Source organism: Hyla sarda, unplaced genomic scaffold (genome assembly GCF_029499605.1).
Source record: "Hyla sarda isolate aHylSar1 unplaced genomic scaffold, aHylSar1.hap1 scaffold_527, whole genome shotgun sequence".
Classification (NCBI taxonomy): domain Eukaryota; kingdom Metazoa; phylum Chordata; class Amphibia; order Anura; family Hylidae; genus Hyla; species Hyla sarda.
This window is the reverse complement of record NW_026610538.1, coordinates 83662-155750: the sequence shown is the minus strand read 5'-3', so window position 1 is coordinate 155750 and position 72089 is coordinate 83662. Positions and strand designations below refer to the sequence as shown.

General features: G+C 40.6%; 1 protein-coding gene across 1 annotated transcript; it reads right to left on the bottom strand.

Moving 5' to 3' along the window:
- Positions 1-39762: 39762 nt before the first annotated feature.
- Positions 39763-63423, bottom strand: LOC130338807 (uncharacterized). The gene is made up of 2 exons (XM_056554016.1): positions 63414-63423; positions 39763-40815 (listed from the first exon to the last, which is right to left on the bottom strand). Coding segments are annotated over exons 1-2 (912 nt in total). The 5' UTR covers positions 63416-63423; the 3' UTR covers positions 39763-39905.
- Between the last annotated feature and the right edge of the window lie 8666 nt (positions 63424-72089).

Sequence of the window (72089 nt, the reverse complement as noted above, 5' to 3'; positions counted from 1 at the left end):
ACCAACACGTTGGGGGGCCTGTCCAGCGCCACATACATCTGCAAGAGAGGGAGTAATCCCGCCCACTGCAAGCCCCCCCGACCGATCCACCGCACCTGAGCCAGTTCCCTGGCCAGGCCCAGCCGCCTCCCGGCCGGACGAACATCAGCGCGCGAGACCCCACGCCTCACGTACGAATGTCCCACGATCCAGACCAAGCACGGCTGACCCCCTGTAAGACATAAACACGGAAACAACCTACCACTATTCCTGCCCCACTACACCAAATTTTTTGCCCCCAGAAAAACCCCAACAGAAAGAATCACCCTCCCCCAACAGACCCGATCCTACAATAACTGCGGGTGCACATATATCCGGAACCTGTCAGATTCCCACCTACCAATCCTCTGTATCGCATTCAGGCCCCAAACCCCACCGGGACGCCTCTGTAGCCGCTCCTATCCGAAAGGAGTGAGAGCTGAAAGCACCTGCATTCCTCCCCAGATTTTCCAGGCAAAACCGAAAAACCCGCACGCACTGGTACCTGGACAAGAAGTCCCCGTTTACGTGAACTAACAGGGGGCCACCCATCACTGGCCTAAACCCTGAGTAATCCCGAAAATATTGCACCGGACACATACCTCCGTCACCCAGCACCGCCAGCTGCACAGCGAATCCTCTCCCCAACTGGTCCGTCTTGGACCTGCGCACTCTACACACTAAAATATAACCTTCTAAGCAAACGTCCCCAAACAACAAACCTCCCTCCTTAATCTTACTAGGCGCGACCAGCTCAGAAACCCTGAACGCCCCGAAGAACGCCAGCGAGAAAGCCAGCCGAAACAGCACTACCTCAAATCCTGACGAACACACCGACCCCAAAACCACCCCAATATCCAGCAACAGCTGAAAAGAAACAGGTCGCCTAGCGTCACGATGCACCACCCCTCTCCGAAAACCCCTGGCAGCTAAAAGCACCCGGAACGATTTTGTGACATCAGAAAAACCCTTGTCACGATGCCGGCTGGCAGGAGGTGGATCCTCTGTGCCAGAGAGGGATTGGCGAGGACCGTGCTAGTGGACCGGTTCTAAGACACTACTGGTTTTCACCAGAGCCCGCCGCAAAGCGGGATGGTCTTGCTGCGGCGGTAGTGACCAGGTCGTATCCACTAGCAACGGCTCAACCTCTCTGACTGCTGAAGATAGGCGCGGTACAAGGGAGTAGACAGAAGCAAGGTCGGACGTAGCAGAAGGTCGGGGGCAGGCGGCAAGGTTCGTAGTCAGGGTGGATAGCAGAAGTTCTGGTACACAGGCTTTGGACACACAAAACGCTTTCACTGGCACAAGGCAACAAGATCCGGCAAGGGAGTGCATGGGAGGAGGTCAGATATAGTCAGGGAGCAGGTGGAAGCCAATTAACCTAATTGGGCCAGGCACCAATCATTGGTGCACTGGCCCTTTAAGTCTCAGGGAGCTGGCGCGCGCGCGCCCTAGAGAGCGGAGCCGCGCGCGCCAGCACATGACAGCAGGGGACGGGAATGGGTAAGTGACCTGGGATGCGATTCGCAAGCGGGCGCGTCCCGCTGTGCGAATCGCATCCCCGACGGCCATGACAGTGCAGCGCTCCCAGTCAGCGGGACCGACCGGGGCGCTGCGGAGAGAGAGACGCCGTACGCGCTCCGGGGAGGAGCGGGGACCCGGAGCGCTAGGCGTAACAGTACCCCCCCCCTTAGGTCTCCCCTTCTCTTTGTCCGGTAACTGCCTCCCCTGGGATGAGGACACCGGGAAAGGATGGAGGGATTCCTCAACGGCAGGCAGTACAGCAGGAGTGGGAATGGGGAGGGAGGGCAGAGGGCGAGGCCTGGCACGGGGCAGTGCGACACCAGGACGAGGGCCATGAGGAGGCACCGAGGCTTGCCTGACTGGACTGGTAGGGGGGGAGAGGCACTTCTTAAGGCGGGCAGAGTCCATAACGACCTTAGGGAGACCCGATACAGGAGGAACCACAGGGTCACGGCAGGGAGTACTGGGAACCGGTTTAAGGCAGTCCTTGAAGCAAGAGGTACCCCAGCTCTTGATCTCCCCTGTGGACCAATCCAGGGTTGGGGAATGGTGTTGAAGCCAGGGTAGTCCAAGGAGAATTTCGGAAGTGCAATTGGAGAGGACCAAAAACTAAATTTTTTCGTGATGAGTTCCGATGCACATTAGGAGGGGCTCCGTGCGGTAACGCACGGTGCAATCCAACCTGGCTCCGTTGACCGCGGAAATGTGGAGTGGCTTGACAAGACGGGTCACCGGGATGCGGAATTTATTCACCAAGGACTCCCGAATAAAATTCCCAGAGGCACCAGAGTCCAGGCAGGCCACGGCTGAGAGGGAAGAGCTGGCTGAAGGCGAAATCCGTACAGGCACCGTGAGACGTGGAGAAGCCGACTTAGCATCAAGAGACGCCACACCCACGAGAGCTGGGTGCGAGCGTGCGTTTCCCAGACGTGGAGGACGGATAGGGCAATCCACCAAAAAATGTTCGGTACTGGCACAGTACAGACAAAGATTCTCTTCCTTACGGCGATTCCTCTCTTCCAGGGTCAGGCGAGACCGATCCACTTGCATGGCCTCCTCGGCGGGAGGCCTAGGCGCAGATTGCAACGGAGACTGTGGGAGAGGTGTCCAGAGATCTAAGTCTTTTTCCTGGCGGAGCTCTTGATGCCACTCAGAAAAACGCATGTCAATGCGAGTGGCTAGATGAATGAGTTCATGCAGGTTAGCAGGAGTTTCTCGTGCGGCCAGAACATCTTTAATGTTGCTGGATAGGCCTTTTTTTAAAGGTCGCGCAGAGGGCCTCATTATTCCAGGATAGTTCAGAAGCAAGAGTACGGAATTGTATGGCGTACTCGCCAACGGAAGAATTACCCTGGACCAGGTTCAGCAGGGCAGTCTCAGCAGAAGAGGCTCGGGCAGGTTCCTCAAAGACACTTCGGATTTCCGAGAAGAAGGAGTGTACAGAGGCAGTGACGGGGTCATTGCGGTCCCAGAGCGGTGTGGCCCATGACAGGGCTTTTCCAGACAGAAGGCTGACTACGAAAGCCACCTTAGACCTTTCAGTAGGAAACTGGTCCGACATCATCTCCAAGTGCAGGGAACATTGCGAAAGAAAGCCACGGCAAAACTTAGAGTCCCCATTAAATTTGTCCGGCAAGGACAGGCGGAGGCTAGGAGTGGCCACTCGCTGCGGAAGGGGTGCAGGAGCTGGCGGAGGAGATGATTGCTGCTGAAGTTGCGACTGAAGTTGCTGCACAATGGTGGACACTTCCGACAGCTGGTGGGTTAGATGGGCGATCTGTCGGGATTGCTGGGCGACCACCGTGGTGATATCAGAGATATAAGGCAGAGGGACCTCAGCGGGATCCATGGCCGGATCTACTGTCACGATGCCGGCTGGCAGGAGGTGGATCCTCTGTGCCAGAGAGGGATTGGCGAGGACCGTGCTAGTGGACCGGTTCTAAGACACTACTGGTTTTCACCAGAGCCCGCCGCAAAGCGGGATGGTCTTGCTGCGGCGGTAGTGACCAGGTCGTATCCACTAGCAACGGCTCAACCTCTCTGACTGCTGAAGATAGGCGCGGTACAAGGGAGTAGACAGAAGCAAGGTCGGACGTAGCAGAAGGTCGGGGGCAGGCGGCAAGGTTCGTAGTCAGGGTGGATAGCAGAAGTTCTGGTACACAGGCTTTGGACACACAAAACGCTTTCACTGGCACAAGGCAACAAGATCCGGCAAGGGAGTGCATGGGAGGAGGTCAGATATAGTCAGGGAGCAGGTGGAAGCCAATTAACCTAATTGGGCCAGGCACCAATCATTGGTGCACTGGCCCTTTAAGTCTCAGGGAGCTGGCGCGCGCGCGCCCTAGAGAGCGGAGCCGCGCGCGCCAGCACATGACAGCAGGGGACGGGAACGGGTAAGTGACCTGGGATGCGATTCGCAAGCGGGCGCGTCCCGCTGTGCGAATCGCATCCCCGACGGCCATGACAGTGCAGCGCTCCCGGTCAGCGGGACCGACCGGGGCGCTGCGGAGAGAGAGACGCCGTACGCGCTCCGGGGAGGAGCGGGGACCCGGAGCGCTAGGCGTAACAACCCTGACATTTAAACCAAAACCCCAAAGCCGCCGGCCGGCGGCTTAGCCCCGAAGGGGACACTCCATCCCCAAACAATCTCCCTATCTAAAACAGCCATTTCCCATTCCCCATCTCCAATACCCCCCAACTCCGCCACCAAAAGCTCCCATTCCCTCCAACTCTTACTATACCCCGCCCAGGTGCTATCACAGACCGACCGAGGAATCAAGGCAAAGGCCGTCCTTAAACCACTTGCCATAACTCCTCCGGACAAGGGATCCCCTGCGACTCCGCCTCTGGCGCCAGCTCCCGAAACCTGTCCCACTGAAAACGAGAGAGAGAGTCAGCAATCTCATTACGGATCCCCGGGACATGCAAAGCCACAAACTGCGCGTTCAATAATAAGCAACTTAAAACCAAACGCCGCAACAGCCTCACCACCGGAGGCGATCTCGCCGTTTGTGCGTTCACAGCCTGCACCACTCCCAGGTTGTCACACCGGAAACAGATCTTCCGATTGCGCAACCGCTCCCTCCAAATCACCACCGCCACTACAATGGGAAAAAGTTCCAGGGGCGCCAAGTTGCGCACCAAGCCTTCCGCCCTCCACGCTATTGGCCATTCACCCACGCACCACTGTCCCTGGAAGTAAGCGCCGAAACCACGGCTACCCGACGCATCCGTGAACAGCTCCATGTCCCAGTTGGACACCTGCCGTTCAATGATGATCGATCGCGGGTTATACCTGTCCAAAAATTCCAGCCAAATCCCCAAGTCCGCACGCAACTCCGCAGACAACTGCACAAAGTGATTCGGCAGCCGCACACCCGCCGTAGCACCCGCTAAACGCCTACAGAAAACCCGACCCATGGGCATGATACGGCATGCAAAGTTGAGGCGGCCTAACAGTGACTGCAAGTCCCTCAACTTAATCTTCCGAGCCCGCAACGCCCCCTCTATCGCCCCCTTCAATTCCCGAAGCTTGTCTTCCGGTAGCCTACACTCGAAGGCTACCATGTCAATGCCCAGGAATTTGAGCGCCGTTGATTGCCCCTCCGGCCTGGTCGGGTGCCAAAGGTCCCACCGCAGCGAGGGGCGCACCGCCTTGCGCTGCCGGAACTGCTCGTCATATCGCAGCCAAGCAGTGCCCCCATATGTCCTATACGCTTCTCCTACCGAATCGAGATAGCAAAAAAGCCCGGAACAATTATCAGGCGCTTTTCCCCCAATAATGCTTGCCAAGATTGCAAACGCCTGTTGCCAATTTTTAAACGTCCGAGGTATCAGCCGATACCGCCGGCGTTCTTCCTCCTCCTTCTTGGACTCGTCGGGTTTTACTCTATCTAGGTTGAACTTCTCCAGCGGCAGCAGAGAGAAAATCTCTACGTACTCCCCCTTCCAGATGCGCTCCCTAACCTCCGCCTTCAAATGCGCACCTAAGGGACGGCCCAGCGGTTGCAGCTCCTCTTTGACCGCGGCGTGTCGCATTTCCTCCCGATCTCTCCACGGACACCTCTTGACACGACGCACCACCGATACCACCACACTGGCCACCGCAGGTCATCACTTTAATCACCGGCGACATCCTCAGCAGCCGAGACAGGAGAGGCGCATCCTCCATCCCTCTCATCCTCAGATAGCTCCTCACCACCACATGCAGCCCTGGAGGCGGGGCTAACCTCCAGCTCCCCCCGTGTCTCCCGGCCTGAAGAAGAAGTTCTCCTGGGTGAAGGAGGCTGCCGGCGCCGCTCCTCTGCAGCAGCCGCAGTGTGTACAGTTACGGCCGCTGGATCTTCAGGCTGCAGCAGTCTCCATAAGCGCACCCCGTCGGGCCGCTGGTGACAGGCTTCTGTCAGTCCCTGACCGCTGGGCCCTCCCAGTGCTTGGAGCCTCAGCACTAGTACCGGCCGTCAGTAGCTCCACCTCTCCCCTCCTGCTGCGTCTTCCTGCAGTGCGCCCCTGCTCTGCACGCGCCGGCTCCACCACTCTCTCCCCCAGCCCGAGATTCCTCCCGGCAGACCCACCACTGGCAGAGGGGGAGCAGCAGTAGGCCTCACCGGAGGGCCCCTGGCGGGGCTCTCCTGCCGGCGCCGGGAGCGTGGTATCGCTTCGGGGCTCACCCTTGACGGTACCCTGGACCTCCTCCCGCTCGTCCTGCCATTGACCCCTACTTTCCCGCTACGCTGCCCCCTGTCATGTGCCCCCTCCTCTCCCACTTTGCGTCCGATACGGAGGCTTTCTATACACTTCCATATATTCCAATATATTCCTATACACTCCTAGATATTCCTATACATGCCTATACACTCCTAGATATTCCTATACTCACCCATACACTCCTATATATTCCTATACACTCCTATATATTCCTATATATTCCTATACACTCCTATGTATTACTATACATGCCTATACACTCCTATACATTCCTATACACTCCTATATATTCCTATACACTCCTATACATTCCTATACACTCCTATACATTCCTATACACTCCTATATATTCCTATACACTTCTATATATTCCTATACACTCCTATATATTCCTATACACTCCTATATATTCCTATATATTCCTATACACTCCTATGTATTACTATACATGCCTATACACTCCTATACATTCCTATACACTCCTATATATTCCTATACACTCCTATACATTCCTATACACTCCTATACATTCCTATACACTCCTATATATTCCTATACACTTCTATATATTCCTATACATTCCTATACACTCCTATATATTCCTATACATTCCTATACACTCCTATACATTCCTATACACTCCTATATATTCCTATACACTTCTATATATTCCTATACATTCCTACACACTCCTATATATTCCTATACATTCCTATACACTCCTATATATTCCTATACATTCCCATACACTCCTATATATTTCTATACACTCCTATATATTCCTATGCATTCCTATATAATCCTATATAATCCTATATATTCCTATACACTCCTATATATTCCTATACACTCCTATACATTCATATACACTCCAATATATTCCTATACATTCCTATATATTCCTATACACTCCTATATATTCCTATACATGCCAATACACTCCTATGTATTCCTATACACTTCTATATATTCCTATTTACTCCTATATATTTCTATACATTCCTATACACTCCTATATATTCCTATACACTCCTATATATTCCTATTTACTCCTATATATTCCTATACATTTCTATACACTCCTATATATTCCTATACACTCCTATATATTCCTATACACTCCTATATATTCCTATACATGCCTATACACTCCTATATATTCCTATACACTCCTATATATTCCTATACACTCCTATATATTCCTATACAGGCCTAGACACTCCTATATATTCCTATACACTCCTATGTATTCCTATACACTTCTATATATGCCTAGATATTCCTATACTCACCAATACACTCCTATATATTCCTATACATGCCTATTTATTCCTATACACTCCTATATATTCCTATACAGGCCTATACACTCCTATATATTCCTATACACTCCTATATATTCCTATACACTCCTATATATTCCTATTCCCTCCCATATATTCCTATACACTCCTATATATTCCTATACACTCCTATATATTCCTATACACTTTTATATATTCCTATACACTCCTATGTATTCCTATACAATCCTATATATTCCTATACATACATATACACTCCTATATATTCCTATACACTCCTATATATTCCTATACACTCCTATATATTCCTATTCCCTCCTATATATTCATATACATGCCTATACACTCCAATATATTCCTATACACTTCTATATATTCCTATACACTCCTATATCTTCCTATACATTCCTATATATTCCTATACACTCCTATATATTCCTATACACTTCTATATATTCCTATACACTCCTATGTATTTCTATAGACTCCTATATATTCCTATACACTCCTATGTATTCCTATACATGCCTATACATTCCTATACACTCCTATATATTCCTATACACTCCTATATATTCCTATACATTCCTATACACTCCTATGTATTTCTATAGACTCCTATATATTCCTATACACTCCTATATTTTCCTATACACTCCTATATATTCCTATATATTCCTATACACTCCTATATATCCCTATATATTCCTATACACTCCTATATATTCCTATACACTCCTATATATTCCTATACACTCCTATGTATTTCTATAGACTCCTATATATTCCTATACACTCCTATATATTCCTATACACTCCTATATATTCCTAAACACTCCTATATATACCTATACACTTCTATATATTCCTATACACTCCTATGTATTCCTATACACTTCTATATATTCCTATAGACTCCTATATATTCCTATACATGCCTATATATTCCTATACACTCCTATATATTCCTATACACTCCTATATATTCCTATACACTCCTATATATTTCTATACACTCCTATATATTCCTATACACTCCTATATATTCCTGTACACCCCTATATATTCCTATACACTCCTATATATTCCTTTACATGCCTATACACTCCTATATATTCCCATACACTTCTATATATTCCTGTACACCCCTATATATTTCTATAAACTCCTATATATTCCTATACATTCCTATACACTCCTATATATTCCTATACACTCCTATATATTCCTATACACTCCTATGTATTCCTATACACTTCTATATATGCCTATACACTCCTATATATTCCTATGCATTCCTATACACTCCTATACATTCCTATACACTCCTATATATTCCTATACACTCCTATATATTCCTATACACTTCTATATATTCATATACACTCCTATATATTCCTATACATGCCTATATATTCCTATACACTCCTATTCCCTCCTATATATTCCTATACATGCCTATACACTCCTATATATTCCTATACACTCCTATATATTCCTATACACTCCTATATATTCCTATACACTCCTATATCTTCCTATACACTCCTATATATACATGACTAGGGGATCTGCTACTTGCTCTGTGACCCCTGTACCACCCTGCCACCCCCCATCAATAACCACATTACAACCTTATTTGGTGGAAAAGGCCACAGCGGCCACATTTATTAAATAACCATAATAAAATAAAATAAATATATATACTTTAACTTTGCAATAACACAGAAACAGTCGGGTAAACATTACCCATTAACATTATAACATTTACAAATCATAGTGCATAACAGTGTAAACAGTTTTCCATTTCCTACCCCAAAGGTAAGGGGACCTGAAGGCAACCTGAGTTATTCCCCGGGCTCCTACTTTGCCCTTGGCCGTAAATCAACGACCCAAGGACACCCCCTTCAGAGCCCCCCGTTTTTTCACCTCAACCGCTGAGGTGTCACCAGTGACTGGGGCACCGCCCCCAGCCCTACCACACCATTCTGTTCACACCTCACTCCAATTCTCCATCAAGTGCCTCCAGGTCCCCCTCCCCCACTACCTGCCGCCGTGACAAAACGCAACCTAACACCCCACCTCGCTTAGGGCGGCGGGCGGGCAACTTCCTTCTCCGCGTCTTCAGGTAAAAGGGGCCCCTTCCGGTTCCGGGCTTCCTTTTAACCCCTCCGACCTCTTCCTTAACTCCCCCTCCTCTATGCCCCCTCCTTCCCCTGACCTGCCTTTGACCCCTATCTTATTTTCCCGCTGCGCTGCCCCCTGTCATGTGCCCCCTCCTCTCCTACTTCGCTTCCGATTCAGGGGCTTTCTTGACTAGGGGATCTGCTACTTGCTCTGTGACCCCTGTACCACCCTGCCACCCCCATCAATAACCACATTACAACACTTATTTTGGTGGAAAAGGCCACAGCGGCCACATTTATTAAATAACCATAATAAAATAAATATATATACTTTAACTTTACAATAACACAGAAACAGTCGGGTAAACATTACCCATTAACATTATAACATTTACAAATCATAGTGCATAACATTGTAAACAGTTTTCATTTCCTACCCCAAAGGTAAGGGGACCTGAAGGCAACCTGAGTTATTCCCCGGGCTCCTACTTTGCCCTTGGCCGTAAATCAACGACCCAAGGACACCCCCTTCAGAGCCCCCCGTTTTCCACCTCAACCGCTGAGGTGTCACCAGTGACTGGGGCACCGCCCCCAGCCCTACCACACCATTCTGTTCACACCTCACTCCAATTCTCCATCAAGTGCCTCCAGGTCCCCCTCCCCCACTACCTGCCACGACGGCCTTGTGTGACTCCTCACTCACGGCCGACCACCCACAACCCGACTGCTCTCACCACCACCTCCCTAATTTCTAGAACCCACAAATCCATCCCCAGGGGGTTCAGATGGACCCAGTCAGCGTCCATAAAATCCCAGGAAGGAGTCTCTAACTCCCGGTGGCGCACAACCAGGCCCCCATTCCGCGCCATGAAACGACCCACCACCCGATTAACCTTGGCCCTCGCCTTATTCAGTCGGACGACCACACGCGCCTCCCTCCACTTGAACCGCGCCACAATGTCCGACCAGACCACCACGATCCCGGGGAAGGACGACCAGATCCGCAGCATGTCCAATTTAATATCCCTCATCAAGGCTCTGGCCGTCCGACCCCCAAGATCATTGCCGCCTAGGTGGACTACCAACACGTTGGGGGGCCTGTCCAGCGCTGCGTACATTTGCAAGAGGGGGAGCAGTCCCGCCCACTGCAAACCCCCCCCCGACCAATCCACCGCACCTGAGCCTGTTCCCTGTCCAGGCCCAACTGCCTCCCGGCCCGGCGAACATCAGCGCGCGAGGCCCCACGCCTCACGTACGAATGTCCCACGATCCAGACCAAGCACGGCTGACCCCCTGTAAGACATAAACACGAAAAACAACCCATCACTATTCTTGCCTTACTCCACCCACATATATTTTCCATAAAACAAAAACACCCACAGAAAGACACGCCCACCCCCTACAACATCTGCGGGCGCACATATAACTGGAACCGGTCAGATTCCCACCTACCAATCCTCCGTATCGCATCAGGCCCCAAACCCCACCGGGATGCCTCCGTAGCCGCTCCTATCCGAAAGGATTGCGAGCTGAACCCACCCGCATCCTTCCCCAGCTTTTCCAGGCAAAAACGAAAAACCCGCACAAATTGGTACCAGGACAAAAATTCCCCGTTCGCATGAACCAACAGAGGCCCCCCCATCACAGTCCGAACCCCCAAGTACTCCCGAAAACAATGCACCGGACACATGCCCCCACCACCCAACACCGCCAATCCCACAGCAAATCCCTTCCCCAGCTGGTCCGTTTTGGACCTGCGCACTTTACACACTAAAACAGAACCTTCTAAGCAAACATCCCCAAACAACAAACCTTCCTCCCGAACCTTACTAGGCGCGACCAACTCCGAAACCCGGAACGCCCCAAAAAACGCCAGCGAGAAAGCCAGCCGAAACAGCAACACCTCAAAACCAGACGAACACACCGTCCCCAAGACCACCCCTATATCCGCCAGCAGCTGGAAAGAAACAGGCCGCCGAGCATCACGCTGCACCACCCCTCTCCGAAAACCCCTGGCAGCCAAACGCACCCTAAACGATTTAGCCACTACAATCGGAAAAAGTTCCAAGAGCGCCAAGTTGCGCACCAAGCCGCCCTCCCGCCATGCCATCGGCCATTCCCCCGTGCACCACTGACCCTGGAAGTAAGCGCCGAAGCCACAGCTACCTGACGCATCCGTGAACAGCTCCATGTCCCAGTTGGACACTTGCCGTTCTATGATAATCGACCGCCCGTTATACCTGTCCAAGAATTCCAGCCAAATCCCCAAATCCGCCCGCAAGTCCGCGGACAACCGCACAAAGTGATTCGGCCGTCATACACCTGCCGTAGCACCCGCTAAACGCCTACAAAAAACCCGCCCCGTGGGCATAATACGGCATGCAAAATTGAGGCGGCCTAACAACGACTGCAAGTCCCTCAACTTAATCTTCCGAGTCAGCAATGCCCCCTCAATCGCCCCCCTCAAATCCTGAAGCTTGTCATCCGGCAACCTACACTCAAAGGCCACCGTGTCAATGACAATGCCCAGGAATTTCAACGCCGTGGACGGCCCCTCCGTCTTGTCGGGTGCCAAAGGCACCCCGAAGCAGGCCGCCACCCTCTCCATCGTCTGCAGCAAAATCGCACAGGTCGCTCTACCAGCCTGACCCACGAACAAAAAATCGTCGAGGTAATGTAGCACCGAAGGCACTTGAGCCTCCGACCGCACTACCCACTCTAAAAACGTGCTAAAAAACTCAAAAAACGAACAAGAAATAGAACAGCCCATAGGAAGGCAACGATCCACAAAAAACTGTCCCTCCCAACAACACCCTAACAACTCAAAACTGTCCGGATGGACCGGAAGGAGACGAAATGCAGCCTCAATATCCGTTTTTGCCAACAGCGCACCCCTGCCGTACCACCGCACCCACTCAACCGCCGCATCAAACGACGTGTAGGACACCGCACATAGCGCCGGGTCGATACCGTCATTTACCGACTCCCCTTCTGGAAAGGAGAGGTGGTGAATGAGCCGAAACTTGTTCGGCTCCTTCTTGGGAACTACCCCCAGCGGAGAGATCCTCAAATTCGGCAGCGGCGGGGCCGCAAACGGCCCCACCATCCTACCCAGCTCAACTTCCTTAAACAACTTGGCCGACACCACGTCAGGATGACCCAATGCCGACGTCAAGTTGCGCACCACCCCCAAGTCCCTAACCGGCGAACATGGATTACGAAACCCCTCCGAAAACCCCTCCTTCAGCAACTCCGCCACCCGCCTATTTGGGTACGTCTCTAGAAAAGGAAGCATCCTTTCCACCCTCACTGGCGTGACCCCCTTTTGCCTCAACATCTCCGCCCTTTCCCTTCCCCTTTCTAAAGCACCGCGACAGACCATGGGCGCCTCCGCAACCGGAGCACTCATGACGAAATCTGCATGTCTCCCCAAACTTACACTGGCCCTATTTAAATTGCCAGCAACACCCTTTTGCTGCACCGGCCGGCTGACCAGACCCGGCCCCAGATCCGCCAGTCCCCTCCCATCTCCGCCCTTTCCCTTCCCCTTTCTAAAGCACCGCGACAGACCATGGGCGCCTCCGCAACCGGAGCACTCATGACGAAATCTGCATGTCTCCCCAAACTTACACTGGCCCTATTTAAATTGCCAGCAACACCCTTTTGCTGCACCGGCCGGCCGACCAGACCCGGCCCCAGATCCGCCAGTCCCCTCCCGAAAGGACTGCTGTCCCCCTGGAGCGCGAGGCGCCGCCATGAGTTTCATCCACAAGCTGATATCCTTGTGGTCCCACCGCAGCGAGGGGCGCACCGCCTTGCGCTGCCGGAACTGCTCGTCATATCGCAGCCAAGCGGTTCCCCATATGTCCTATAGGCTTCCCCTACCGAATCGAGATAGCAAAAAAGGCCGGAACAATTATCCGGCGCTTTTTCGCCAATAACGCTCGCCAAGATGGCAAACGCCTGCAGACAATTATTAAACGTCCGAGGTATCAGCCGATAACACTGGCGTTCCTCCTCCTCCTTCTTCGACTCCTCAGGTTTCATCCTATCCAGGTTGAACTTCTCCAACGGGAGCAGCGAAAAAATTTCAACATACTCCCCCTTCCAGATCCGCTCCCGAACCTCCGCCTTCAAATGCGCACCCAGGGGCCCCTCAAAACAGACGTAGACCTCCCCTTTCGCCGAATCCGCCAAACGCACTTCATCCACAACTTTTTCCCCCGCCTTCCCAACCGCCGCTCCAGGGACCGGCAGCCCACCGTCCCCACTCACAACCGCGACCGAAGCAGCCCCCCCTTCGGCCACCCCCGAACCGCCGCTCGCCCAGACTGCCGCCGGTGACCCCGCCCCAGGAAAAGCCCTATCCTGCAAAAGATCCCGGATTTCCCACAGTAAAGAAGACAAACCCTCCCACAAACCCCCCCCCCAACCCCAGACCCCGAAGCAGTGTTCCACTCACCCAACCTCTCTGGGGTGGACGGCCCAGCGGTTGCCGCTCCTCCTTGACCTCGGCGCGACGCACCTCCTCCGGATCTCTCCACAACCAGCACTTGACCCGTCGCACCGCCGACCCGGGCAGCCGCTGGCGGCACCACCACACTGGCCACCGCAGGCCGCAGGTCATCACTTTCATCCCCTGCGACGTCCTCAGCAGCTGAGACAGGTGAGGCTCCGCCTCCATCCCTCTCGTCCTCGGATACCTCCTCACTTCTTCGTGCAGCCCTGGGGGCGGAGCTAACCTCCCGCTCCCCCCGTGCCTCCCGACCGGAAGCCGGACGTCGTCTGGGGGACGGATCCTGCCGGCGCCTCACCCCTGCAGGCGCCGCAGTGTGTCCAGTGGTCCGTCCACAGGCTCTCCCGACCCCATCAGCCTCCATACCCGCGCCCTGCCGGGCCGCTGGCGACACACTTCTGTCCACTCCTGATCGCCGGGCCCTCCCAGTGCTCGGAGCCTCAGCACTGGGACCTGCCGTCAGTAGCTCTGCCTCTCCCCTCCTGCTGCGTCTTCTTGCAGAGCGGCCCTGCTCTGCCCGCGCCGGCTCCACCACTCCCCTCCCCAGCCCGAGATTCCTCCCGGCAGACTCACCGCTATCAGAGGTGTGAGCAGCAGCAGGCCTCACCGGAGGGTCCCTGGCGGGGCTCTCCTGCCAGCGCCGGGAGCGTGGGATCGCGTCGGGGCTCACTCTGGATGGCGCCCTGGACCTCCTCCCGCTCGTCCGCGGAGGCACCGCGGCAGCTGCCGAAGTCCTCGCCGCATCACCGTGGAGCTGCTGATCCAGCCATCCCGTGCCTCTCCTCCGGAGCTCCTCTCTTACCCGCCGGATCGCCACGTCCAAATCCGCCATCTGCAACGTAAGTCCCGCAGCCTGGAGCAGCTCCAACTTCCTTCTCCGCGTCTTCAGGTAAAAGGGGCCCCTTCCGGTTCCGGGCCTCCTTTTAACCCCTCCGAACTCTTCCTTAACTCCCCCTCCTCTATGCCCCCTCCTTCCCCTGACCTGCCTTTGACCCCTATCTTATTTCCCCGCTGCGCTGCCCCCTGTCATGTGCCCCCTCCTCTCCCACTTCGCTTCCAATTCAGGGGCTTTCTATACACTCCTATATATTTCTATACACTCCTATACATGCCTATACACTCCTATATATTCATATACACTTCTATATATTCCTATACACCCCTATATATTCCTATACACTCCTACATATTCCTATACACTTTTATATGTTCCTATGCACTCCTATATATTCCTATACATTCCTATATATTCCTATACACTCCTATATATAACTATACACTCCTATATATTCCTATACACTCCTATATATTCCTATACACTCCTATACATGCCTATACACTCCTATATATTCATATACACTTCTATATATTTCTATACACCCCTATATATTCCTATACACTCCTATATATTCCTATACACTTTTATATGTTCCTATACACTCCTATATATTCCTATACATTTCTATACACTCCTATATATTCCTATACACTCCGATATATTCCTATACACTCCTATATATTCCTATACACTTCTATATATTCCTATACACTCCTATATATTCCTATACACTTCTATATATTCCTATGTATTCCTATACATGCCTATATATTCCTATACACTTCTATATATTCCTATACACTTCTATATATTCCTATACACTCCTGTGTATTCCTATACATGCCTATATATTCCTATACACTTCTATATATGCCTAGATATTCCTATACACTCCTATATATTCCTATACACTCCTATATATTCCAATATATGCCTATACACTCCTATATATTCCTATACACTCCTATATATTCCTATACACTCATATATATTCCTTTACACTGATATACATTCCTATACACTCCTATATATTCCAATATATGCCTATACACTCCTATATATTCCTATATACTCCTATATATTCCTATATACTCCTATATATTCCCATACACTCCTATATATTCCTATACATGCCTACACACTCCTAGATATTCCTATACACTCCTATATATTCCTATACACTCCTATATATTTCTATACATGCCTATATATTCCTATACACTGATATACATTCCTATACACTCCTATATATTCCTATACACTCCTATATATTCCTAAACATGCCTATACACTCCTAGATATTCCTATACACTCCTATATATTCCTATACACTCCTATATATTCCTATACACTTCTATATATTCCTATAGACTCTTATATATTCCTATAAACTCCTATATATTCCTATACACTTCTATATATTCCTATGTATTCCTATACATGCCTATATATTCCTATACACTTCTATATATTCCTATACACTCCTATATATTCCTATACACTTCTATATATTCCTATAGACTCTTATATATTCCTATAAACTCCTATATATTCCTATACACTTCTATATATTCCTATGTATTCCTATACATGCCTATATATTCCTATACACTTTTATATATTCCTATACACTCCTGTGTATTCCTATACACACCTATATATTCCTATACATGCCTATACACTTCTATATATGCCTAGATATTCCTATACACTCCTATATATTCCTATACACACACCTATATATTCCTATACACTCCTATATATTCCTATACACTCCTATATATTCCTATACACTCCTAGATATTCCTATACACTCCTATATATTCCTATACACTCCTATATATTCCTATACACTCATATATATTCCTTTACACTGATATACATTCCTATACACTCCTATATATTCCAATATATGCCTATACACTCCTATATATTCCTATACACTCCTATATATTCCTATACACTCCTATATATTCCTATACACTCCTAGATATTCCTATACACTCCTATATATTCCTATACACTTCTATATAGTCCTATACACTTCTATATACTCCTATACACTCCTATATATTCCTATACACTCCTATATATTCCTATACACTGATATACATTCCTATACACTCCTATATATTCCTTTACACTCCTAGATATTCCTATACACTCCTATATATTCCTATACACTCCTATATATTTCTATACATGCCTATATATTCCTATACACTGATATACATTCCTATACACTCCTATATATTCCTATACACTCCTATATATTCCTATACACTGATATACATTCCTATACACTCCTAGATATTCCTATACACTCCTATATATTCCTATACACACCTATATATTCCTATAAACTCCTAGATGTTCCTATACACTCCTATACATTCCTATACACTCCTATATATTCCTATACACTCCTGTATATTCCTATACACTCCTATATATTCCTATACACTTCTATATATTCCTATACATGCCTATACACTCCGATATACTCCTATACACTCCTATATATTCCTATACACTCCTATATATTCCTATACGCTCCTATATCTTCCTATACACTCCTATATATTCCTATACATGCCTATACACTCCTATATATTCCTATACACACCTATATATTCCTATACACTCCTATATATTCCTATACACTTCTATATATTCCTATACACTCCTATATATTCCTATACACTCCTATATATTCCTATACACACCTATATATTCCTATACACTCCTATATATTCCTATACACTTCTATGTATTCCTATACACTCCTATATATTCCTATACACTCCTATATATTCCTATACACTTCTATATATTCCTATACACTTCTATATATTCCTATACACTCCTATATATTCCTATACACTTCTATATATTCCTATACACTCCTATATATTCCTATACACTCCTATATATTCCTATACACACCTATATATTCCTATACACTCCTATATATTCCTATACACTTCTATATATTCCTATACACTCCTATATATTCCTATACACTCCTATATATTCCTATACACTTCTATATATTCCTATACACTTCTATATATTCCTATACACTCCTATACACTCCTATATATTCCTATATATTCCTATACACTTCTATATATGCATATACACTTCTAGATATTCCTATACACTCCTATATATTCCTATACACTTCTATATATGCCTATACACTCCTAGATATTCCTTTACACTTCTATATATTCCTATACACTCCGATATATCCCTATACACACCTATATATCCCTGTACACACACCTATAATTTCCTATACACTCCTATATATTCCCATACATTCTTATATATTCCTATACATGCCTATACACTCCTAGATATTCCTATACACTCCTATATATTCCTATACACTCCTATATATTTCTATACATGCCTATATATTTCTATGCAAGTATAGTTCAGAAAAATCCAGCTCGCTCCACCAATACGCCCCCGACACGGATCCGCACCCAGCCCGGTGCACATGGATTCAAACAAGAAGAGGAGATGATCCAGCGTGGGTCAATAGAAATCCAGACTTTATTAGAACTCACAGTAACAGCAGTAAAAGCAACCAGCAGATCAGACGCGTTTCAGGCGCATGCGCCCTTCGTCAGTGATGTCATCCATCTGCACAGGTGTCAGTTGAATACCGACCAGGTAGTGGGTGGAGAGTTAACCACCATCTCAATGGAACATCTCAATGACATAACCAGCAATGCCGTAAGAAACCGATCGGCAGCATCTTTACATTTTAAAACTGTACATGGTGGCCACATTAACTATTTTCAAATTTATGCTATAGAACGTGTTCACATAGGACCCCGTGGTGGTTGTGTGCGGCGAAAATTGTTGGAACGTGAGGCATTTTGGCAATTCACTTTGGGCACCAGTGCACCGAAAGGTCTGAATTTAAAGAGAGAATTGCTGTTCCATTATTAGCGCCGCAGTCACACACACACGTTTGTTCCATTTTCACAGCGGATTATAACTGGTGCACATTTTATATGTTTTTTTTTTTTTTCATATCACCATGTTATTCTCCTGTGTTGTACAAGCCATTTGTGCAAAATTGCATATTAGTGTATTGTTTTTAGCTTCTTGTACTTTTACTAACATTTTGTCCATGTTTTGTATTAGTATCCTCCTCTGCACTGTTGTCAGCGGTCCAAGTGTAGTTTAATTGGTGGTTAACTCTCCACCCACTACCTGGTCGGTATTTAACTGACACCTGTGCAGATGGATGACATCACTGACGAAGGGCGCATGCGCCTGAAACGCGTCTGATCTGCTGGTTGCTTTTACTGCTTTTACTGTGAGTTCTAATAAAGTCTGGATTTCTATTGACCCACGCTGGATCATCTCCTCTTCTTGTTTGAATCCATGTGCACCGGGCTGGGTGCGGATCCGTGTCGGGGGCGTATTGGTGGAGCGAGCTGGATTTTTCTGAACTATACTTGCCAAGTTCTACAGCCATTCCGTGCTCACCACCTTCCAGAGAACTTCACAGAATTATAAGCAAGGTACTGTGTGCAACCCAGTTCACTATTGCGTTTTGTAGTCATGGCTAACTTGAACCGTTCTGCCAAAGCAGCCAACTTATTTGCTGCTACAGGATCCCAGGAACCTAATCTGGTGAACCTTAAAGTATGCATGCATAATCTTGAACGCCTGCAATTCCAGGAAATGAAGTTATGGTGGGATCACACCACTCTTACGAATTATATTACTAAAGAAATTATTCCGAGAGGTCTACGGATCCGGAAAATTCCTAATGTTGTCTATTGTGATGAAATGCTGAATGAGTGGAATGAGGCTCTTACCATTTGTTCCAAAAGTATCATGAGGACTATTACTAAATTCGAGTCTCTCAGATTGGAGACCCTCACAGAGGACATTGATAAATTTAAGAGTGAAGCTGAATTGTATAAGGATTTACCTGAATATAAAGATTTCTTGGATAAAATAAATGAGCGCATTAATAAAATGGAAACCCACATCATGGAAACCAAAAAAATCAAGTTACAGCGGGACATGCGGGACTATGAAACCAATCAAGTCTATGCGTGGGGCAAATGGGAATCAAGTGAACCCAAATCCATTCTCAAAAATAAAAATAAAAATTATAGAAGAAGGAATCGCAACCGCAAACCGAAAGTTACATTCAGCTCATCTGAGTATGAAACGGAAGCCAATGGAGATAGCACAGAATCGGACACTTCACAGTCTTCAGCTGTTCCACAGCGTCATCTTTCAAAAAACTCCAAGCGCAAAGGAAACCCTCCCGGAGGGGGGGAAGAAAACACAACAGACGTGGCCACTCCCAGATTGAGGAGCCAAGTGACGAGAAATTAACAGTGTTAAATTTATCTACTAGGACACTCACTCCCGACCAAATCAGTGTCCTTAGTAGGGGAATGAATTTCTCCCTATCTAACGATTTGCAAATTTTTAAAATGTTATGTGAAATTAACAAGTTTGTACGAAATTTGACAATCAAAAAACATTTTTTCGCAGATGTTGTTATGGATTATAATGTACCTATCTCTCGTAATAACTATGTTAACGAATTTTGTGGATTACATTTCTCGGAGCAGGTAGCCTTATGCACACTACAAGATTTAGCTGGAGAACAATCAGATGCAGTTACCAATAGCAACCCTGCTCATAGAAATGCTAACCCTTATTTTTATCCTCTTCAATCTAGAACCAATGGTATGGATTTATTCCAAAATGCAGTGGAGGTGGATTTAATTGCATTGGGTAACAGTCGATCAGGACTGCCCAACAAACATCGCAACCTTTCGCACAGTGAAAATGCCGCTCTCAATGAACTTAGTATTGCAGATGATATAGTCATTAAAATGTCTGATAAGGGCGGCACAGTCACTGTGATGGATAAGGCGATTTATATGCAACAAATTAATGATCTACTTTTGGATACAAATGTGTACAAAAAATTGGATTTTGATCCTACCGCCAAGTTTAAAAATGAGTTGGATAAACTACTGAGTGAGGGGGTTAATTTGGGTGTCATTTCAAACAGGGATAGGGAATACATGCTGGTGGATGAACCCATTATCCCCATCATGTATGGCCTACCCAAAATCCATAAACTAATTTCACCCCCCCCTATGAGACCGATTTTATCTTCTTGCGGCTCCCTTTCAGAAAAACTATCCATATGGACTGATCAAATGCTTCAGCCCATGGTCCAAAGGGTCCCTGGGTATCTTAAAGATTCTAGAGATGTTCTTAGAGCTTTCGAACACCTAACATGGAGGCCAGAGCATAGTTGGTTAACCTGTGATGTTGTCTCATTGTACACCAGTATTCCCTGGCATGTCGCCATGGAGGCACTGGTGTACCATTTGGACAACCACAGTGACTATACCTCTGATTTAAAAGAATTTATTAAAATGAGCACATGGTATCTCATGACACATAACTTCTTTTCTTTTGACCGCATGTTCTTCATTCAAACTAGTGGCGTTTCCATGGGCGCCAGACATTCACCTTCTTTAGCCAATCTGACTATGTCATATTGGGAATCCAATTACCTCTTTTCCACATCCAATCCATTTGTTTCCCACGTGCAGTGGTATGGCAGATTCATAGATGATCTCCTCCTGATTTGGAGGGGTGATATGTCTGCCATACCACTGTTCCTGGAATACATTAATGACAATTCCTACAATCTTAAATTCACTCACCATTCACACCCATCTAGCATTTCCTTCCTTGACCTTGAATTCAGCTCAGTACCAGATCATATCATTTCTGTTTCAACGTTCCGCAAACCCACTGCAGGTAACACCATTCTTAGAGCTGATAGTAATCATCCGCCACATACCATCAGGGCCATTCCAGTAGGAGAATTTACACGGATTAAAAGAAATTGTAGTGGCCCCTCTACTTGCGAGTCCCAAATCAGCGAGGCTTCACGTAGGCTCGCGAATAGAGGCTACACTAAACGTACTTTATCCAGAGCCAAAACTATTGTTGCTAAAAAGGACCGTTCTTGTCTAATTTCTCCACCTATTAACTGTTCACAACACAGTCGCTCTAATTTTCAGAACAAACCGGTCATAGCACTCACTTATTCTCCCCAATTTACACAGGTCAAGAACATTATCAATAGACACCTCCATTTCCTGAGACAGGATGAAACTGTAGCAAAAATATTATCTAAAGGTTGTCACATAGTCCCAAAAAAGGCAAAAACCCTGGGAGATATTCTTTCCCCTAGCTTGGTATTGTCCAACACAGTTAACAGAAATAACTGGTTGAGTAATAGAGGATTTTTTAAATGTGGCGGTAGGATTTGTAGAACTTGTAATTATGCTAAATTATGCACACAATTTTCCAATGCAGAGCAAACCAAAAATTATCAGATAAAAGATTATATTAATTGTAACCACCACAATGTAGTCTATGTCATTGAGTGTTCGCAGTGCCAACTTAAATACGTAGGCTCCACTTCTAGGAAACTTAGGGTCAGAGCGCTGGAACATCTCAATGACATAACCAGCAATGCCGTAAGAAACCGATCGGCAGCATCTTTACATTTTAAAACTGTACATGGTGGCCACATTAACTATTTTCAAATTTATGCTATAGAACGTGTTCACATAGGACCCCGTGGTGGTTGTGTGCGGCGAAAATTGTTGGAACGTGAGGCATTTTGGCAATTCACTTTGGGCACCAGTGCACCGAAAGGTCTGAATTTAAAGAGAGAATTGCTGTTCCATTATTAGCGCCGCAGTCACACACACACGTTTGTTCCATTTTCACAGCGGATTATAACTGGTGCACATTTTATATGTTTTTTTTTTTTTTCATATCACCATGTTATTCTCCTGTGTTGTACAAGCCATTTGTGCAAAATTGCATATTAGTGTATTGTTTTTAGCTTCTTGTACTTTTACTAACATTTTGTCCATGTTTTGTATTAGTATCCTCCTCTGCACTGTTGTCAGCGGTCCAAGTGTAGTTTAATTGGTGGTTAACTCTCCACCCACTACCTGGTCGGTATTTAACTGACACCTGTGCAGATGGATGACATCACTGACGAAGGGCGCATGCGCCTGAAACGCGTCTGATCTGCTGGTTGCTTTTACTGCTTTTACTGTGAGTTCTAATAAAGTCTGGATTTCTATTGACCCACGCTGGATCATCTCCTCTTCTTGTTTGAATCTATATATTCCTATACACTGATATACATTCCTATACACTCCTATATATTCCTATACACTCCTATATATTCCTATACACTCCTATATATTCCTATACACTGATATACATTCCTATACACTCCTATATATTCCTATACACTCCTATACACTCCTATATATTCCTATACACTGATATACATTCCTATACACTCCTAGATATTCCTATACACTCCTATATATTCATATACACTCCTATATCTTCCTATACACTCCTATATATTCCTATACACTCATATATATTCCTATACACACCTATATCTTCCTATACACTCCTATATATTCCTATACACTCCTATATATTCCTATACATGCCTATACACTCCGATATACTCCTATACACTCCTATATATTCCTATACACTCCTATATATTCCTATAGGCTCCTATATCTTCCTATAAACTCCTATATATTTCTATACTCTCCTATATATTCCTATACACTCCTATATATTCCTATACATGCCTACACACTCCTATATATTCCTATACACACCTATATATTTCTATACACTCCTATATATTCCTATACACACCTATATATTTCTATACACTCCTATATATTCCTATACATTCCTATACACTTCTATATATGCATATACACTTCTAGAAATTCCTATACACTCCTATATATTCCTATACACTTCTATATATGCCTATACACATCTAGATATTCCTATACACTTCTAGATATTCCTATACACACCTATATTTCCCTATACACACACCTATATTTTCCTACACACTCCTATATATTCCTATACACTCCTATATATTCCTATACACTCCTATATATTCCTATACACTTCTATATATTCCTATACACTCCTATATATTCCCATACACTCCTATATATTCCTATACACTTCTATATATTCCCATACACTCCTATATATTCCTATACACTTCTATATATCCCAATACACACCTATATATTCCTATACACTCCTATATATTCCTATACACTTCTATATATTCCTATACACTCCTATATATTCCTATACACTCCTATATATTCATATACACACCTATACATTCCTATATATTCCTATACACACCTATATTTTCCTATATACTCCTATACATTCCTATACACTCCTATATATTCCTATACACTCCTATATATTCCTATACACGCCTATATATTCATATACATGCCTATATACTCCTATATATTCCTATACACTTCTATATATTCCTATACACTACTATATATTCCTATACACTCCTATATATTCCTATACACTCCTATATATTCCTATACACACCTATATACCCCTATACACATAACTATATTTTCCTATATACTCCTATACATTCCTATACTCTCCTATATATTCCTATACACTCCTATATATTCCTATACACTCCTATATATTCCTATACATTCCTATATATTCCTATACACTCGTATATATTCCTATACATTCCTATACACTCCTATATATTCCTATACACTCCTATATATTCCTATACATTTCTATATATTCCTATACACTCCTATATATCCCTATACACTCCTATATATTCCTATACACTTCTATATCTTCCTATACACTCCTATATATTCCTCTACACTTCTATATATTCCTATACACTCCTATATATCTCTATACACTCGTATATATTCCTATACATTCCTATATATCCCTATATATTCCTATACGTTCCTATATATTCGTATACACTCCTATATCTTCGTATGCACTCCTATATATCCCTATACATTCCTATACACTCCTATATATTCCTATACATTCCTATACACTCCTATATATCCCTATACATTCCTATACACTCCTATATATTCCTATACATTCCTATACACTCCTATATATTCCTATACACTTCTTTATATTCCTATACACTTCTATATATCCCTATGCACTTCTATATACTTCCATATATTCCTATACGCTCCTATATATTCCTATACACTCCTATATATCCCTATACACTTCTATATATTCCTATACACTCCTATATATTCCTATATATTCCTATATATTCCTATACACTCCTAGATATTTTTATACACTCCTAGATATTCCTATACACTCCTTTATATTCCTATACACTCCTATATATTCATATATACTTCTATATATTCCTATACACTCCTATACATTCCTATACACTTCTATATATTCCTATACATGCCTATATATTCCTATACACTTCTATATATTCCTATACACTCCTATATATTTCTATACACTCCTAGATATTCCTATACACTGCTATATATTCCTATACACTCCTATATATTCCCATAAACTCCTATATATTCCTATACACTCCTATATATTCCTATACACTCCTAGATATTCCTATACACTGCTATATATTCCTATACACTCCTATATATTCCTATACACTCCTATATATTTCTATACATGCCTATATATTCCTATACACTGATATACATTCCTATACACTGCTATATATTCCTATACACTCCTATATATTCCAATATATGCCTATACACTCCTATATATTCCTATACACTCCTATATATTCCTATACACTCCTATATATTCCAATACACTCCTATATTTTCCCATAAACTCCTATATATTCCTATACACTCCTATATATTCCTATACACTCCTAGATATTCCTATACACTGCTATATATTCCTATACACTCCTATATATTCCTATACACTCCTATATATTTCTATACATGCCTATATATTCCTATACACTGATATACATTCCTATACACTGCTATATATTCCTATACACTCCTATATATTCCTATACACTCCTATATATTTCTATATATGCCTATATGTTCCTATACACTGATATACATTCCTATACACTCCTATATATTCCTATACACTCCTATATATTCCTATACACTGATATACATTCATATACACTCCTATATATTCCTATACACTCCTATACACTCCTATATATTCCTAAACACTCCTATATATTTCTATACATGCCTATATATTCCTATACACTGATATACATTCCTATACACTCCTATATATTCCTATACACTCCTAGATATTCCTATACACTCCTATATATTCCTATACACTCCTATATATTCCTATACACTCCTATATATTCCTATACACTCCTATATATTTCTATACATGCCTATATATTCCTATACACTGATATACATTCCTATACACTCCTATATATTCCCATATATGCCTATACACTCCTAGATATTCCTATACACTCCTAGATATTCCTATACACACCTATATATTTCTATACACTCCTATATATTCCCATATATGCCTATACACTCCTAGATATTCCTATACACTCCTAGATATTCCTATACATTCCTATATATTCCTATACACTTCTATATATGCATATACACTTCTAGATATTCCTATACACTCCTATATATTCCTATACACTTCTATATATGCCTATACACTCCTAGATATTTCTATACACTTCCATATATTCCTATACACTCCTATACATCCCTATACACACCTATATATCCCTATACACACACCTATATTTTCCTATATACTCATATATTCCTATACACTCCTATATATTCCCATACACTCCTATATATTCCTATACACTTCTATATATTCCCATACAATCCTATATATTCCTATACACTTCTATATATCCCTATACACTCCTATATATTCCTATACACACCTATATATTCCTATACATTCCTATATATTCCTATACACACCTATATTTTCCTATATACTCCTATATATTCCTATACACTTCTATATATTCCTATACACTCCTATATATTCCTATACACACCTATATACCCCAATACACATAACTATATTTTCCTATATACTCCTATACATTCCTATACACTCCTATATATTCCTATACACTCCTATATATCCTATACATTCATATACATGCCTATATACTCCTATATATTCCTATACACTTCTATATATTCCTATACACTCCTATATATTCCTATACATTCCTATACACTCCTATATATTCCTATACATTCATGTACACTTCTATATATTCCTATGTATTCCTATACACTCGTATATATTCCTATACATTCCTATACACTCCTATATATTCCTATACACTCCTATATATTCCTATACACTTCTATATATTCCTATACACTCCTATATATCCCTATACACTCCTATATATTCCTATACACTTCTATATCTTCCTATACACTCCTATATATTCCTCTACACTTCTATATATTCCTATACACTCCTATATATCCCTATACACTCCTATATATTCCTATACACTTCTATATATTCCTATACACTTCTATATATTCCTATATATTCCTATACACACCTATATATTCCTATATATTCCTATACACTCTTATATATTCCTATACATTCCTATATATCCCTATACACTCCTATATATTCCTACACGCTCCTATATATTCGTATACACTCCTATATCTTCGTATGCACTCCTATATATCCCTATACATTCCTATACACTCCTATATATTCCTATACATTCCTATACACTCCTATATATCCCTATACATTCCTATACACTCCTATATATTCCTATACATTCCTATACACTCCTATATATTCCTATACACTTCTTTATATTCCTATACACTTCTATATATCCCTATGCACTTCTATATACTTCTATATATTCCTATACGCTCCTATATATTCCTATACACTCCTATATATCCCTATACACTTCTATATATTCCTATACACTCCTATATATTCCTATATATTCCTATACAATCCTAGATATTTTTATACACTCCTAGATATTCCTATACACTCCTTTATATTCCTATACACTCCTATATATTCATATATACTTCTATATATTCCTATACACTCCTATACATTCCTATACACTTCTATATATTCCTATACACGCCTATATATTCCTATACACTCCTATATATTCATATACACTCCTAGATATTCCTATACACTCCTATATATTCATATATACTTCTATATATTCCTATACACTCCTATATATTCCTATACACTCCTATATATTCCTATACACTCATATATATTCCTTTACACTGATATACATTACTATACACTCCTATATATTCCAATATATGCCTATACACTCCTATATATTCCTATACACTCCTATATATTCCTATACACTCCTATATATTCCTATACACTCCTATATATTCCCATAAACTCCTATATATTCCTATACACTCCTATATATTCCTATACACTCCTAGATATTCCTATACACTGCTATATATTCCTATACACTCCTAGATATTCCTATACACTCCTATATATTCCTATACACTCCTATATATTACTATACACTTCTATATATTCCTATACACTCCTGTGTATTCCTATACATGCCTATATATTCCTATACACTTCTATATATGCCTATATATTCCTATACACTCCTATATATTCCTATACACACACCTATATATTCCTATACACTCCTATATATTCCTATACACTCCTATATATGCCTATACACTCCTAGATATTCCTATACACTCCTATATATTCCTATACACTCCTATATATTTCTATACATGCCTATATATTCCTATACACTGATATACATTCCTATACACTCCTATATATTCCTATACACTCCTATATATTCCTATACACTCCTATATATTCCCATACACTCCTATATATTCCTATACATGCCTATACACTCTTAGATATTCCTATACACTCCTATATATTCCTATATACTCCTATATATTCCTATACACTCCTATATATTCCTATACACACCTATATACCCCTATGCACATAACTATATTTTCCTATATACTCCTATACATTCCTATACACTCCTATATATTCCTATACACTCCTATATATTCCTATACATTTCTGAATATACCTATACACTCCTATATATTCCTATACACTTCTGTATATTCTTATACACTCCTATATATTCCTATACATTCCTATACACTCCTAGATATTCCTATACACTCCTATATAATCCTATACACTCCTATATATTTCTATACATGCCTATACATTCCTATACACTGATATACATTCCTATACACTCCTATATATTCCTATACACTCCTATATATTCCTATATACTCCTATATATTCCCATACACTCCTATATATTCCTATACATGCCTATACACTCCTAGATATTCCTATACACTCCTATATATTCCTGTACACTCCTATATATTCCTATACACTCCTATATATTCCCATACACTCCTATATATTCCTATACATGCCTATACACTCCTAGATATTCCTATACACTCCTATATATTCCTATACACTCCTATATATTCCTATACACTTCTATATATTCCTATACACTTCTATATATGCCTAGATATTCCTATACACTCCTATATATTCCTATACACACACCTATATATTCCTATAAACTCCTATATATTCCTATACACTCCTATATATTCCTATACACTCCTATATATTCCTATACACTCCTATATATTCCTATACACTCCTATATATTCCCATACACTCCTATATATTCCTATACACTCCTATATATTTCTATACATGCCTATATATTCATAAACACTGATATACATTCCTATACACTCCTATATATTCCCATACACTCCTATATATTCCTATACACTCCTATATATTCCTATACACTTCTATATATTCCTATAGACTCTTATATATTCCTATACACTCCTATATATTCCTATACACTTCTATATATTCCTATGTATTCCTATACATGCCTATATATTCCTATACACTTCTATATATTCCTATACACTTCTATATATTCCTATACACTCCTGTGTATTCCTATACATGCCTATATATTCCAATACACTTCTATATATGCCTAGATATTCCTATACACTCCTATATATTCCTATACACTCCTATATATTCCTATACACTCCTATATATTCCTATACACTCCTATATATTCCTATACACTGATATACATTCCTATACACTCCTATATATTCCAATATATGCCTATACACTCCTAGATATTCCTATACACTCCTATATATTCCTATACACTCCTATATATTCCTATACACTTCTATATATTCCCATACATTCTTATATATTCCTATACATGCCTATACACTCCTAGATATTCCTATACACTCCTATATATTCCTATACACTCCTATATATTTCTATACATGCCTATATATTCCTATACACTGATATACATTCCTATACACTCCTATATATTCCTATACACTCCTATATATTCCTATACACTCCTATATATTTCTATACACTGATATACATTCCTATACACTCCTATATATTCCTATACACTCCTATACACTCCTATATATTCCTATACACTGATATACATTCCTATACACTCCTATATATTCCCATATATGCCTATACACTCCTAGATATTCCTATACACTCCTATATATGCCTATACACTCCTATATATTTCTATACACACCCATATCTTCCTATACACTCCTATATATTCCTATACACTCCTATATATTCCTATACATGCCTATACACTCCGATATACTCCTATACACTCCTATATATTCCTATACACTCCTATATATTCCTATAAGCTCCTATATCTTCCTATAAACTCCTATATATTTCTATACTCTCCTATATATTCCTATACACTCCTATATATTCCTATACATGCCTACACACTCCTATATATTCCTATACACACCTATATATTCCTATACACTCCTATATATTCCTATACACTCCTATACACTTCTATATATGCATATACACTTCTAGATATTCCTATACACTCCTATATATTCCTATACACTTCTATATATGCCTATACACATCTAGATATTCCTATACACTTCTATATATTCCTATACACACCTATATTTCCCTATACACACACCTATATTTTCCTACACACTCCTATATATTCCTATACACTCCTATATATTCCTATACACTCCTATATATTCCTATACACTTCTATATATTCCTATACACTCCTATATATTCCCATACACTCCTATATATTCCTATACACTTCTATATATTCCCATACACTCCTATATATTCCTATACACTTCTATATATCCCTATACACACCTATATATTCCTATACACTTCTATATATTCCTATACACTCCTATATATTCCTATATATTCCTATATATTCCTATACACTCCTAGATATTTTTATACACTCCTAGATATTCCTATACACTCCTTTATATTCCTATACACTCCTATATATTCATATATATTTCTATATATTCCTATACACTCCTATACATTCCTATACACTTCTATATATTCCTATACATGCCTATACATTCCTATACACTCCTATATATTCCTATACACTCCTAGATATTCCTATAAACTCCTATATATTCCTATACACTCCTATATATTCCTATACACTCATATATATTCCTTTACACTGATGTACATTACTATACACTCCTATATATTCCAATATATGCCTATACACTCCTATATATTCCTATACACTCCTATATATTCCTATACACACACCTATATATTCCTATACACTCCTATATATTCCTATACACTCCTATATATGCCTATACACTCCTAGATATTCCTATACACTCCTATATATTCCTATACACTCCTATATATTTCTATACATGCCTATATATTCCTATACACTGATATACATTCCTATACACTCCTATATATTCCTATACACTCCTATATATTCCTATACACTCCTATATATTCCCATACACTCCTATATATTCCTATACATGCCTATACACTCTTAGATATTCCTATACACTCCTATATATTCCTATATACTCCTATATATTCCTATACACTTCTATATATTCCTATACACTACTATATATTCCTATACACTCCTATATATTCCTATACACTCCTATATATTCCTATACACACCTATATACCCCTATGCACATAACTATATTTTCCTATATACTCCTATACATTCCTATACACTCCTATATATTCCTATACACTCCTATATATTCCTATACATTTCTGAATATACCTATACACTCCTATATATTCCTATACACTTCTGTATATTCTTATACACTCCTATATATTCCTATACATTCCTATACACTCCTAGATATTCCTATACACTCCTATATAATCCTATACACTCCTATATATTTCTATACATGCCTATACATTCCTATACACTGATATACATTCCTATACACTCCTATATATTCCTATACACTCCTATATATTCCTATACACTCCTATATATTCCCATACACTCCTATATATTCCTATACATGCCTATACACTCCTAGATATTCCTATACACTCCTATATATTCCTATACACTCCTATATATTCCCATACACTCCTATATATTCCTATACATGCCTATACACTCCTAGATATTCCTATACACTCCTATATATTCCTATACACTCCTATATATTCCTATACACTCCTATATATTCCCATACACTCCTATATATTCCTATACACTCCTATATATTCCTATACACTTCTATATATTCCTATACACTTCTATATATGCCTAGATATTCCTATACACTCCTATATATTCCTATACACACACCTATATATTCCTATACACTGATATACATTCCTATACACTCCTATATATTCCTATACACTCCTATACACTCCTATATATTCCTATACACTGATATACATTCCTATACACTCCTATATATTCCCATATATGCCTATACACTCCTAGATATTCCTATACACTCCTATATATGCCTATACACTCCTATATATTCCTATACACACCTATATCTTCCTATACACTCCTATATATTCCTATACACTCCTATATATTCCTATACATGCCTATACACTCCGATATACTCCTATACACTCCTATATATTCCTATACACTCCTATATATTCCTATAAGCTCCTATATCATCCTATAAACTCCTATATATTTCTATACTCTCCTATATATTCCTATACACTCCTATATATTCCTATACATGCCTACACACTCCTATATATTCCTATACACACCTATATATTCCTATACACTCCTATATATTCCTATACATTCCTATACACTTCTATATATGCATATACACTTCTAGATATTCCTATACACTCCTATATATTCCTATACACTTCTATATATGCCTATACACATCTAGATATTCCTATACACTTCTATATATTCCTATACACTCCTATATATTCCTATACACTTCTATATATTCCTATACACTTCTATATATTCCTATACACTCCTATATATTCCTATACACACCTATATTTCCCTATACACACACCTATATTTTCCTACACACTCCTATATATTCCTATACACTCCTATATATTCCTATACACTCCTATATATTCCTATACACTTCTATATATTCCTATACACTCCTATATATTCCCATACACTCCTATATATTCCTATACACTTCTATATATTCCCATACACTCCTATATATTCCTATACACTTCTATATATCCCTATACACACCTATATATTCCTATACACTCCTATATATTCCTATACACTTCTATATATTCCTATACACTCCTATATATTCCTATACACTCCTATATATTCATATACACACCTATACATTCCTATATATTCCTATACACACCTATATTTTCCTATATACTCCTATACATTCCTATACACTCCTATATATTCCTATACACTCCTATACACTCCTATACACGCCTATATATTCATATACATGCCTATATACTCCTATATATTCCTATACACTTCTATATATTCCTATACACTAATATATACTCCTATACACTCCTATATATTCCTATACACTCCTATATATTCCTATACACACCTATATACCCCTATACACATAACTATATTTTCCTATATACTCCTATACATTCCTATACTCTCCTATATATTCCTACACACTCCTATATATTCCTATACACTCCTATATATTCCTATACATTCCTATATATTCCTATACACTCGTATATATTCCTATACATTCCTATACACTCCTATATATTCCTATACACTCCTATATATTCCTATACATTTCTATATATTCCTATACACTCCTATATATCCCTATACACTCCTATATATTCCTATACACTTCTATATCTTCCTATACACTCCTATATATTCCTCTACACTTCTATATATTCCTATACACTCCTATATATCCCTATACACTCGTATATATTCCTATACATTCCTATATATCCCTATATATTCCTATACGCTCCTATATATTCGTATACACTCCTATATCTTCGTATGCACTCCTATATATCCCTATACATTCCTATACACTCCTATATATTCCTATACATTCCTATACACTCCTATATATCCCTATACATTCCTATACACTCCTATATATTCCTATACATTCCTATACACTCCTATATATTCCTATACACTTCTTTATATTCCTATACACTTCTATATATCCCTGTGCACTTCTATATACTTCCATATATTCCTATACGCTCCTATATATTCCTATACACTCCTATATATCCCTATACACTTCTATATATTCCTATACACTCCTATATATTCCTATATATTCCTATATATTCCTATACACTCCTAGATATTTTTATACACTCCTAGATATTCCTATACACTCCTTTATATTCCTATACACTCCTATATATTCATATATATTTCTATATATTCCTATACACTCCTATACATTCCTATACACTTCTATATATTCCTATACATGCCTATATATTCCTATACACTCCTATATATTCCTATACACTCCTAGATATTCCTATAAACTCCTATATATTCCTATACACTCCTATATATTCCTATACACTCATATATATTCCTTTACACTGATGTACATTACTATACACTCCTATATATTCCAATATATGCCTATACACTCCTATATATTCCTATACACTCCTATATATTCCTATACACTCCTATATATTCCAATACACTCCTATATATTCCCATAAACTCCTATATATTCCTATACACTCCTATATATTCCTATACACTCCTAGATATTCCTATACACTGCTATATATTCCTATACACTCCTATATATTCCTATACACTCCTATATATTTCTATACATGCCTATATATTCCTATACACTGATATACATTCCTATACACTGCTATATATTCCTATACACTCCTATATATTCCTATACACTCCTATATATTTCTATACATGCCTATATGTTCCTATACACTGATATACATTCCTATACACTCCTATATATTCCTATACACTCCTTGACTAGGGGATTTGCTACTTGCTCTGTGACCCCTGTACCACCCTGCCACCCCCCATCAATAACCACATTACAACACTTATTTTTGGTGGAAAAGGCCACAGCGGCCACATTTATTAAATAATAACCATAATAAAATAAATATATATACTTTAACTTTACAATAACACAGAAACAGTCGGGTAAACATTACTCATTAACATTATAACATTTACAAATCATAGTGCATAACAGTGTAAACAGTTTTCCATTTTCTACCCCAAAGGTAAGGGGACCTGAAGGCAACCTGAGTTATTCCCCGGGCTCCTACTTTGCCCTTGGCCGTAAATCAACGACCCAAGGACACCCCCTTCAGAGCCCCCGTTTTCCACCTCAACCGCTGAGGTGTCACCAGTGACTGGGGTACCGCCCCCAGCCCTACCACACCATTCTGTTCACACCTCACTCCAATTCTCCATCAAGTGCCTCCAGGTCCCCCTCCCCCACTACCTGCCGCCGTGACTAAACGCAACCTAACCACCCCACCTCGCTTAGGGCGGGCGGGCGGGCAACTTCCTTCCACGCTTCTTCTTGAGGTAAAGAGGGGCCCTTCCGGTTCCGGCCTTCTTTTAACCCCTCCGACCTCTTCCTTAACTCCCCCTCCTCTATGCCCCCTCCTTCCCCTGACCTGCCTTTGACCCCTATCTTATTTCCCGCTGCGCTGCCCCCTGTCATGTGCCCCCTCCTCTCCTACTTCGCTTCCGATACGGGGCCTTTCTTGACTAGGGGATTTGCTACTTGCTCTGTGACCCCTGTACCACCCTGCCACCCCCCATCAATAACCACATTACAACACTTATTTTTTGGTGGAAAAGGCCACAGCGGCCACATTTATTAAATAATAACCATAATAAAATAAATATATATACTTTAACTTTACAATAACACAGAAACAGTCGGGTAAACATTACCCATTAACATTATAACATTTACAAATCATAGTGCATAACAGTGTAAACAGTTTTCCATTTTCTACCCCAAAGGTAAGGGGACCTGAAGGCAACCTGAGTTATTCCCCGGGCTCCTACTTTGCCCTTGGCCGTAAATCAACGACCCAAGGACACCCCCTTCAGAGCCCCCGTTTTCCACCTCAACCGCTGAGGTGTCACCAGTGACTGGGGTACCGCCCCCAGCCCTACCACACCATTCTGTTCACACCTCACTCCAATTCTCCATCAAGTGCCTCCAGGTCCCCCTCCCCCACTACCTGCCACGACGGCCTTGTGTGACTCCTCACTCACGGCCGGCCACCCACAACCCGACTGCTCTCACTACCACCTCCCTAATTTCCAGAACCCACAAATCCATCCCCAAGGGGTTCAGATGGACCCCGTCAGTGTCCATAAAATCCCAGGAAGGAGTCTCCAACTCCCGGTGGCGCACTACCAGGCCCCCATTCCGCGCCATGAAACGACTCACCACCCGATTAACCTTGGCCCTCGCCTTATTCAGTCGGATGACCGAACGCGCCTCCCTCCACTTGAACCGCGCCACAATGTCCGACCAGACCACCACGATCCCGGGGAAGGACGACCAGATCCGCAGCATGTCCAATTTAATATCCCGCATCAAGGCTCTGGCCGTCCGACCCCCAAGATCATTGCCGCCTAGGTGGACTACCAACACGTTGGGGGGGCCTGTCCAGCGCCGCGTGTGTTTGCAAGAGGGGGAGCAGTCCCGCCCACTGCAAACCCCCTTGACCAATCCACCGCACCTGAGCCTGTTCCCTGTCCAGACCCAACTGCCTCCCAGCCGGGCGAACATCAGCGCGCGAGGCCCCACGCCTCACGTACGAATGTCCCACGATCCAGACCAAGCACGGCTGACCCTCTGTAAGACATAAACACGAAAAACAACCCATCACTATCCCTGCCTTACTCCCCACATATATTGTCCAGAAAACAAAACAAACACCCACAAAAAGACACGCCCACCCCCTACAACATCTGCGGGCGCACATATAACCGGAACCGATCAGATTCCCACCTACCAATCCTCCGTATCGCATCAGGCCCCAAACCCCACCGCGACGCCTCCGTAGCCGCTCCTATCCGAAAGGAGTGCGAGCTGAACCCACCCGTATCCTTCCCCAGCTTCTCCAGACAAAAACGGAAAACCCGCACAAATTGGAACCGGGACAAAAATTCCCCGTTCGCATGAACCAGCAGAGGGCTCCCCATCACTGTCCGAACCCCCAAGTACTCCCGAAAACAATGCACCGGACACATGCCCCCACCACCCAACTCCGCCAATCGCACAGCAAAACCCTTCCCCAGCTGGTCCGTTTTGGACCTGCGCACTTTACACACTAACACAGAACCGTCCAAGCAAACATCCCCAAACAACAAACCTCCCACCCGAACCTTACTAGGCGCGACCAACTCCGAAACCCGGAACGCCCCAAAAAACGCCAGCGAGAAAGCCAGCCGAAACAGCAACACCTCAAAAACAGACGAACACACCGTCCCCAAGACCCCCCCTATATCCGCCAGCAGCTGGAAAGAAACGGGCCGCCGAGCATCACGCTGCACCACCCCTCTCCGAAAACCCCTGGCAGCCAAACGCACCCTAAACGATTTAGTGACATCAGACAACCCCTGACACCTAAACCAGAACCCCAGGGCCGCCATCCGGCGGCTCAACCCCGACGGGGACACTCCATCCCCAAACAACCTCCCAACGTAAAACAAAACTGCCACTTCCCAATCCCCATCACTCAAAACCCCCAACTCCGCCACCAAAAGCTCCCATTCCCGCCAACACTTACTATACCCCCGCCCAGGTGCTATCACAGACCGACCGACGAATCAAGGCAAAGGCCGTTCTCAAACCACTTGCCATAACTCCTCCGGACAGGGGATCCCCTGCGACTCCGCCTCCGGCGCCAGCTCCCGAAACCTGTCCCACTGAAAACGAGAGAGAGAGTCAGCAATCTCATTACAGATCCCCGGGACATGCAAAGCCACAAACTGCGCGTTCAACAACAAACAGCTTAACACCAAACGCCTTAACAGCCTCACCACCGGAGGCGATCTCGCCGTTTGTGCGTTCACTGCCTGTACCACTCCCAGGTTGTCACACCGGAAACAGATTTTCCGATTGCGCAACTGCTCCCCCCAAATCTCCACCGCCACCACAATCGGAAAAAGTTCCAGCAGCGCCAAGTTGCGCACCAAACCGCCCTCCCGCCATGCCATCGGCCATTCCCCCGTGCACCACTGACCCTGGAAATAGGCGCCGAAGCCACAGCTACCCGACGCGTCCGTGAACAGTTCCATGTCCCAGTTGGACACTTGCCGTTCCATGATAATCGACCGCCCGTTATACCTGTCCAAGAATTCCCGCCAAATCCCCAAATCCGCCCGCAAATCCGCGGACAATCGCACAAAGTGATTCGGCCGTCGCACACCTGCCGTAGCACCCGCTAAACGCCTACAAAAAACCCGCCCCATGGGCATAATGCGGCACGCAAAATTGAGGCGGCCTAACAACGACTGCAAGTCCCTCAACTTAATCTTCCGAGTCAGCAACGCCCCTTCAATCGCCCCCCTCAAATCCTGAAGCTTGTCATCCGGCAACCTACACTCAAAAGCCACCGTGTCAATGACAATGCCCAGGAATTTTAACGCTGTGGATGGCCCCTCCGTCTTGTCGGGTGCCAAAGGCACCCCGAAGCAGGCCGCCACCCTCTCCATCGTTTGCAGCAGAATCGCGCAAGTCGCCCTACCAGCCTGACCCACGAATAAGAAATCGTCGAGGTAATGCAGCACCGAAGGCACCTGAGCCTCCGATCGCACTACCCATTCTAAAAACGTGCTAAAAAACTCAAAAAACGAACAAGAAATAGAACAGCCCATAGGAAGGCAACGATCCACAAAAAACTGTCCCTCCCAACAACACCCCAACAACTCAAAACTGTCCGGATGGACCGGAAGGAGCCGAAATGCAGCCTCAATATCCGTTTTTGCCAACAGCGCGCCCCTGCCGTACCGCCTCACCCACTCAACCGCCGCATCGAAAGACGTGTATGACACCGCGCACAGCGCCGGGTCGATACCGTCATTTACCGACTCCCCTTCAGGAAAGGAGAGGTGGTGAATGAGCCGAAACTTGTTCGGCTCCTTCTTGGGAACCACCCCCAGCGGAGAAATCCTCAAGGTCGGCAGCGGCGGGGCCGCAAACGGCCCCACCATCCTACCCAGCTCCACTTCCTTAAACAACTTGGCCGACACCACGTCCGGATGACCCAATGCCGACGTCAAGTTGCGCACCACCCCCAAGTCCCTAACCGGCGAACACGGAATACGAAAACCCTCCGAAAACCCCTTCTTCAACAACTCCGCCACCCGCCTATTTGGGTACGCCTCTAGAAAAGGAAGCATCCTTTCCACCCTCACCGGCGTGACCCCCTTTTGCTTCAACATCTCCGCCCTTACCCTTCCCTTTTCGAAAACACCGCGACAGACCATGGGCACCTCCGCAACCGGAGCACTCATGACGGAATCTGCATGTCTCCCCAAACTTGCACTGGCCCTCATTAAATTGCCAGCAACACCCTTTTGCCGCACCGGCCGGCCGACCAGACCCAGCTCCAGCCCCGCCGGCCCCCTCCCGAAAGGACTGCTGTCCCCCTGGAGCGCGAGGCGCCGCCATTAGTTTCATCCACAAGCTGATATCCTTGTGGTCCCACCGCAGAGAGGGGCGCACCGCCTTGCGCTGCCGAAACTGCTCGTCATATCGCAGCCAAGCGGTGCCCCCATATGTCCTATAGGCTTCCCCAACCGAATCGAGATAGCAAAAAAGGCCGGAACAATTATCCGGCGCTTTCTCGCCAATAACGCTCGCCAAGATGGCAAACGCCTGTAACCAATTATTAAACGTCCGAGGTATCAGCCGATACCGTCGGCGTTCCTCCTCCTCCTTCTTTGACTCGTCAGGTTTAACCCTATCCAGGTTGAACTTCTCCAATGGGAGCAGCGAAAAAATTTCAACATACTCCCCTTTCCAGATCCGCTCCCGAACCTCCGCCTTCAAATGCGCACCCAGGGGCCCCTCAAAACAGACATAGACTTCTCCTTTTGCCGAATCCGCCAGACGCACTTCATCCACAACTTTATCCCCCGCCTTCCCAGCCGCCGCACCAGGGACCGTCTGCCCACCGTCCCCACTCCCAACCGTGACCGACGTGGACCCCCCTTCGGCCACCCCGGCACCGCCGTTCGCCCATACCGCCGCCGGCGACCCCACTCCCGGAGCAGCCCTGTCATGCAACAGATCCCGGACATCCCGCAGTAAAGAAGACAAACCCTCCCACAAACCCCCCCCAACCCCAGACCCCAAAGCAGTGTACCACTCACCCAACCTCTCTGGGGCGGACAGCCCAGCGGTCGCCACTCCTCCTTGGCCTCGACGCGTCGCGCCTCCTCCGGATCTCACCCCAGTCAGTTCTTGACCCGTCGCACCGCCTCCCCGGGCGGCCGCTGGCGGCACCACCACACTGGCCACCGCAGGTCGCAGGTCATCGCTTTCATCCCCGGCGACATCCTCTGCAGCTGAGACGGGAGAGGCTCCGCCTCCATCCCTCTCGTCTCCGGATACCTCCTCGCTAGTGCATGTAGCCCCGGGGGCGGAGCTAGCCACACGCTCCCCCCGCGCCTCCCGACCAGAAGCCAGACGCCGTCTTGGAGACGGATCCTGCCGGCGCCTCGTCCCTTCAGGCGCCGCAGTGTGTCCCGAGGACCGTCCGCAGGCCCTCCAGACCCCTTCAGCTTCCAGCTCCGCGCCCCGCCGGGCCGCTGGCGATACCCTCCCGTCCACTTCCGACCGCCGGGCCCTCCCAGTGCACGGAGCCTCCGCACTGGGACCAGCCGTCAGTAGCTCTGCCTCTCCCCTCCTGCTGCGTCTTCTTGCAGAGCGCCCCTGCTCTGCACGCGCCGGCACCACCACTCCCCTCCCCAGCACGAGATTCCTCCCGGCAGACTCACCGCACTCAGATGTGGGAGCAGCAGCAGGCCTCACCGGAGGGTCCCTGGCGGGGCTCTCTTGCCGGCGCCGGGAGCGTGGGATCGCATCTGGGCTCACTCTGGACGGCGCCCTGGACCTCCTCCCGCACGTCCGCGGAGGCGCTGCGATCGCAGCCGACGTCCCGGCCGCATCGCCGTGGAGCTGCTGATCCAGCCATCCTGTACCTCTCCTCCGGAGCTCCTCTCTCACCCGCCGGATCGCCGCTTCCAAGTCCGCCATCTATAACGCTGGTCCCGTAGCCTGCAGCAGCTCCAACTTCCTTCCACGCTTCTTCTTGAGGTAAAGAGGGGCCCTTCCGGTTCCGGCCTTCTTTTAACCCCTCCGACCTCTTCCTTAACTCCCCCTCCTCTATGCCCCCTCCTTCCCCTGACCTGCCTTTGACCCCTATCTTATTTCCCGCTGCGCTGCCCCCTGTCATGTGCCCCCTCCTCTCCTACTTCGCTTCCGATACGGGGCCTTTCTATATATTCCTATACACTGATATACATTCATATACACTCCTATATATTCCTATACACTCCTATACACTCCTATATATTCCTAAACACTCCTATATATTTCTATACATGCCTATATATTCCTATACACTGATATACATTCCTATACACTCCTATATATTCCTATACACTCCTAGATATTCCTATACACTCCTATATATTCCTATACACTCCTATATATTCCTATACACTCCTATATATTTCTATACATGCCTATATATTCCTATACACTGATATACATTCCTATACACTCCTATATATTCCCATATATGCCTATACACTCCTAGATATTCCTATACACTCCTAGATATTCCTATACACACCTATATATTTCTATACACTCCTATATATTCCCATATATGCCTATACACTCCTAGATATTCCTATACACTCCTAGATATTCCTATACACTCCTATATATTCCTATACACACCTATATCTTCCTATACACTCCTATATATTCCTATACATGCATATACACTCTGATATACTCCTATACACTCCTATATATTCCTATACACTCCTATATATTCCTATACGCTCCTATATCTTACTATACACTCCTATATATTCCTATACTCTCCTATATATTCCTATACACTCCTATATATTCCTATACATGCCTATACACTCCAATATATTCCTATACACACCTATATATTCCTATACACTCCTATATATTCCTATACATTCCTATATATTCCTATACACTTCTATATATGCATATACACTTCTAGATATTCCTATACACTCCTATATATTCCTATACACTTCTATATATGCCTATACACTCCTAGATATTTCTATACACTTCCATATATTCCTATACACTCCTATACATCCCTATACACACCTATATATTCCTATACACACACCTATATTTTCCTATATACTCATATATTCCTATACACTCCTATATATTCCCATACACTCCTATATATTCCTATACACTTCTATATATTTCCATACAATCCTATATATTCCTATACACTTCTATATATCCCTATACACTCCTATATATTCCTATACACACCTATATATTCCTATACATTCCTATATATTCCTATACACACCTATATTTTCCTATATACTCCTATACATTCCTATACACTTCTATATATTCCTATACACTCCTATATATTCCTATACACACCTATATACCCCTATACACATAACTATATTTTCCTATATACTCCTATACATTCCTATACACTCCTATATATTCCTATACACTCCTATACATTCATATACATGCCTATATACTCCTATATATTCCTATACACTTCTATATATTCCTATACACTCCTATATATTTCTATACATTCCTATACACTCCTATATATTCCTATATATTCCTATACACTCGTATATATTCCTATACATTCCTATACACTCCTATATATTCCTATACACTCCTATATATTCCTATACACTTCTATATATTCCTATACACTCCTATATATCCCTATACACTCCTATATATTCCTATACACTTCTATATCTTCCTATACACTCCTATATATTCCTCTACACTTCTATATATTCCTATACACTCCTATATATCCCTATACACTCCTATATATTCCTATACACTTCTATATATTCCTATACACTTCTATATATTCCTATATATTCCTATACACACCTATATATTCCTATATATTCCTATACACTCTTATATATTCCTATACATTCCTATATATCCCTATACACTCCTATATATTCCTATACGCTCCTATATATTCGTATACACTCCTATATCTTCGTATGCACTCCGATATATCCCTATACATTCCTATACACTCCTATATATTCCTATACATTCCTATACACTCCTATATATCCCTATACATTCCTATACACTCCTATATATTCCTATACATTCCTATACACTCCTATATATTCCTATACACTTCTTTATATTCCTTTACACTTCTATATATCCCTATGCACTTCTATATACTTCTATATATTCCTATACGCTCCTATATATTCCTATACACTCCTATATATCCCTATACACTTCTATATATTCCTATACACTCCTATATATTCCTATATATTCCTATACAATCCTAGATATTTTTATACACTCCTAGATATTCCTATACACTCCTTTATATTCCTATACACTCCTATATATTCATATATACTTCTATATATTCCTATACACTCCTATACATTCCTATACACTTCTATATATTCCTATACACGCCTATATATTCCTATACACTCCTATATATTCCTATACACTCATATATATTCCTTTACACTGATATACATTACTATACACTCCTATATATTCCAATATATGCCTATACACTCCTATATATTCCTATACACTCCTATATATTCCTATACACTCCTATATATTCCTATACACTCCTATATATTCCTATACACTCCTATATATTCCTATACACTCCTATATATTCCCATAAACTCCTATATATTCCTATACACTCCTATATATTCCTATACACTCCTAGATATTCCTATACACTGCTATATATTCCTATACACTCCTATATATTCCTATACATTCCTATACACTCCTAGATATTCCTATACACTCCTATATATTCCTATACACTCCTATATATTTCTATACACTTCTATATATTCCTATAGACTCTTATATATTCCCATACACTCCTTTATATTCCTATACATGCCTATACACTCCTAGATATTCCTATACACTACTATATATTCCTATACACTCCTATATATTTCTATACATGCCTATATATTCCTGTACACTTATATACATTCCTATACACTCCTATATATTCCTATACACTCCTATATATTCCTATACACTCCAATATATTCCCATACACTCCTATATATTCCTATACATGCCTATACACTCCTACATATTCCTATACACTCCTATATATTCCTATACACACCTTTATATTCCTATACACTTCTATATATTCCTATAGACTCTTATATATTCCTATACACTCCTATATATTCCTATACACTTCTATATATTCCTATACACTCCTATATATTCCTATACACTTCTGAATATACCTATACACTCCTATATATTCCTATACACTTCTGTATATTCCTATACACTCCTATATATTCCAATATATGCCTATACACTCCTATATATTCCTATACACTCCTATATATTCCTATACACTCCTATATATTCCCATACACTCCTATATATTCCTATACATGCCAATACACTCCTAGATATTCCTATACACTCCTATATATTCCTATACACTCCTATATATTTCTATACATGCCTATATATTCCTATACACTGATATACATTCCTATACACTCCTATATATTCCTATACACTCCTATATATTCCTATACACTCCTATATATTCCTATACACTCCAATATATTCCCATACACTCCTATATATTCCTATACATGCCTATACACTCCTACATATTCCTATACACTCCTATATATTCCTATACACTCCTATATATTCCTATACACTCCTATATATTCCTATACACTCCTATATATTCCCATAAACTCCTATATATTCCTATACACTCCTATATATTCCTATACACTCCTAGATATTCCTATACACTGCTATATATTCCTATACACTCCTATATATTCCTATACATTCCTATACACTCCTAGATATTCCTACACACTCCTATATATTCCTATACACTCCTATATATTTCTATACACTTCTATATATTCCTATAGACTCTTATATATTCCCATACACTCCTTTATATTCCTATACATGCCTATACACTCCTAGATATTCCTATACACTACTATATATTCCTATACACTCCTATATATTTCTATACATGCCTATATATTCCTGTACACTTATATACATTCCTATACACTCCTATATATTCCTATACACTCCTATATATTCCTATACACTCCAATATATTCCCATACACTCCTATATATTCCTATACATGCCTATACACTCCTACATATTCCTATACACTCCTATATATTCCTATACACACCTTTATATTCCTATACACTTCTATATATTCCTATAGACTCTTATATATTCCTATACACTCCTATATATTCCTATACACTTCTATATATTCCTATACACTCCTATATATTCCTATACACTTCTGAATATACCTATACACTCCTATATATTCCTATACACTTCTGTATATTCCTATACACTCCTATATATTCCAATATATGCCTATACACTCCTATATATTCCTATACACTCCTATATATTCCTATACACTCCTATATATTCCCATACACTCCTATATATTCCTATACATGCCTATACACTCCTAGATATTCCTATACACTCCTATATATTCCTATACACTCCTATATATTTCTATACATGCCTATATATTCCTATACACTGATATACATTCCTATACACTCCTATATATTCCTATACACTCCTATATATTCCTATACACTCCTATATATTCCTATACACTCCAATATATTCCCATACACTCCTATATATTCCTATACATGCCTATACACTCCTACATATTCCTATACACTCCTATATATTCCTATACACACCTTTATATTCCTATACACTTCTATATATTCCTATAGACTCTTATATATTCCTATACACTCCTATATATTCCTATACACTTCTATATATTCCTATACACTTCTATATATTCCTATACACTCCTATATATTCCTATACACTCCTATATATCCCTATACACTCCTATATATTCCTATACACTCCTGTGTATTCCTATACATGCCTATATATTCCTATACACTTCTATATATGCCTAGATATTCCTATACACTCCTATATATTCCTATACACACACCTATATATTCCTATACACTCCTATATATTCCTATACACTCCTATATATTCCTATACATTCCTATATATTCCTATACACTGATATACATTCCTATACACTCCTATATATTCCAATATATGCCTATACACTCCTAGATATTCCTATACACTCCTCTATATTCCTATACACTCCTATATATTCCTATACACTCATATATATTCCTTTACACTGATATACATTCCTATACACTCCTATATATTCCAATATATGCCTATACACTCCTATATATTCCTATACACTCCTATATATTCCTATACACTCCTATATATTCCTATACACTCCTATACACTCCTATATATTCCCATACACTCCTATATATTCCTATACATGCCTATACACTCCTAGATATTCCTATACACTCCTATATATTCCAATATATGCCTATACACTCCTATATATTCCTATACACTCCTATATATTCCTTTACACTCCTCTATATCCCTATACACTCCTATATATTCCTATACACTCCTGTGTATTCCTATACATGCCTATATATTCCTATACACTTCTATATATGCCTAGATATTCCTATACACTCCTATATATTCCTATACACACACCTATATATTCCTATACACTCCTATATATTCCTACACACTCCTATATATTCCTATACACTCCTATATATTCCTATACATTCCTATATATTCCTATACACTGATATACATTCCTATACACTCCTATATATTCCAATATATGCCTATACACTCCTAGATATTCCTATACACTCCTCTATATTCCTATACACTCCTATATATTCCTATACACTCATATATATTCCTTTACACTCATATACATTCCTATACACTCCTATATATTCCAATATATGCCTATACACTCCTATATATTCCTATACACTCCTATATATTCCTATACACTCCTATATATTCCTATACACTCCTATACACTCCTATATATTCCCATACACTCCTATATATTCCTATACATGCCTATACACTCCTAGATATTCCTATACACTCCTATATATTCCAATATATGCCTATACACTCCTATATATTCCTATACACTCCTATATATTCCTATACACTCCTATATATTCCCATACACTCCTATATATTCCTATACATGCCTATACACTCCTAGATATTCCTATACACTCCTATATATTCCTATACACTCCTATATATTTCTATACATGCCTATATATTCCTATACACTGATATACATTCCTATACACTCCTATATATTCCTATACACTCCTATATATTCCTATACACTCCTATATATGCATATACACTCCTATACACTCCTATACACTCCTATATATTCCTATACACTGATATACATTCCTATAGACTCCTATATATTCCCATATATGCCTATACACTCCTAGATATTCCTATACACACCTATATCTTCCTATACACTCCTATATATTCCTATACAAGCCTATACACTCCGATATACTCCTATACACTCCTATATATTCCTATACACTCCTATATATTCCTATACGCTCCTATATCTTCCTATAAACTCCTATATATTCCTATACTCTCCTATATATTCTTATACACTCCTATATATTCCTATACATGCCTATACACTCCTATATATTCCTATACACACCTATATATTCCTATACATTCCTATATTCTCCTATACACTCCTATACATTCCTATACACTCCTAGATATTCCTATACACTTCTATATATTTCTATACACTTCTATATATTCCTATACACTTCTATATATGCCTATACACTCCTAGATATTCCTATACACTTCTATATATTCCTATACACACCTATATATCCCTATACACACACCTATATTTTCCTATATACTCCTATATATTCCTATACACTCCTATATATTCCCATACACTCCTATATATTCCTATGCACTTCTATATATTCCCATACACTCCTATATATTCCTATACACTTCTTTATATCCCTATACACACCTATATATTCCTATACACTCCTATATATTCCTATACACTCCTATATATTCCTGTACACACCTGTACATTCCTATACACACCTATATTTTCCTATATACTCCTATACATTCCTATACACTCCTATATATTCCTATTCACTCCTATATATTCCTATACACACCTATATATCCCTATACACACACCTATATTTTCCTATATACTCCTATTTATTCCTATACACTCCTATATATTCCCATACACTCCTATATATTCCTATACACTTCTATATATTCCCATACACTCCTATATATTCCTATACACTTCTATATATCCCTATACACACCTATATATTCCTGTACACTCCTATATATTCCTATACACTTCTATATATTCCTATACACTCCTATATATTCCTATACACTCCTATATATTCCTATACACACCTATACATTCCTATACACACCTATATTTTCCTATATACTCCTCTACATTCCTATACACTCCTATATATTCCTATACACGCCTATATATTCATATACACGCCTATATATTCATATACATGCCTATATACTCCTATACATTCCTATACACTCCTATATATTCCTATACACTCCTATATATTCCTATACATTCATATACATGCTTATATACTCCTATATATTCCTATACACTTCTGTATATTCCTATACACTCATATATATTCCTATACATTCCTATACACTCCTATATATTCCTATACATTCCTATACACTCCTATATATTCGTATAAATTCCTATACACTCCTATATATTCCTATACACTTCTATATCTTCCTATACACTCCTATACATTCCTATACACTCCTATATATTCCTATACACTCCTATATAACCCTATACACTCCTATATATTCCTATACACTTCAATATATTCCTATACACTTCTATATATTCCTATATATTCCTATACACACCTATATATTCCTATATATTTCTATACACTCGTATATATTCCTATACATTCCTATATATCCCTATACACTCCTATATATTCCTATACGCTCCTATATATTCGTATACACTCCTATATATTCGTATACACTCCTATATATTCCTATACATGCCTATACACTCCGTTATACTCCTATACACTCCTATATATTCTTACACTCCTATATATTTCTATACACTCCTATATATCCCTACACACTTCTATATATTCCTATACACTCCTATATATTCATATACACTCCAATATATTCCTATACACACCTATATCTTCCTATACACTCCTATATATTCCTATACACACCTATATCTTCCTATACACTCCTATATATTCCTATACACACCTATATCTTCCTATACACTCCTATATATTCCTATACACTCCGATATACTCCTATACACTCCTATATATTCCTATACACTCCTATATATTCCTATACACTTCTATATATTCCAATACACTGCTATACATTCCTATACACTTCTATATATTCCTATACACTCCTATATATCCCTATACACTCCTATATATTCCTATATACTCTTATATATTCCTATACACTCCTATACATTCCTCTAAACTCCTATATATTCTTATACACTCCTATATATTTCTATACACTCCTATATATCCCTACACACTTCAATATATTCCTATACACTCCTATATATTCCTATACACTTCTATATATTCCTATACATTCCTATATATTCCTATATATTCCTATACATTCCTATATATTCCTATACACTTCTATATATTCCTATACACTCCTATATATTCCTATACACTCCTGTATATCCCTATACACTCCTATATATTCCTATACACTTCTATATATTCCTATACATTCCTATACACTTCTATATATTCCTATACACGCCTAGATATTCCTATATATTCCTATACACTCCTATATATTCCTATACACTTCTATATATTCCTTTACACTCCTATATCTTCCTATACACTCCTATATATTCCTATACACTCCTATGTATTCCTATACGCTCCTATATATTCCTATACACTCCTATATATTCCTATACACTCCTATATATCCCTATACACTCCTATATATTCCTATATATTCCTATACACTCCTATGTATTCCTGTACACTCCTATACATTCCTCTAATCTCCTATATATTCTTATACACTTCTATATATTCCTATACACTCCTATATATTGATATACACTCCTATATATTCCTATACATTCCTATATACTCCTATATATTCCTATACACTCCTATATATTCCTATTAACTTCTATATATTCCTATACACTTCTTTATATTCCTATACGCTCCTATATATTCCTATACACTCCTATATATTCATATACACTCCTATATATCCCTACTCACTTCTATATAATCCTATACACTCCTATATACTCCTATACACTTCTATATATTCCTATACACTCCTATATATTCCTATACATTCCTACATATTCCTATACACTTCTATATATTCCTATACACTCCTATATATTCCTATACACTTCTATATATTCCTATACATTCCTATATATTCATATACACTCCTATATATTCCTATACACTCCTATATATACCTATACACTTCTATATATTCTTATACACTTCTATATATTCCTATACACTCCTATATATTGATATACACTCCTATATATTCCTATACATTCCTATATACTCCTATATATTCCTATACACTCCTATATATTCCTATTAACTTCTATATATTCCTATACACTTCTTTATATTCCTATACGCTCCTATATATTCCTATACACTCCTATATATTCATATACACTCCTATATATCCCTACTCACTTCTATATAATCCTATACACTCCTATATACTCCTATACACTTCTATATATTCCTATACACTCCTATATATTCCTATACATTCCTACATATTCCTATACACTTCTATATATTCCTATACACTCCTATATATTCCTATACACTTCTATATATTCCTATACATTCCTATATATTCCTATACACTCCTATATATTCCTATACACTCCTATATATTCCTATACACTTCTATATATTCCTATACACTTCTATATATTCCTATACACTCCTATATATTCCTATACATTCCTACATATTCCTATACACTTCTATATATTCCTATACACACCTATATCTTCCTATACACTCCTATATATTCCTATACACTCCGATATACTCCTATACACTCCTATATATTCCTATACACTCCTATATATTCCTATACATTCATATACATGCCTATATACTCCTATATATTCCTATAGACTCCTATATATTCCTATACATTCATATACATGCCTATATACTCCTATATATTCCTATACACTCCTATATATTCCTATATCTTCCTATACACTCCTCTATATTCCTATACATTCATATACATGCCTATATACTCCTATATATTCCTATAGACTCCTATATATTCCTATACACTTCTATATATCCCTATACACCCCTATATATTCCTATACACTCCTATATATTCCTATACATTCCTATACACTCCTATATATTCCTATACATTCCTATACACTCCTATATATTCCTATATATCCCTACACACTTCTATATATTCCTATACACTCCTATATATTCATATACACTCCTATATATTCCTATATACTCCTATATATTCCTATGCACTTCTGAATATACCTATGCACTCCTATATATTCCTATACACTTCTATATATTCCTATACACTCCTATATATCCCTATACACTCCTATATATTCCTATACACTTCTATATATTCCTATACATTCCTACATATTTCTATACACTTCTATATATTCCTATACACACCTATATCTTCCTATACACTCCTATATATTCCTATACACTCCGATATACTCCTATACACTCCTATATATTCCTATACACTCCTATATATTCCTATACGCTCCCATATATTCCTATACGCTCCTATATCTTCCTATACACTCCTATATATTCCTATACATTCATATACATGCCTATATACTCCTATATATTCCTATAGACTCCTATATATTCCTATACACTTCTATATATCCCTATACACTCCTATATATTCCTATACACTCCTATTTATTCCTATACACTCCTATATATTCCTATACATTCCTATACACTCCTATATATTCCTATACATTCCTATACACTCCTATATATTCCTATATATCCCTACACACTTCTATATATTCCTATACACTCCTATATATTCATATACACTCCTATATATTCCTATACACTCCTATATATTCCTATACACTTCTGAATATACCTATGCACTCCTATATATTCCTATACACTTCTATATATTCCTATACACTCCTATATATCCCTATACACTCCTATATATTCCGATACACTTCTATATATTCCTATACACTTCTATATATTCCTATACACTCGTATATATTCTTATACATTCCTATATATCCCTATACACTCCTATATATATTCCTATACGCTCCTATATATTCGTATACACTCCTATATATTCGTATACACTCCTATATATCCCTATACATTCCTATACACTCCTATATATTCCTATACATTCCTATACACTCCTATATATCCCTTTACATTCCTATACACTCTTATATATTCCTATACACACCTATACATTCCTATGCACTCCTATATATTCCTATACACTTCTTTATATTCCTATACACTTCTATATATCCCTATACACTTCTATATACTTCTATATATTCCTATGCGCTCCTATATATTCCTATACACTCCTATATATCCCTATACACTTCTATATATTCCTATACACTCCTATATATTCCTATATATTCATATATATTCATATACACTCCTATATATTCCTATACACTCCTAGATATTCCTATACACTCCTATATATTCCTATACACTCCTATATATTCCTATACACTCCTATATATTCATATATACTTCTATACATTCCTATACACTCCTAAACATTCCTATACACGCCTATATATTCCTATACACTCCAATATATTCCTATACACTCCTATATATTCCTATTCACTCCTATATATTCCTTTACACTCCTATACATTCCTATACACTCCTATACACTTCTATATATTCCTATACACTCCTATATATTCCTATACACTCCTATATATCCCTATACACTCCTATATATTCCTATACACTTCTATATATTCCTATACACTCCTATACATTCCTCTAAACTCCTATATATTTCTATACACTCCTATATATCCCTACACACTTCTATATATTCCTATACACTTCTATATATTCCTAAACACTCCTATATATTCCTATACACTCCTATATATCCCTATACATTCCTATACACTCCTATACACTTCTATATATTCCTATACACTCCTATATATTCCTATACACTTCTATATATTCCTATACATTCCTATATATTCCTATACATTCCTATATATTCCTATACACTTCTATATATTCCTATAAACTTCTATATATTCCTATACACTCCTATATATTCCTATACACTCCTGTATATCCCTATACACTCCTATATATTCCTATACACTTCTATATATTCCTATACACGCCTAGATATTCCTATACACTCCTATATATTCCTATACACTCCTATATATTCCTATACACTTCTATATATTTCTATACACTCCTATATCTTCCTATACACTCCTATATATTCCTATACACTCCTATAAATTCCTATACACTTCTATATATTACTATACACTTCTATATATTCCTATACACTCGTATATATTCCTATACATTCCTATATATCCCTATACACTCCTATATATATTCCTATACGCTCCTATATATTCGTATACACTCCTATATATTCGTATACACTCCTATATATCCCTATACATTCCTATACACTCCTATATATTCCTATACATTCCTATACACTCCTATATATCCCTATACATTCCTATACACTCTTATATATTCCTATACACACCTATACATTCCTATGCACTCCTATATATTCCTATACACTTCTTTATATTCCTATACACTTCTATATATCCCTATACACTTCTATATACTTCTATATATTCCTATGCGCTCCTATATATTCCTATACACTCCTATATATCCCTATACACTTCTATATATTCCTATACACTCCTATATATTCCTATATATTCATATATATTCATATACACTCCTATATATTCCTATACACTCCTAGATATTCCTATACACTCCTATATATTCCTATACACTCCTATATATTCCTATACACTCCTATATATTCATATATACTTCTATACATTCCTATACACTCCTAAACATTCCTATACACGCCTATATATTCCTATACACTCCAATATATTCCTATACACTCCTATATATTCCTATTCACTCCTATATATTCCTTTACACTCCTATACATTCCTATACACTCCTATACACTTCTATATATTCCTATACACTCCTATATATTCCTATACACTCCTATATATCCCTATACATTCCTATACACTCCTATACACTTCTATATATTCCTATACACTCCTATATATTCCTATACACTTCTATATATTCCTATACATTCCTATATATTCCTATACATTCCTATATATTCCTATACACTTCTATATATTCCTATAAACTTCTATATATTCCTATACACTCCTATATATTCCTATACACTCCTGTATATCCCTATACACTCCTATATATTCCTATACACTTCTATATATTCCTATACACGCCTAGATATTCCTATACACTCCTATATATTCCTATACACTCCGATATATTCCTATACACTTCTATATATTCCTATACACTCCTATATCTTCCTATTCACTCCTATATATTCCTATACACTCCTATAAATTCCTATACACTTCTATATATTCCTATACACTTCTATATATTCCTATACACTCGTATATATTCCTATACATTCCTATATATCCCTATACACTCCTATATATATTCCTATACGCTCCTATATATTCGTATACACTCCTATATATTCGTATACACTCCTATATATCCCTATACATTCCTATACACTCCTATATATTCCTATACATTCCTATACACTCCTATATATCCCTATACATTCCTATACACTCTTATATATTCCTATACACACCTATACATTCCTATGCACTCCTATATATTCCTATACACTTCTTTATATTCCTATACACTTCTATATATCCCTATACACTTCTATATACTTCTATATATTCCTATGCGCTCCTATATATTCCTATACACTCCTATATATCCCTATACACTTCTATATATTCCTATACACTCCTATATATTCCTATATATTCATATAAATTCATATACACTCCTATATATTCCTATACACTCCTAGATATTCCTATACACTCCTAGATATTCCTATACACTCCTATATATTCCTATACACTCCTATATATTCATATATACTTCTATACATTCCTATACACTCCTAAACATTCCTATACACGCCTATATATTCCTATACACTCCAATATATTCCTATACACTCCTATATATTCCTATTCACTCCTATATATTCCTTTACACTCCTATACATTCCTATACACTCCTATACACTTCTATATATTCCTATACACTCCTATATATTCCTATACACTCCTATATATCCCTATACACTCCTATATATTCCTATACACTTCTATATATTCCTATACACTCCTATACATTCCTCTAAACTCCTATATATTTCTATACACTCCTACATATCCCTAAACACTTCTATATATTCCTATACACTTCTATATATTCCTAAACACTCCTATATATTCCTATACACTCCTATATATCCCTATACATTCCTATACACTCCTATACACTTCTATATATTCCTATACACTCCTATATATTCCTATACACTTCTATATATTCCTATACATTCCTATATATTCCTATACATTCCTATATATTCCTATACACTTCTATATATTCCTATAAACTTCTATATATTCCTATACACTCCTATTTATTCCTATACACTCCTGTATATCCCTATACACTCCTATATATTCCTATACACTTCTATATATTCCTATACACGCCTAGATATTCCTATACACTCCTATATATTCCTATACACTCCTATATATTCCTATACACTTCTATATATTCCTATACACTCCTATATCTTCCTATACACTCCTATATATTCCTATACACTCCTATAAATTCCTATACACTTCTATATATTCCTATACACTCCTATATATTCCTATACACTCCTATATATTCCTATACACTTCTATATATTCCTATACACTCCTATATCTTCCTATACACTCCTATATATTCCTATACACTCCTATAAATTCTTATACACTTCTATATATTCCTATACACTCCTATATATTCCTATACACTCCTATACACTCCTATATATTCCTATACACTCCTATAAATTCTTATACACTTCTATATATTCCTATACACTCCTATATATTCCTATACACTCCTATAAATTCCTATACACTTCTATATATTTCTATACACTCCTATATATCCCTATACACTCCTATATATTCCTATACACTCCTATGTATTCCTATACACTCCTATACATTCCTCTAAACTCCTATATATTCTTATACACTTCTATATATTCCTATACACTCCTATATATTCATATACACTCCTATATATTCCTATACATTCCTATATACTCCTATATATTCCTATACACTCCTATATATTCCTATTAACTTCTATATATTCCTATACACTTCTATATATTCCTATACACTCCTATATATTCATATACACTCCTATGTATTCCTATACACTCTTATACATTCCTATACACTTCTATATATTCCTATACACTCCTATATATTCATATACACTCCTATATATCCCTACACACTTCTATATATTCCTACACACTCCTATATATCCCTATACATTCCTATACACTCCTATATACTCCTATACACTTCTATATATTCCTATACACTCCTATATATTCCTATACATTCCTATACATTCCGATACACTCCTATATATTCCTATACACTCCTATATACTCCTATACACTTCTATATATTCCTATACACTCCTATATATTCCTATACATTCCTATACATTCCGATACACTCCTATATATTCCTATACACTCCTAGATATTCCTATACACTCCTATATATTCCTATACACTCCTATATATTTCTATACATTCCTATACACTCCTATATATTCCTATACACTCCTGTATATTCCTATACACTCCTATATGTTCCTATACACTCCTATATATTCCTATACATTCCTATACACTTCTATATATTCCTATACACTCCTGTATATTCCTATACACTCCTATATATTCCTATACACTTCTATATATTCCTATACATTCCTATACACTTCTATATATTCCTATACACTTCTATATCTTCCTATACACTCCTATATCTTCCTATACACTCCTATGTATTCCTATACACTCCTATACATTCCTATACACTCCTATATATTACTATACATTCCTATACACTCCTATATATTCCTATACACTCCTATATATTCCTATATACTCCTATACATTCCTGTACACTCCTATATATTCCTATACACTCCTATATATTCCTATACACTCCTATATATTCCTATACACTCTTATATCTTCCTATACACTCCTATATCTTCCTATACACTCCTATGTATTCCTATACACTCCTATACATCCCTATACACTCCTGACTAGGGGATTTGCTACTTGCTCTGTGACCCCTGTACCACCCTGCCACCCCCATCAATAACCACATTACAACACTTATTTTTTGGTGGAAAAGGCCACAGCGGCCACATTTATTAAATAATAACCATAATAAAATAAATATATATACTTTAACTTTACAATAACACAGAAACAGTCGGGTAAACATTACCCATTAACATTATAACATTTACAAATCATAGTGCATAACAGTGTAAACAGTTTTCCATTTTCTACCCCAAAGGTAAGGGGACCTGAAGGCAACCTGAGTTATTCCCCGGGCTCCTACTTTGCCCTTGGCCGTGAATCAACGACCCAAGGACACCCCCTTCAGAGCCCCCGTTTTCCACCTCAACCGCTGAGGTGTCACCAGTGACTGGGGTACCGCCCCCAGCCCTACCACACCATTCTGTTCACACCTCACTCCAATTCTCCATCAAGTGCCTCCAGGTCCCCCTCCCCCACTACCTGCCGCCGTGACTAAACGCAACCTAACCACCCCACCTCGCTTAGGGCGGGCGGGCGGGCAACTTCCTTCCACGCTTCTTCTTGAGGTAAAGAGGGGCCCTTCCGGTTCCGGCCTTCTTTTAACCCCTCCGACCTCTTCCTTAACTCCCCCTCCTCTATGCCCCCTCCTTCCCCTGACCTGCCTTTGACCCCTATCTTATTTCCCGCTGCGCTGCCCCCTGTCATGTGCCCCCTCCTCTCCAACTTCGCTTCCGATACGGGGCCTTTCTTGACTAGGGGATTTGCTACTTGCTCTGTGACCCCTGTACCACCCTGCCACCCCCATCAATAACCACATTACAACACTTATTTTTTGGTGGAAAAGGCCACAGCGGCCACATTTATTAAATAATAACCATAATAAAATAAATATATATACTTTAACTTTACAATAACACAGAAACAGTCGGGTAAACATTACCCATTAACATTATAACATTTACAAATCATAGTGCATAACAGTGTAAACAGTTTTCCATTTTCTACCCCAAAGGTAAGGGGACCTGAAGGCAACCTGAGTTATTCCCCGGGCTCCTACTTTGCCCTTGGCCGTGAATCAACGACCCAAGGACACCCCCTTCAGAGCCCCCGTTTTCCACCTCAACCGCTGAGGTGTCACCAGTGACTGGGGTACCGCCCCCAGCCCTACCACACCATTCTGTTCACACCTCACTCCAATTCTCCATCAAGTGCCTCCAGGTCCCCCTCCCCCACTACCTGCCACGACGGCCTTGAGCGACTCCTCACTCACGGCCGGCCACCCACAACCCGACTGCTCTCACTACCACCTCCCTAATTTCCAGAACCCACAAATCCATCCCCAAGGGGTTCAGATGGACCCCGTCAGCGTCCATAAAATCCCAGGAAGGACTCTCCAACTCCCGGTGGCGCACTACCAGGCCCCCATTCCGCGCCATGAAACGACTCACCACCCGATTAACCTTGGCCCTCGCCTTATTCAGTCGGATGACCGAACGCGCCTCCCTCCACTTGAACCGCGCCACAATGTCCGACCAGACCACCACGATCCCGGGGAAGGACGACCAGATCCGCAGCATGTCCAATTTAATATCCCGCATCAAGGCTCTGGCCGTCCGACCCCCAAGATCATTGCCGCCTAGGTGGACTACCAACACGTTGGGGGGCCTGTCCAGCGCCGCGTGTGTCTGCAAGAGGGGGAGCAGTCCCGCCCACTGCAAACCCCCTTGACCAATCCACCGCACCTGAGCCTGTTCCCTGTCCAGACCCAACTGCCTCCCAGCCGGGCGAACATCAGCGCGCGAGGCCCCACGCCTCACGTACGAATGTCCCACGATCCAGACCAAGCACGGCTGACCCCCTGTAAGACATAAACATGAAAAAAAACAACCCATCACTATCCCAGCTTCTCCAGACAAAAACGGAAAACCCGCACAAATTGGAACCGGGACAAAAATTCCCCGTTCGCATGAACCAGCAGAGGGCCCCCCATCACCGTCCGAACCCCCAAGTACTCCCGAAAACAATGCACCGGACACATGCCCCCACCACCCAACTCCGCCAATCGCACAGCAAAACCCTTCCCCAGCTGGTCCGTTTTGGACCTGCGCACCTTACACACTAACACAGAACCGTCCAAGCAAACATCCCCAAACAACAAACCTCCCACCCGAACCTTACTAGGCGCGACCAACTCCGAAACCCGGAACGCCCCAAAAAACGCCAGCGAGAAAGCCAGCCGAAACAGCAACACCTCAAAACAGACGAACACACCGTCCCCAAGACCCCCCCTATATCCGCCAGCAGCTGGAAAGAAACGGGCCGCCGAGCATCACGCTGCACCACCCCTCTCCGAAAACCCCTGGCAGCCAAACGCACCCTAAACGATTTAGTGACATCAGACAACCCCTGACACCTAAACCAGAACCCCAGGGCCGCCATCCGGCGGCTCAACCCCGACGGGGACACTCCATCCCCAAACAACCTCCCAACGTAAAACAAAACTGCCACTTCCCAATCCCCATCACTCAAAACCCCCAACTCCGCCACCAAAAGCTCCCATTCCCGCCAACACTTACTATACCCCGCCCAGGTGCTATCACAGACCGACCGACGAATCAAGGCAAAGGCCGTTCTCAAACCACTTGCCATAACTCCTCCGGACAGGGGATCCCCTGCGACTCCGCCTCCGGCGCCAGCTCCCGAAACCTGTCCCACTGAAAACGAGAGAGAGAGTCAGCAATCTCATTACAGATCCCCGGGACATGCAAAGCCACAAACTGCGCGTTCAACAACAAACAGCTTAACACCAAACGCCTTAACAGCCTCACCACCGGAGGCGATCTCGCCGTTTGTGCGTTCACTGCCTGTACCACTCCCAGGTTGTCACACCGGAAACAGATTTTCCGATTGCGCAACTGCTCCCCCCAAATCTCCACCGCCACCACAATCGGAAAAAGTTCCAGCAGCGCCAAGTTGCGCACCAAACCGCCCTCCCGCCATGCCATCGGCCATTCCCCCGTGCACCACTGACCCTGGAAATAGGCGCCGAAGCCACAGCTACCCGACGCGTCCGTGAACAGTTCCATGTCCCAGTTGGACACTTGCCGTTCCATGATAATCGACCGCCCGTTATACCTGTCCAAGAATTCCCGCCAAATCCCCAAATCCGCCCGCAAATCCGCGGACAATCGCATAAAGTGATTCGGCCGTCGCACACCTGCCGTAGCACCCACCAAACGCCTACAAAAAACCCGCCCCATGGGCATAATGCGGCACGCAAAATTGAGGCGGCCTAACAACGACTGCAAGTCCCTCAACTTAATCTTCCGAGTCAGCAACGCCCCTTCAATCGCCCCCCTCAAATCCTGAAGCTTGTCCTCCGGCAACCTACACTCAAAAGCCACCGTGTCAATGACAATGCCCAGGAATTTTAACGCTGTGGATGGCCCCTCCGTCTTGTCGGGTGCCAAAGGCACCCCGAAGCAGGCCGCCACCCTCTCCATCGTTTGCAGCAGAATCGCGCAAGTCGCCCTACCAGCCTGACCCACGAATAAGAAATCGTCAAGGTAATGCAGCACCGAAGGCACCTGAGCCTCCGATCGCACTACCCATTCTAAAAACGTGCTAAAAAACTCAAAAAACGAACAAGAAATAGAACAGCCCATAGGAAGGCAACGATCCACAAAAAACTGTCCCTCCCAACAACACCCCAACAACTCAAAACTGTCCGGATGGACCGGAAGGAGCCGAAATGCAGCCTCAATATCCGTTTTTGCCAACAGCGCGCCCCTGCCGTACCGCCTCACCCACTCAACCGCCGCATCGAAAGACGTGTATGACACCGCGCACAGCGCCGGGTCGATACCGTCATTTACCGACTCCCCTTCAGGAAAGGAGAGGTGGTGAATGAGCCGAAACTTGTTCGGCTCCTTCTTGGGAACCACCCCCAGCGGAGAAATCCTCAAGGTCGGCAGCGGCGGGGCCGCAAACGGCCCCACCATCCTACCCAGCTCCACTTCCTTAAACAACTTGGCCGACACCACGTCCGGATGACCCAATGCCGACGTCAAGTTGCGCACCACCCCCAATTCCCTAACCGGCGAACACGGAATACGAAAACCCTCCGAAAACCCCTTCTTCAACAACTCCGCCACCCGCCTATTTGGGTACGCCTCTAGAAAAGGAAGCATCCTTTCCACCCTCACCGGCGTGACCCCCTTTTGCTTCAACATCTCCGCCCTTACCCTTCCCTTTTCGAAAACACCGCGACAGACCATGGGCACCTCCGCAACCGGAGCACTCATGACGGAATCTGCATGTCTCCCCAAACTTGCACTGGCCCTCATTAAATTGCCAGCAACACCCTTTTGCCGCACCGGCCGGCCGACCAGACCCAGCTCCAGCCCCGCCGGCCCCCTCCCGAAAGGACTGCTGTCCCCCTGGAGCGCGAGGCGCCGCCATTAGTTTCATCCACAAGCTGATATCCTTGTGGTCCCACCGCAGAGAGGGGCGCACCGCCTTGCGCTGCCGAAACTGCTCGTCATATCGCAGCCAAGCGGTGCCCCCATATGTCCTATAGGCTTCCCCAACCGAATCGAGATAGCAAAAAAGGCCGGAACAATTATCCGGCGCTTTCTCGCCAATAACGCTCGCCAAGATGGCAAACGCCTGTAACCAATTATTAAACGTCCGCGGTATCAGCCGATACCGTCGGCGTTCCTCCTCCTCCTTCTTTGACTCGTCAGGTTTAACCCTATCCAGGTTGAACTTCTCCAATGGGAGCAGCGAAAAAATTTCAACATACTCCCCTTTCCAGACCCGCTCCCGAACCTCCGCCTTCAAGTGCGCACCCAGGGGCCCCTCAAAACAGACATAGACTTCTCCTTTTGCCGAATCCGCCAGACGCACTTCATCCACAACTTTATCCCCCGCCTTCCCAGCCGCCGCACCAGGGACCGTCTGCCCACCGTCCCCACTCCCAACCGTGACCGACGTGGAACCCCCTTCGGCCACCCCGGCACCGCCGTTCGCCCATACCGCCGCCGGCGACCCCACTCCCGGAGCAGCCCTGTCATGCAACAGATCCCGGACATCCCGCAGCAAAGAAGACAAACCCTCCCACAAACCCCCCCCAACCCCAGACCCCAAAGCAGTGTTCCACTCACCCAACCTCTCTGGGGCGGACAGCCCAGCGGTCGCCACTCCTCCTTGGCCTCGACGCGTCGCGCCTCCTCCGGATCTCACCCCAGTCAGTTCTTGACCCGTCGCACCGCCTCCCCGGGCGGCCGCTGGCGGCACCACCACACTGGCCACCGCAGGTCGCAGGTCATCACTTTCATCCCCGGCGACATCCTCTGCAGCTGAGACGGGAGAGGCTCCGCCTCCATCCCTCTCGTCTCCGGATACCTCCTCGCTAGTGCATGCAGCCCCGGGGGCGGAGCTAGCCACACGCTCCCCCCGCGCCTCCCGACCAGAAGCCAGACGCCGTCTTGGAGACGGATCCTGCCGGCGCCTCGTCCCTTCAGGCGCCGCAGTGTGTCCCGAGGTCCGTCCGCAGGCCCTCCAGACCCCTTCAGCTTCCAGCTCCGCGCCCCGCCGGGCCGCAGGCGATACCCTCCCGTCCACTTCCGACCGCCGGGCCCTCCCAGTGCACGGAGCCTCCGCACTGGGACCAGCCGTCAGTAGCTCTGCCTCTCCCCTCCTGCTGCGTCTTCTTGCAGAGCGCCCCTGCTCTGCACGCGCCGGCACCACCACTCCCCTCCCCAGCACGAGATTCCTCCCGGCAGACTCACCGCACTCAGATGTGGGAGCAGCAGCAGGCCTCACCGGAGGGTCCCTGGCGGGGCTCTCTTGCCGGCGCCGGGAGCGTGGGATCGCATCTGGGCTCACTCTGGACGGCGCCCTGGACCTCCTCCCGCACGTCCGCGGAGGCGCTGCGATCGCAGCCGACGTCCCGGCCGCATCGCCGTGGAGCTGCTGATCCAGCCATCCTGTACCTCTCCTCCGGAGCTCCTCTCTCACCCGCCGGATCGCCGCTTCCAAGTCCGCCATCAATAACGCTGGTCCCGTAGCCTGCAGCAGCTCCAACTTCCTTCCACGCTTCTTCTTGAGGTAAAGAGGGGCCCTTCCGGTTCCGGCCTTCTTTTAACCCCTCCGACCTCTTCCTTAACTCCCCCTCCTCTATGCCCCCTCCTTCCCCTGACCTGCCTTTGACCCCTATCTTATTTCCCGCTGCGCTGCCCCCTGTCATGTGCCCCCTCCTCTCCAACTTCGCTTCCGATACGGGGCCTTTCTTATATATTACTATACATTCCTATACACTCCTATATATTCCTACACACTCCTATATATTCCTATATACTCCTATACATTCCTGTACACTCCTATATATTCCTATACACTCCTATATATTCCTATACACTCCTATATATTCCTATATACTCTTATGCATTCCTGTACACTCCTATATATCCCTATTCACTCCTATATATTCCTATACACTTCTATATATTCCTATACACTCCTATATATTCCTATACACTCCTATATATTCATATACACTCCTATATATTCCTATAAACTCCTATATATTCCCATACACTCCTATATATTCCTATATACTCCTATACATTCCTGTACACTCCTATATATTCCTATACACTCCTATATATTCCTATACACTCCTATATATTCCTATGTACTCCTATACATTCCTATACACTCATATATATCCCTATTCACTCCTATATATTCCTATACACTTCTATATACTTCTATATATTCCTATGCGCTCCTATATATTCCTATACACTCCTATATATCTCTATACACTTCTATATATTCCTATACACTCCTATATATTCCTATATATTCATATATATTCATATACACTCCTATATATTCCTATACACTCCTAGATATTCCTATACACTCCTATATATTCCTATACACTCCTATATATTCCTATACACTCCTATATATTCATATATACTTCTATACATTCCTATACACTCCTAAACATTCCTATACACGCCTATATATTCCTATACACTCCAATATATTCCTATACACTCCTATATATTCCTATTCACTCCTATATATTCCTTTACACTCCTATATATTCCTATACACTCCTATACACTTCTATATATTCCTATACACTCCTATATATTCCTATAAATTCCTATATATTCCTATACAATCCTATATATTCTTATACACTTCTTTATATTCCAATAAACTGCTATACATTCCTATACACTTCTATATATTCCTATACACTCCTATATATCCCTATACACTCCTATATATTCCTATACACTTCTATATATTCCTATACACTCCTATACATTCCTCTAAACTCCTATATATTTCTATACACTCCTATATATCCCTACACACTTCTATATATTCCTATACACTTCTATATATTCCTAAACACTCCTATATATTCCTATACACTCCTATATATCCCTATACATTCCTATACACTCCTATACACTTCTATATATTCCTATACACTCCTATATATTCCTATACACTTCTATATATTCCTATACATTCCTATATATTCCTATACATTTCTATATATTCCTATACACTTCTATATATTCCTATAAACTTCTATATATTCCTATACACTCCTATATATTCCTATACACTCCTGTATATCCCTATACACTCCTATATATTCCTATACACTTCTATATATTCCTATACACGCCTAGATATTCCTATACACTCCTATATATTCCTATACACTCCTATATATTCCTATACACTTCTATATATTCCTATACACTCCTATATCTTCCTATACACTCCTATATATTCCTATACACTTCTATATATTCCTATACACTCCTATATATTCCTATACACTCCTATATATTCCTATACACTTCTATATATTCCTATACACTCCTATATATTCCTATACACTCCTATAAATTCCTATACACTTCTATATATTCCTATACACTCCTATATATTCCTATACACTCCTATATATTCCTATACACTTCTATATATTCCTATACACTCCTATATCTTCCTATACACTCCTATATATTCCTATACACTCCTATAAATTCTTATACACTTCTATATATTCCTATACACTCCTATATATTCCTATACACTCCTATACACTCCTATATATTCCTATACACTCCTATAAATTCTTATACACTTCTATATATTCCTATACACTCCTATATATTCCTATACACTCCTATAAATTCCTATACACTTCTATATATTTCTATACACTCCTATATATCCCTATACACTCCTATATATTCCTATACACTCCTATGTATTCCTATACACTCCTAAACATTCCTCTAAACTCCTATATATTCTTATACACTTATATATATTCCTATACACTCCTATATATTCATATACACTCCTATATATTCCTATACATTCCTATATACTCCTATATATTCCTATACACTCCTATATATTCCTATTAACTTCTATATATTCCTATACACTTCTATATATTCCTATACACTCCTATATATTCATATACACTCCTATGTATTCCTATACACTCTTATACATTCCTATACACTTCTATATATTCCTATACACTCCTATATATTCATATACACTCCTATATATCCCTACACACTTCTATATATTCCTACACACTCCTATATATCCCTATACATTCCTATACACTCCTATATACTCCTATACACTTCTATATATTCCTATACACTCCTATATATTCCTATACATTCCTATACATTCCGATACACTCCTATATATTCCTATACACTCCTATATATTCCTATACACTCCTAGATATTCCTATACACTCCTATATATTCCTATACACTCCTATATATTTCTATACATTCCTATACACTCCTATATATTCCTATACACTCCTGTATATTCCTATACACTCCTATATGTTCCTATACACTCCTATATATTCCTATACATTCCTATACACTTCTATATATTCCTATACACTCCTGTATATTCCTATACATTCCTATATATTCCTATACACTTCTATATATTCCTATACATTCCTATACACTTCTATATATTCCTATACACTTCTATATCTTCCTATACACTCCTATATCTTCCTATACACTCCTATGTATTCCTATACACTCCTATACATTCCTATACACTCCTATATATAACTATACATTCCTATACACTCCTATATATTCCTATACACTCCTATATATTCCTATATACTCCTATACATTCCTGTACACTCCTATATATTCCTATACACTCCTATATATTCCTATACACTCCTATATATTCCTATACACTCTTATATCTTCCTATACACTCCTATATCTTCCTATACACTCCTATGTATTTCTATACACTCCTATACATCCCTATACACTCCTATATATTACTATACATTCCTATACACTCCTATATATTCCTACACACTCCTATATATTCCTATATACTCCTATACATTCCTGTACACTCCTATATATTCCTATACACTCCTATATATTCCTATACACTCCTATATATTCCTATATACTCTTATGCATTCCTGTACACTCCTATATATCCCTATTCACTCCTATATATTCCTATACACTTCTATATATTCCTATACACTCCTATATATTCCTATACACTCCTATATATTCATATACACTCCTATATATTCCTATAAACTCCTATATATTCCCATACACTCCTATATATTCCTATATACTCCTATACATTCCTGTACACTCCTATATATTCCTATACACTCCTATATATTCCTATACACTCCTATATATTCCTATGTACTCCTATACATTCCTATACACTCATATATATCCCTATTCACTCCTATATATTCCTATACACTTCTATATACTTCTATATATTCCTATGCGCTCCTATATATTCCTATACACTCCTATATATCCCTATACACTTCTATATATTCCTATACACTCCTATATATTCCTATATATTCATATATATTCATATACACTCCTATATATTCCTATACTTTCCTAGATATTCCTATACACTCCTATATATTCCTATACACTCCTATATATTCCTATACACTCCTATATATTCATATATACTTCTATACATTCCTATACACTCCTAAACATTCCTATACACGCCTATATATTCCTATACACTCCAATATATTCCTATACACTCCTATATATTCCTATTCACTCCTATATATTCCTTTACACTCCTATACATTCCTATACACTCCTATACACTTCTATATATTCCTATACACTCCTATATATTCCTATACACTCCTATATATTCCTATACAATCCTATATATTCTTATACACTTCTTTATATTCCAATAAACTGCTATACATTCCTATACACTTCTATATATTCCTATACACTCCTATATATCCCTATACACTCCTATATATTCCTATACACTTCTATATATTCCTATACACTCCTATACATTCCTCTAAACTCCTATATATTTCTACACACTCCTATATATCCCTACACACTTCTATATATTCCTATACACTTCTATATATTCCTAAACACTCCTATATATTCCTATACACTCCTATATATCCCTATACATTCCTATACACTCCTATACACTTCTATATATTCCTATACACTCCTATATATTCCTATACACTTCTATATATTCCTATACATTCCTATATATTCCTATACATTTCTATATATTCCTATACACTTCTATATATTCCTATAAACTTCTATATAATCCTATACACTCCTATATATTCCTATACACTCCTGTATATCCCTATACACTCCTATATATTCCTATACACTTCTATATATTCCTATACACGCCTAGATATTCCTATACACTCCTATATATTCCTATACACTCCTATATATTCCTATACACTTCTATATATTCCTATACACTCCTATATCTTCCTATACACTCCTATATATTCCTATACACTCCTATAAATTCCTATACACTTCTATATATTCCTATACACTCCTATATATTCCTATACACTCCTATATATTCCTATACACTTCTATATATTCCTATACACTCCTATATCTTCCTATACACTCCTATATATTCCTATACACTCCTATAAATTCTTATACACTTCTATATATTCCTATACACTCCTATATATTCCTATACACTCCTATACACTCCTATATATTCCTATACACTCCTATAAATTCTTATACACTTCTATATATTCCTATACACTCCTATATATTCCTATACACTCCTATAAATTCCTATACACTTCTATATATTTCTATACACTCCTATATATCCCTATACACTCCTATATATTCCTATACACTCCTATGTATTCCTATACACTCCTATACATTCCTCTAAACTCCTATATATTCTTATACACTTATATATATTCCTATACACTCCTATATATTCATATACACTCCTATATATTCCTATACATTCCTATATACTCCTATATATTCCTATACACTCCTATATATTCCTATTAACTTCTATATATTCCTATACACTTCTATATATTCCTATACACTCCTATATATTCATATACACTCCTATGTATTCCTATACACTCTTATACATTCCTATACACTTCTATATATTCCTATACACTGCTATATATTCATATACACTCCTATATATCCCTACACACTTCTATATATTCCTACACACTCCTATATATCCCTATACCTTCCTATACACTCCTATATACTCCTATACACTTCTATATATTCCTATACACTCCTATATATTCCTATACATTCCTACATATTCCTATACACTTCTATATATTCCTATACACTTCTATATATTCCTATACACTCCTATATATTCCTATACACTCCTGTATATCCCTATACACTCCTATATATTCCTATACACTTCTATATATTCCTATACACTCCTATATATTCCTATACACTCCTATACACTCCTATACATTCCTATACACTTCGATATATTCCTATACACTCCTAGATATTCCTATACACTCCTATATATTCATATACACTTCTATATATTCCTATACACTCCTATATATTCATATACACTCCTATATATCCCTACACACTTCTATATATTCCTACACACTCCTATATATCCCTATACATTCCTATACACTCCTATATACTCCTATACACTTCTATATATTCCTATACACTCCTATATATTCCTATACATTCCTATACATTCCGATACACTCCTATATATTCCTATACACTCCTATATATTCCTATACACTCCTAGATATTCCTATACACTCCTATATATTCCTATACACTCCTATATATTTCTATACATTCCTATACACTCCTATATATTCCTATACACTCATGTATATTCCTTTACACTCCTATATGTTCCTATACACTCCTATATATTCCTATACATTCCTATACACTTCTATATATTCCTATACACTCCTGTATATTCCTATACACTCCTATATATTCCTATACACTTCTATATATTCCTATACATTCCTATACACTTCTATATATTCCTATACACTCCTATATCTTCCTATACACTCCTATATCTTCCTATACACTCCTATGTATTCCTATACACTCCTATACATTCCTATACACTCCTATATATTACTATACATTCCTATACACTCCTATATATTCCTATACACTCCTATATATTCCTATATACTCCTATACATTCCTGTACACTCCTATATATTCCTATACACTCCTATATATTCCTATACACTCTTATATCTTCCTATACACTCCTATATCTTCCTATACACTCCTATGTATTCCTATACACTCCTATACATCCCTATACACTCCTATATATTACTATACATTCCTATACACTCCTATATATTCCTACACACTCCTATATATTCCTATATACTCCTATACATTCCTGTACACTCCTATATATTCCTATACATTCCTATATATTCCTATACACTCCTATATATTTCTATATACTCTTATGCATTCCTGTACACTCCTATATATCCCTATTCACTCCTATATATTCCTATACACTTCTATATATTCCTATACACTCCTATATATTCCTATACACTCCTATATATTCATATACACTCCTATATATTCCTATAAACTCCTATATATTCCCATACACTCCTATATATTCCTATATACTCCTATACATTCCTATACACTCCTATATATTCCCATACACTCCTATATATTCCTATACACCCCTTTATATTCCTATACACTCCTATGCATTCCTATACATTCCTATACACTTCTATATATTCCTATAAACTCCTATATATTCCTATACACTTCTATATATTCCTATACACTCCTATATATTCATATACACTCCTATATATTCATATACACTCCTATACATTCCTATACACTTTTATATATTTCTATACACTCCTATATATTCCTATACACTCCTATATATTACTATACACACACCTATATATTCCTATACATTCCAATATATTCCTATACACTCCTATATATTCCTATACACTCCTATATATTCCTATACACTCCTATGTAGTCCTATACACTCCTATATATTCCTATATATTCCTATACACTCCTA